Source organism: Bos grunniens, chromosome 15, assembly GCF_055505025.1.
Source record: "Bos grunniens cultivar Pamir isolate PY7600 chromosome 15, Bosgru_T2T1.0, whole genome shotgun sequence".
Lineage (NCBI taxonomy): Eukaryota > Metazoa > Chordata > Mammalia > Artiodactyla > Bovidae > Bos > Bos grunniens.
This window is the reverse complement of record NC_141179.1, coordinates 84845792-84917635: the sequence shown is the minus strand read 5'-3', so window position 1 is coordinate 84917635 and position 71844 is coordinate 84845792. Positions and strand designations below refer to the sequence as shown.

At 43.7% G+C, this 71844-nt stretch overlaps 1 protein-coding gene, 2 long non-coding RNA genes and 1 pseudogene across 5 annotated transcripts in view; 1 reads left to right on the top strand and 3 right to left on the bottom strand.

Moving 5' to 3' along the window:
* LOC147358919 (uncharacterized) overlaps positions 1-17270 on the bottom strand; it is a 23898-nt gene extending 6628 nt beyond the window's left edge. Inside the window, exon 1 of one of the 2 annotated variants that reach the window (XR_015141732.1) lies at positions 13232-17270. This is a non-coding gene — a long non-coding RNA (uncharacterized LOC147358919). Of the gene's footprint in view, positions 1929-13231 lie in introns of those variants that run through there. The other variant, XR_015141731.1, reaches the window with a different exon arrangement.
* LOC147358920 (26S proteasome non-ATPase regulatory subunit 5 pseudogene) lies at positions 7809-11058 on the bottom strand (annotated as a pseudogene). The gene has a single exon (XR_015141730.1). The product of XR_015141730.1 is annotated as a 26S proteasome non-ATPase regulatory subunit 5 pseudogene (transcript).
* A 16511-nt stretch (positions 17271-33781) lies between the features above and the next one.
* LOC147358918 (membrane-spanning 4-domains subfamily A member 12-like) lies at positions 33782-46859 on the top strand. The gene is made up of 5 exons (XM_086338237.1): positions 33782-33844; positions 34267-34410; positions 37509-37565; positions 44835-44954; positions 46731-46859. Exons 1-5 carry the CDS (start codon positions 33782-33784, stop codon positions 46857-46859), a joined length of 513 nt encoding a protein of 170 aa, XP_086194363.1.
* A 12465-nt stretch (positions 46860-59324) lies between these two features.
* On the bottom strand, positions 59325-63027 carry LOC147358917 (uncharacterized). The gene is made up of 2 exons (XR_015141729.1): positions 62657-63027; positions 59325-62527 (listed from the first exon to the last, which is right to left on the bottom strand). It is a non-coding gene; the product is annotated as an uncharacterized LOC147358917 (long non-coding RNA).
* Between the last annotated feature and the right edge of the window lie 8817 nt (positions 63028-71844).

The following is a 71844-nucleotide window of genomic DNA, read 5'->3' as shown; positions in this document are numbered from 1 at the left end:
AAGCCCAAACTGAAATGGAGCAGAATAGCTCCATGACTCTCCTCAAAACATGGCTAGGGAACAATGAGAGCCTGTATGGAATGCAGCCATAAAAAGGAACCCATTTGAGTCACTTCTAATGAAGGGGATGAACCTAGAGCGTATTAAACCAGAAAGTCAGTCACAAGGAGAAAAACATGGAATCGAGAAGGATGGGTCTGACGAGTCTGTTCACATAGCTGCAATGGAGATGCAGACATAGAGAACAGACTTACAGACAACGGTGGGGAACAAGAGGGAGAGGGTGAGATGAATGGAGAGAGCAGCATGGATGCATGTACACCAACACTTGTAAATAGACAACCAGTGGGAATTTGCTGTATGACTCAGGGAACTCAAACTGGGGCTCTGTAATAACCTAGAGAGGTGGGAATGGGTGGGACGTGGGAGGAAGATTCAAGAGCAAGGGGACAAAGGTACACCTATGGTTAATTCATATTGATGTATGACAAATCAAACCAATATTGTAAAGCAATGATCAACCAACTAAACATAAATAACTGTTAAAAATAAAACATATGAAATGAACATAAACACAAACTGCAACAAGGCAATTCCATTTAAAAAACTATAAAAATTTTAGAAAACAACAAAAGATCTACATGACCTTTGGTCTGGTGATCAGTTCTAACACACGACAAAAAAGCCAACTTACCGAATTATAAATATAAGTTATTTAAAACATTGACTTTTATAATGTTATACATTTACTCTGTGGAGGACCTTACTCGAGAGAACCAAAAACAAACTGTTAAATGAACCACTGACCACCCACCCTTGCCAGGCAACAGAGAAAAGAAAACACTTGCTGGAGTCATCTTACAACAGGAGGTCCTGGTAAGGAACAAGGAACTAACAAGCTACCACCAACCAGAATTCTGGAGAGGTCAAAAGGAGATGGGAGACTCCAGTTCAGAGGTCCTACCAACCTCCCAGGATCCTCCTCACTGGAATCCACCTCAGCTGAATGATGCATGTGCCCCCAGGAAGGATCCCAATTCAGAATGACTAGCAAGAGACAAACCAGAAACTAACCCAATGACTATAAAATCTGAGACTGTGAGCCACGTGGCAGAGCAGTTCTCTCCGTCTCCCTCACCCTCCTGCCCTCCACCCCAGCATCCCTTCCCAATAAAGGCTCTCACTTGGATGGTACTCCTCTCCTCAGACAACTCATTTCCAAGTGTCAGACAAGAACCCACTCTCAAGTCCTGGAAGGTATCCCCCTTCCTTCATCAAAAGAAATATCCAGGAGAAAATATCTTCAAAATGCTATCTTGTAGAGAAGGAAATCGGAGAAGGCAATGGCAGCCCACTCCAGTACTATTGCCTGGAGAATCCCATGGACAGAGAAGCCTGAAAGGCTGCAACCCTGGGGTCGCTAAGAGTTGGACACGACTTCACTGAGTGACTTCACTTTCACTTTTCACTTTCATGCATTGGAGAAGGACATGGCAACCCACTCCAGTGTTCTTGCCTGGAGAATCCCAGGGACAGAGGAGCCTGGTAGGCCGCCATCTATGGGGTTGCACAGAGTCAGACACGACTGAAGCGACTTAGCAGCAGCAGCAGAGAAGGAAATGGCACCACCTCCAGTATTCTGGCCTCAGAAATCCCAGGGACAGAGGAGCTTGGTGGGCTACAGTCCAACAGCAGGGCATTTCTCAGGGGAGGAAACAGTCCCAGGAAAGTTGAGGCGCTCACCAAAAGCCCCAGAGCCTTTCATAGCACAGCCAGAACTGTGGCTGAGGATTCCCAGCTGCCAGGCCTCTTGATCCTGGCCTCTTTCACTAGATACATGTGTGGAAAACTAAAATCTAAAATATGCCCTGGTGGCTTCGTAGTAAAGAATCCATCTGCCAGTGCTGGAGATGCAGGTGTGATCCCTGCTATGGGAAGATCCCACATGCTACGGAGCCCGTGTGCCACAACTGCCCAGCCTGTGCTCTAGATCCTGGAAGCCACAATGCCGAGCTCACATACTGCAACTTCTGAAGCCCGTGAGCCTGTGCCCCACAAGAGGAGCCACTGCAGTGAGAAGCCCGCACACCACTAGTTATAGCTCACGCTCACCAAAACTAGAGAAAAGCCCACACATGAAGACGCAACTCAGCCAACAATAAATAAAATCGTTTTCCTTAAAAATGCATATCTGACAAAGAATCTGTACTCGAATTGTCCAAGAACGCTAGAGCAAACAATCCCATTCATAATTGGTAATGATTGAAATAGACACCCGGCCACTGAGGGTATACTGATAGTAAACTATCATACAAAACACTCAAGATACTGCTGGCATGCACGCAGAGCCCCCTTTAGAAGACAGTCTGACAGTTTTTTTCAGTAACCACATGGGACAAGCATTGAATTCTATACATGACAAGTGGTGGAAGCCAGGTATCTTACCATTGGAATGGGAAGTTACAGATAAACAAAAGGAAAGGTTACAATATCCATGTCATGGTGGATCCGGTGAGAGACATCATCACAAATTACCTTTAACTGAATATGTTCAAAGGTAAGCTGGACTATATATATATATATATATATATATATATATATATCTCCATGTATTGTCAGCTGAGCATATTTAGCTCCTACATGTATGTTTTAAATATCATTCTCTAATAAAAGGGAACAGGAAACGTCCCTGATGGCCCGGTGGTAAATGTCATGCGAGTTTATGTTCCTCGGTTCTTTGTCTCATCCCAACAAAGATTTGGAGCGACGGACATTAAAGCCCTTGTCACATCACAGCTCTCTGGTCTTGGACAAACCATGTTATAGCTCTTAGGCAAATCAGTGTTACAGCTCTATTTTATTTAGAAGATAGCAGAAGAATCCATCCTCAAAGTGTGAGGGCATGCCAACCCAAAGACTCAAAGAGAAGAGAGTGGAGGAGCGCACGGGCGGGGGTGGGGGGGGGAGAGAGAGAGAGAGAGAGAGAGAGAAAGAAAGAGCGCACGCACGCGGGAGAGAAAGAGAGTGAGAAAGCACTTTGGCTCCTCCTTTTATATGTTTTTTCCTCCACCTGGGCCTGCCCTATGCAAACTGGGCTTAGCCAGGAGTGCTGTTTGTTCTACCTGAAGTCTTCACTCTGTTCCTTGGATCTTCCTTTGACCTTTCTTTGTTCTATTTTCATGGGCTTTTCCCTTCCTTGTCTTTTAGCCACTGCCATTTTGGACTCCTTTTTCCTATTCTACCTACCTAACATTCCCCCCTCAAGAGATAGGAGGCCCAATTCTTTGGGAATAGGGGCATAGAGGTCTTTCTGGCTACTTCCTGCTGAACTGGGACGGCAAGGGGTTTTGGGCCTCCCCCTCTTGCTAGTCTCAAGCCTTGGAGTCCTTATAGCGGTGTCCATCTAAGGGTGTGTGATATTTTCCGTGGTCGGCTGTAGTTTTATGTCTTTGTTGAACTGGCACTGCACGTTGTAGCTTGTTGACCTTGTGGCAAAGGCTTAGCCTCTATGGTCTCAAAATTGGAGACTACTGCATCCCCGGCTCTTCTTTTTCCATCCAAGACAAAGCTGCTTCCATCCGTGTACCAGATTTCCTCAGAATTGGTCAGGGGATATTCTGACAATCCCTCTCGGGGTTTTGCCCAGTGCTCCAAGGTTTCTAGACAAGAGTGAAAGGGGAGAGAGCCCCTGGGGGTAGGCAGGAGGGTGGCTGGGTTAAGAACCTCACAAGGGGATATAGTGAGGCTTGGATTTTCCATCAGCATTACTTGATATCTGAGGAGTCTTTGATCGGACATCCATAAATGGCCTCTCCCGTTTAGGAGTTGTTTTACTTTGTGGCTGGTAAAAATAGTTTGCCCCCAAAGGAGAGTTTTAAAGCATCTTCTATCATGATTGCAATAGCTGCAAGATTTCAAAGGCAGCGTGGGGCAGTCTCGGGCAGTTGGATGGAGCCTCTTGGATAAGTAAGCTACAGGCTGGGGCTCAGATCCCAACTTTTGAGTTAACACTCCCAAGGCTATTCCCTCTCTTTCATGGACATAATGTTCAAACGCTTTTTCTGGGTCTGACAACCTCAAGGCAGGTGCCTAAGTTAACGTCTGTTTTAGTGCAGCCTCTGCCTTCTTTTGAGGAACTCCCCCCATCAGTGGGATTGAATCATCTCATCCCTTTAAGCTTTCATATAAGGGCTGGGCAATTAAACCATAGTTGGGTGTCCAGATTCTACAATATCCAGTTAGCCCCAGGAAAGCTCCCAATTGTTTTCGAGTCGTAGGGGAGGGCAACTGGAGGATTCCTTGTACCCGATCAGAGGACAGCCTCCTGGACCCGCGTGTAATCTGAACTCCCAGGTAAGTGACCTTTGTCTCAATCGTCTATGCCTTAGCACGGGAGACTTTATATCCCCTTTCTGCCAAGAAATTTAGAACCTGAATTGCATGTTGTTGGGCACTTTTCTCATCTGGAGAGCACATTAGTAGGTCATCTATGTATTGTAATATTTTCCCATTAGGTCCCAGGTCCAGATCTAGGAGATGCCAGCTAAAGGCCTGTCCAAACAGGTGGGGGCTATCTCTGAACCCCTGAGGTAATACTGTCCAAGTCATCTGTTGGTGTTTTTCTCCTGGGGCCTCCCACTCAAAGGCAAAAAGATATTGGGATTTTTTAGCCAGTGGTATGCAAAATATGCATCTTTATGCCAACACTATAAACCACTTGGCACTGGGTGGGATTTCTCCCAAGATTACATAGGGATTGGGTACTATGGGATAGAGGGGGACTACAGCTTGATTTATGATCCAGAGAGCTTGGACCATTCACCAGGTTCTGTCTTTTTTCTTTTTTTTTTTTTTTTTCAAAAATTTTATTTAAAAAAAAATCACATGCTCCCCATCCTGAACCCTCCTCCCTCCCAACCTCCCCATACCATCCCCCTGGGCCTTCCCAGCGCACCAGCCCCAAGCATCCAGCATCGTGCACTGAACCTGGACTGGCATCTCGTTTCATACATGACATTTCACATGTTTCAATGACATTCTCCCAAATCTTCCCACCCTCTCCCACAGAGTCCATAAGACTGTTCTATACATCAGTGTCTCTTTTGCTGTCTCGTACACAGGGTTATCGTTACCATCTTTCTAAATTCCATATACATGCGTTAGTATACTGTATTTATGTTTTTCCTTCTGGCTTACTTCACTCTGTATAATAGGCTCCAGTTTCATCCACCTCATTAGAACTGATTCAAATGTATTCTTTTTAATGGCTGAGTAATACTCCATTGTGTATATGTACCACAGCTTTCTTATCCATTCATCTGCTGATGGACATCTAGGTTGCTTCCATGTCCTGGCTATTATAAACAGTGCTTCGATGAACATTGGGGTACACGTGTCTCTTTCCCTTCTGGTTTCCTCAGTGTGTATGCCCAGCAGTGGGATTGCTGGATCATAAGGCAGTTCTATTTCCAGTTTTTTAAGGAATCTCCACACTGTTCTCCATAGTGGCTGTACTAATTTGCATTCCCACCAACAGTGTAAGAGGGTTCCCTTTTCTCCACACCCTCTCCAGCATTTATTATTTGTAGACTTTTGGATCGCAGCCATTCTGACTGGTGTGAAATGGTACCTCATAGTGGTTTTGATTTGCATTTCTCTGATAAAGAGTGATGTTGAACATCTTTTCAAGTGTTTGTTAGCCATCTGTATGTCTTCTTTGGAGAAATGTCTATTTAGATCTTTGGCCCATTTTTTGATTGGGTCATTTATTTTTCTGGAGTTGAGCTGTAGGAGCTGCTTGTATATTTTTGAGATTAGTTGTTTGTCGGTTGCTTCATTTGCTATTATTTTCTCCCATTCTGAAGGCTGTCTTTTCACCTTGCTAATAGTTTCCTTTGATGTGCAGAAGCTTTTAAGTTTAATTAGGTCCCATTTGTTTATTTTTGCTTTTATTTCCAATATTCTGGGAGGTGGGTCATAGAGGATCCTGCTGTGATGTATGTCAGAGAGTGTTTTGCCTATGTTCTCCTCTAGGAGTTTTATAGTTTCTGGTCTTATGTTGAGATCTTTAATCCATTTTGAGTTTATTTTTGTATATGGTGTTAGAAAGTGTTCTAGTTTCATTCTTTTACAAGTGGTTGACCAGATTTCCCAGCACCACTTGTTAAAGAGATTGTCTTTAATCCACTGTATATTCTTGCCTCCTTTGTCAAAGATAAGGTGTCCATATGTGCGTGGATTTATCTCTGGGCTTTCTATTTTGTTCCATTGATCTATATTTCTGTCTTTGTGCCAGTACCATACTGTCTTGATAACTGTGGCTTTGTAGTAGAGCCTGAAGTCAGGTAGGTTGATTCCTCCAGTTCCATTTTTCTTTCTCAAGATCGCTTTGGCTATTCGAGGTTTTTTGTATTTCCATACAAATTGTGAAATTATTTGTTCTAGCTCTGTGAAGAATACTGTTGGTAGCTTGATAGGGATTGCATTGAATCTATAAATTGCTTTGGGTAGTATACTCATTTTCACTATATTGATTCTTCCAATCCATGAACATGGTATATTTCTCCATCTATTAGTGTCCTCTTTGATTTCTTTCACCAGTGTTTTATAGTTTTCAATATATAGGTCTTTAGTTTCTTTAGGTAGATATATTCCTAAATATTTTATTCTCTTCGTTGCAATGGTGAATGGAATTGTTTCCTTAATTTCTCTTTCTGTTTTCTCATTATTAGTGTATAGGAATGCAAGGGATTTCTGTGTGTTGATTTTATATCCTGCAACTTTACTATAATCATTGATTAGTTCTAGTAATTTTCTGGTGGAGTCTTTAGGGTTTTCTATGTAGAGGATCATGTCATCTGCAAATAGTGAGAGTTTTACTTCTTCTTTTCCAATTTGGATTCCTTTTATTTCTTTTTCTGCTCTGATTGCTGTAGCCAAAACTTCCAAAACTATGTTGAATAGTAATGGTGAAAGTGGGCACCCTTGTTTTGTTCCTGACTTTAGAGGAAATGCTTTCAATTTTTCACCATTGAGGATAATGTTTGCTGTGGGTTTGTCATATATAGCTTTTATTATGTTGAGGTATGTTCCTTCTATTCCTGCTTTCTGGAGAGTTTTTATCATAAATGGGTGTTGAATTTTGTCAAAGGCTTTCTCTGCATCTATTGAGATAATCATATGGTTTTTGTTTTTCAATTTGTTAATGTGGTGTATTACATTGATTGATTTGCGGATATTGAAGAATCCTTGCATCCCTGGGATAAAGCCCACTTGGTCATGGTGTATGATCTTTTTAATGTGTTGTTGGATTCTGATTGCTAGAATTTTGTTTAGGATTTTTGCATCTATGTTCATCAGTGATATTGGCCTATAGTTTTCTTTTTTTGTGGCATCTTTGTCAGGTTTTGGTATTAGGGTGATGGTGGCCTCATAGAATGAGTTTGGAAGTTTACCTTCCTCTGCAATTTTCTGGAAGAGTTTGAGCAGGATAGGTGTTAGCTCTTCTCTAAATTTTTGGTAGAATTCAGCTGTGAAGCCGTCTGGACCTGGGCTTTTGTTTGCTGGAAGATTTTTGATTACAGTTTCAATTTCCATGCTTGTGATGGGTCTGTTAAGGTTTTCTATTTCTTCCTGGTCGAGTTTTGGAAAGTTGTACTTTTCTAAGAATTTGTCCATTTCTTCCTCGTTGTCCATTTTATTGGCATATAATTGTTGATAATAGTCTCTTATGATCCTTTGTATTTCTATATTGTCTGTTGTGATCTCTCCACTGTCATTTCTAATTTTATTGATTTGATTTTTCTCCCTTTGTTTCTTGATGAGTCTGGCTAATGGTTTGTCAATTTTATTTATCCTTTCAAAGAACCAGCTTTTGGCTTTGTTGATTTTTGCTATGGTCTCTTTTGTTTCTTTTGCATTTATTTCTGCTCTAATTTTTAAGATTTCTTTCCTTCTACTAACCCTGGGGTTCTTCATTTCTTCCTTTTCTAGTTGTTTGAGGTGTAGAGTTAGGTTATTTATTTGACTTTTTTCTTGTTTCTTGAGGTGTGCCTGTATTGCTATGAACTTTTCCCTTAGGACTGCTTTTACTGTGTCCCACAGGTTTTGGGTTGTTGTGTTTTCATTTTCATTCGTTTCTATGCAAATTTTGATTTCTTTTTTGATTTCTTCTGTGATTTGTTGGTTATTCAGCAGCGTGTTGTTCAGCCTCCATATGTTGGAATTTTTAATAGTTTTTCTCCTGTAATTGAGATCTAATCTTACTGCATTGTGGTCAGAAAAGATGCTTGGAATGATTTCTATTTTTTTGAATTTACCAAGGCTAGCTTTATGGCCCAGGATGTGATCTATCCTGGAGAAGGTTCCATGTGCGCTTGAGAAAAAGGTGAAATTCATTGTTTTGGGATGAAATGTCCTATAGATATCAATTAGGTCTAACTGGTCTATTGTATCGTTTAAAGTTTGTGTTTCCTTATTAATTTTCTGTTTAGTTGATCTATCCATAGGTGTGAGTGGGGTATTAAAGTCTCCCACTATTATTGTGTTATTGTTAATTTCTCCTTTCATACTTGTTAGCATTTGTCTTACATACTGCGATGCTCCCGTGTTGGGTGCATATATATTTATAATTGTTATATCTTCTTCTTGGATTGATCCTTTGATCATTATGTAGTGACCTTCTTTGTCTCTTTTCACAGCCTTTGTTTTAAAGTCTATTTTATCTGATATGAGTATTGCTACTCCTGCTTTCTTTTGGTCCCTATTTGCATGGAAAATCTTTTTCCAGCCCTTCACTTTCAGTCTGTATGTGTCCCCTGTTTTGAGGTGGGTCTCCTGTAGACAACATATGTAGGGGTCTTGTTTTTGTATCCATTCAGCCAGTCTTTGTCTTTTGGTTGGGGCATTCAACCCATTTACGTTTAAGGTAATTACTGATAAGTATGATCCCGTTGCCATTTACTTTATTGTTTGGGGTTCGAATTTATACACCATTTTTGTGTTTCCTGTCTAGAGAATATCCTTTAGTATTTGTTGTAGAGCTGGTTTGGTGGTGCAGAATTCTCTCAGCTTTTGCTTATCTGAGAAGCTTTTGATTTCTCCTTCATACTTGAATGAAATCCTTGCTGGGTACAATAATCTGGGCTGTAGGTTATTTTCTTTCATCATTTTAAGTATGTCTTGCCATTCCCTCCTGGCTTGAAGAGTTTCTATTGAAAGATCAGCTGTTATCCTTATGGGAATTCCCTTGTGTGTTATTTGTTGTTTTTCCCTTGCTGCTTTTAATATTTGTTCTTTGTGTTTGATCTTTGTTAATTTGAGTAATATGTGTCTTGGGGTGTTTCGCCTTGGGTTTATCCTGTTTGGGATTCTCTGGGTTTCTTGGACTTGGGTGATTATTTCCTTCCCCAGTTTAGGGAAGTTTTCAACTATTATCTCCTCAAGTATTTTCTCATGGTCTTTCTTTTTGTCTTCTTCTTCTGGAACCCCTATGATTCGAATGTTGTAGCGTTTAATATTGTCCTGGAGGTCTCTGAGATTGTCCTCATTTCTTTTAATTCGTTTTTCTTTTATTCTCTCTGATTCATTTATTTCTACCATTCTATCTTCTAATTCACTAATCCTATCTTCTGCCTCTGTTATTCTACTATTTGTTGCCTCCAGAGTGTTTTTAATTTCATTTATTGCATTATTCATTGTATATTGACTCTTTTTTATTTCTTCTAGGTCCTTGTTAAACCTTTCTTGCATCTTCTAAAGACCTTTTCCATAAAGATAGGATAACGCTCACAGATCTGTTGAGGACTATCCATTATGGCCAGGTTTCCAAAGAACTTCACAAACCCTGGCAAATAGAAGCTAGAGAAAGGGTCTGCATCTGCCCCAACAATTATGTTAGAAATCTGATCAATGACTCCTTCTTGAGCAAGGTACTGTCGTCCATGATGAGTACAGGCCAGCGATGTCACCATTTCTATACAGGTGGCTCTGACCAGCACATCCTCACCAGTCAGTTCTCGGAGGAGCTGGGTTACCAACCCACTGGTGGTACAGCAGTTCAGAGACTCTGGTGACACAGAAGAGATCTCCACAATCAGCTCATACACTCTATACCGAACAATGTCATTTGTTTTCATGACACTTTTCAAATCATCCAGCAGATTACTTTCAAATAAAGCCTCCAGTCCAGCTTGGGTCAGTGATATTCTTGACAGGGATTTAATGGCCGTTTTAGCTACTGACAGATTCTCTCCACCAATACAATAAACAATTTGTTTCAGTAATTCAGCATTATTTAGAATCTCAGTAACAGCATCAGAATTTTCAACAATCCTTCCAACCTGGGACAGAGTGAGGATTTTTACAGAATCATTAGGGTGAGTCAGTCCTCTCTGCAGGTCAACCCTGAGGTTCCGGGCCACATGAACGGGCTCCAAAGCTTGCAGCAATCTCTCCAGAATGGATACACACAAAGTAGTCTGTTCCCGATGGTTCTCGTTGAGGAGGGAGAAGAGCGGACCAAGGCGCAGTTCCGCCGCTTGTTCGCGGAGCTCGCTGAGCGGCACCGACTGCAGCAGCGACTGCAGAGCGCGCAGCTCCTCCAGCGGCGCCTCCAGCCGCGAAACCTCCCTCAGCAGCGCCAGCGCCTGGGCCGCCATGATGCCCCCTCCCGCCAGGGTTCGCCAGTCAGCCCGCCCCGCTCCTGGTTCGCGGGGCGCTTCTTCGAGCCTCGCGAGATCTGCCCTCTTTTTTCTTTACTGAGAGGATTGGGGTGTTACATGGCAAACTGGTGGGGACCAATAGCCCACAAGGAATTTATTTATTAAAGGCTGTAGTCCCTCCTGAGCCTCTTTTGAGAGGATATTGTTTCCGGTTAGGAAACTGAGTGGGATCTCGGAGGACAATGATGACTGGTTCAGCTTGGTAGGCTCGTCCAGGAATCTCCTGGTCCCACACCTGGGGGTTAAATTTGTCTTCTCATAGTTTTTGGCCCCTCTCTATTGAATGTATAATGGGTTCTTCAGTAGGAACCAGGAGCTGTAGAGCTCTAGGGGCTGAAAAACTTCCCATCACAAGGGTGGTTCCCAGTTTAGTGAGTATCTCTCTTCCCAATAAGGGAGTAGGACACTCAGGGACCACCAGAAACTGGTGGGAAAATATTTGTCCATCCCAGCAACAAAGAAGTGCTCGGGTGAATCTTTTAGTAGTTGTTTTTCCTGTAGCACCCAAAATGGTACAGATTTGGGAGGAGAAGGTTCCGGAGTAGGAGATCAAGACAGAGTAGGTAGCTCCTGTGTCAACCAAGAAATTCTGGGACCTACCTGCCACATCCAGTTGCACCCTTGGCTCCAGCCCCGTGATGGTTATCTGTGACAGGCGGGCTGCCTGGAGCGGGCCGCTTCAGTCCTCTTGAACCATCGTGAGGGTAGGATTGGCGCTTGACCTTGAGTCTCTTGGGTCCTGAGGGCAGAGTGCCACCCAATGTCCCAGTTGATGGCATTTGTGGCAAGCCGTTCTAGGAGACTTGTCACGGTTTGGACACTCTTTGGCCCTATGCCCCGCCTGTCTACAGATCAGGCATTTGTCTCGTGCCTTGTCCTTCAAGGACTTGGGGTTTGCCATAGGGCTTCTCTGGTGGGTGGCCAGCATCTGGGCATGCCTTGTCTCTTTATTTGCCTCCTTCTCCTGGGCCTTGGCCTCCTTCTCCTGTTCTCCATTATAAAAGGTATTGGTGGCTGTCTGAACCATCTCATCTAAAGAGGCAGCAGGGTCCTGCTGTTGTAGCTGTTGTAACTTAATTCTGATATCTGATGCACATTGGGACAGGAATTTGTCCTTTAAAATCACCCGTCCCTCATAAGAGTCTAAGTTCAGATTGGTAGACTTTTGGAGTGCCTCTTTTAGCCTTTCCAGAAAGGCAATGGGGTTCTCATTGGGCTCCTGAGTTATTGCTGAGACTGGGCACAGTCCCACAAGTAATAGGCTTTTTTGTTTTCATGAGTGGATTTCCTTAGGGGTGAGTCTTTCTGAAGCTTATCCTACCCAGAACTGTTGCAACCTGAGAGCCAGGCGTCCCCGGGTCAGGGTGCAGATCCCCAGGCAGGCTAAGGCATGACAGCCTCCTAGAGATGGAATCCACAGGCAGGTCGAGGCATGACGGCCTCCTGAGAATTGGATCCCTGGGCAGGTCGAGGCGTGATGACCTCCTGGGACCCCTGGGACTAGTGGATCCCCGAACAGGTTGAGGCGTGACAACCTTTCAAAGACCAATCCCTAGGCTGGTCAAGGCGTGATGACCTCCTGGGACCCCCGGACTGGAGTTGGGCATCCCCAAGATCTCCCGTGTGACCAGTACTGGGTAGGAATAGGGGGTCGGATATTATAGAGTATTTCCCTCCCAAGGCCAGCTATTTTCTGGTTGTCTCTCCAGAAGATTGTAGAGGCAAACTTGTGGGTCTAGATGGAGCTCAGGAAAAGAGCATGAAACAGGAGGGAAGGGGGCAGAGCACAACCTTTGAAAGAATGACAAAGCACAAGGGTATAATGTAAACCAATTAAAATCAATTGGGTCCAAGATGACAAGTCAAATTCAAGTAAACCTTAATCCCCAATCTATAAGCCAACAGACACACTAGAGGTGGCAGGACAGCTCCAAGGCACAAGGTCAATAGAGGGAGGAGTGGGTGGTTCCCCAAAGGCTGGGATGATCCTCCCGCTCATTAGCATATGAATTCCACCCCCTCACAAAACCTAGCCAGGCCTAATTCCAGGGCCCCAGCCCTTGCCCTCAGCAATGGTTCACACCCTGAAGAGTGGCTTCTCTCTTTGTCTCTCAATGAATTTTTGCAATGAGATATCAGAGCCTGAGTTTCATTAGTTTTGGCGGGGCTTGAGTCCCACGAGAGAGCTGAAGGACAGGAGGAAAAAGCAGTGGGGAAAACGTGCAAAGGAATCCCCTTCATAGCCCGCTGGAAAATTTACTAAATATCTGACCGGTGCTCACAGTTTCATTGGTCTGATCCTTGGCACAGAGAACAGAAAAGACAGAAGAACCCCCACTGGCTTGTGTAACAGCTACTGGGGCTCAGCAGATAGCGCCTTTGGGACATGCTGAGGAGTAGCCTCTCCAGAGTCCCTAATTGTGCCCCCTGCCGCCCGCCTGTTCACGGGAGGTTCGAGGAAACAAGAGATTGTAAACGTCCCTCCAGCTATAGGAATGAGGACTGCTTACCTTAACCGAAGGTCTTCTGGAATCTGAGACTGGGCCGCATGAGCTTTCTGCTGAGTTCGTTTTTCACTGTCCCGGTTTCCAGCATGATGGTTTCCTTTCCCTGCACTGGGTTTCTTCACCTTCCGCTTCTAGCACGGGAGCTTTGCTGAGTTGGGATCCTGCTGTGCTTGGCCTCTTCCACGCGGAGGTTGTTTCAGCCAGGTTAAACCCGAGTCATGGCACCATAGCTGTCACACGAGTGTATATTCCTCAGTTCTTTGTTTTGTCGCAACAAAGATTTAGAGCGATGGACATTAAAGCCCTCGGCGCATCACAGCTCTCGGGTCTTGGACAAACTGTGTTATAGCTCTTAGGCAAATCAGTGTTACAGCTCTATTTTATTTAGAAGATAGCAGGAAAATCCATCCTCGAAGCGTGAGGGCATGCCAACCCAAAGACTCGAATAGAAGAGAGTGGAGGAGCAGGCAGGGGAGGGAGAGAGTCAGAGAGGGAGGGAGAGAGTGAGGGAGAGAGAAAGAGCATGCACGTGGGAGAGAAAGAGCGAGAAAGCACTTTGGCTCCTCCTTTTATACGTTTGTTCCTCCACCTGGGCCTGCCCTATGCAAATTGGGCTTAGCCAGGGTTAGTTCCACCTGAGGTCTTCACTCTGTTCCTCGGACCATCCTTTGACCTTCCTTTGTTCTATTTTCGCGGGCTTTTCCCTTCCTTGTCTTTTAGCCACCACCATTTTGGACTCCTTTTCCCTATTCTACCTACCTAACAGTAAAGAATCTGCCTACCAATGCAGGGAACACGGGTTCAATCCCTGGTCCTAGAAGATTCCACACGCCCAGAGGCAACTAAGCCCCTGAATAACTATTGAAGTTTGCATGCTCCAGAGCCCAAGTTCTGCAACCAGAGAAAGCACTGCAATGAGAAGCCATGGCACGGCAACTAGAGGGCAGCCTCCGCTCACTACAACTAGACAAACTAGCAATACAGACCCAGCACAGTCAAAAGCAATTCACGGCCACTAGAGGGCAGCCTCCGCTCACTACAACTAGACAAACTAGCAATACAGACCCAGCATAGTCAAAAGTAATTCACGGCCACTAGAGGGCAACCTCCGCTCCCTACAACTAGACAGACTAGCAATAAAGACCCAGCACCGTCAAAAGTAATTCACGGCCACTAGAGGGCAGCCTCCGCTCACTACAACTAGACAAACTAGCAATAAAGACCCAGCATAGTCAAAAATAATTTAATGTTAAAAAAAAGGACAGTTCTTTGAAGAAATGACTGAGACAGGGGGTGAGACTGTAAATATATGAGTCAGGGTAATCTTAAATTATGAGAAAGTAAAGACAACTATCAAGCTGTCCAAACTGATAAAAATGAATCATTACACAGTTTTATCTGTATATACTAGCAAATAACAATCTGAAAGGAATTTTTTTTAAAAAACTCCCTTTCAGTAATGTCAACATGAATAAAATACTTTGCCATGGAGACTGGCACACTGGAAATTATACACGATGGCTGAAAATACCCTAAATACATGTACAGGTGTTCCATAGCGATGGAAAGACTTAAGTTGGCAATACCATGGAATGCATCTTCAATCTGAAATGAAGATTCAATATAAATTACAAAAGGCTGAAAGGTTGTTGCTAAACCACAAAAGATGCCAGGATTCTTGGCCTCCAGAGGAGAAGAGTTCAATCCAGGGCCAGTGACGAAGCTTGATTGCTCAGAGGTTTTGTGTTATAAAGTTTTATTAAACTATAAGAGATAGAGAAAGCTGCTGACATAGACATCAGAAGAGGGAAGAAAGAGTATCCCCTGCTAGTCTTTAGCCAGATGTTATACAGCCACTAGCAGTCCGCTAATTAAAGAAAGACAATGTCTCAGAGAATGGCACCAGGCCCCTCACCCGCAACATGCATTGAGATAACACTGGCAGCAGGTGAGTCATCCCAGGCCATAAAATGATTGACATGAATCTTGAAGAAAGGCAGATTTCCAAGCAAATATATAGTTTCATTAACATAGATTAGGAGAACCAGGTATGAGTAAGACATACTGGTTTGACGAGTCAGTTCTGAGCCTTTAGGGGGAACCAACCTGAAGACAGAGTCTTGGGTAAATACATAGCACATTAACATGGCTTAAGACAAACATTTCCATAAGAAAAGTGCATTGCTTAGCTCAAGGTTTGACAAAAGTTAAATTCAGGTGGAGCCAGGAGTCGTCATGGCAACACAGAATTTTCAGAGCAACTTCCTTTTAAATTTGTATTGAGATGGAGAAAAATTGCAACACTAGTTTCTTTCCTCCTGCCTCTTAGTGAAGTGAAGTCGCTCAGTCCGACTCTTAGCAACCTCATGGACTGCAGCCTACCAGGCTCCTCCATCCATGGGATTTTCCAGGCAAGAGTACTGGAGTGGGGTGCCATTGCCTTCTACGTGATATTAAGTATAAAATTCACCTAATCATTTCACTGCTGCTAAGTTGCTTCAGTCGTGTCTGACTCTGTGCAACCCCATAGAAGGCAGCCCACCAGGCTCCCCCGTCCCTGGGATTCTCCAGGCAAGAACACTGGAGTGGGTTGCCATTTCCTTCTGCAACGCATGAAAGTGAAAACTGAAAGTGACGACACTCAGTCATATCCAACTCTTAGTGATCCCATGGACTGCAGCCTACCAGGCTCCTCTGTCCATGGGATTTTCCAGGCAAGAGTACTGGAGTGGGTTGCCATTGCCTTCTCTTAAGAGAGAGATAAAAAAATGTCTGACACTTGCAGCCTATTTTCTCTGTCTGGAGACCCCTGGCCTTCCTGCCTTTTACCCTCTCCAGGCCTGTAGGAAGCAATACACAAGCTGACCCTAACATACACGTGGAATGACAAGGGACTCCAAGGAGCCAAAACAATCACATGAATCTGCAGTTCAAACGTCCTCTGGTATGCTGTGCTAAGTCACTTCAGTCACATCTGACTGTCAGAGCCCGCCAGGCTCCTCTGTCCATGGGAATTCCAGGCAAGAATACTGGAGTGGGTTGCCGTGCCCTCCTCCAGAGGATCTTCCCAATCCAGGGATCGAATTCCTGCATTGGTAGATAGGTTCTTTACCACTAGCACCACCTGGGGCAAAAGTGCCTAAATGGAGATCAGGGAAACCCAGTTAGGAGAAGAGACTCAGAGACAAGGAAGTGAGGGAAGGAGATTCTTAGCCACATTCAGAGAAGCCCTGCAGGTAGTTCTGCAGGTGGAAGAGGAGGAGGAAGCAGGCTGGAGCTGTGTAGAAGATGAAAGAGGGAACTAAAGCAGGGGCCCCCAACCTCTAGGATCTAATGCCTGATGATCTGAGGTGGAGCTGATCAAATAATAGAAATAAGTGTTCGGTCACTCAGCCATGTCCAACCCTTTGTGACCCTATGGACTGTAGCCCACAAGACTCCTCAGTCCATTGAATTCTCCAGGCAAGAATACTGGAGTGGGCTGTCATTTCCTTCTCCAGGAGATCTTCCCAACCCAGGGATTGAACCCGGGTCTCCTGCAATGCAGGTAGACTACCGACTGAGCCACCAGGGAACAGAAAGAGTGCACAATAAATGGACTGCACTTGAAACATCCCAAAACCTTCCCCCACCCTGTCTGTCAAAAAAAAAAATTGTCTTCCAAAAAAACTCCCAAGGTCAAGGAAGGAACTTCAAGTGTACTCAGCTGTCCCAGGTTGCTGGCTTAGGGAGATGCTGAAGCAGGGGTATCCCAAGAGGTAGACCCTCCCTTGTGTGGGGTCAACAGACCTCCGATGGCCTTGGTGATGATGGGAGAGATTTGTTTCATTTTTTGTTTTAATATCCTTGTGGGATAAACTTAAAACTTAGCAACTGTTACAGCCTTCCTAAGAAAAAGTTTTCTTTCTTTACTGATCCATGAAGTACCAACTATAATGATCACTGTTCTAATATACCTCATAGTGTTGCTGACACTATGGATATAATTGTGTGAAATTGAACTTGTTCAATAAAAATGATGAAGCATCTGCCCTGTGGCCAGATGCCTTCTATGGTTTCACACTGATGCCTTTGCAAAAATACTGCTCCTTCAAGATATATGGAAAAGACTTTTCTAAGCTTACCCATAAACATTTTTTTTGTTTGTTTGTTATTTGGTAAGCTGGTAAGACTGGAATTTAGTCTATTCTCTAGGTTAAGAGAACACAGTTTGCTTAGAATGAAGCTTTCGATCACAGATTATGAATTTCTTTTCCTTTCAGTGATTTATATTATATATATATATTATATATATATATTATATATATATATTTTTTTTTTTACTTCAGTAAAGTAAATAAGCATTATTTAAGATTATGGTACATGTAGGATGGAGCAAGCTTTCCCCACTCCTGCAAATTCCCTTAACCCCTCAGATTCTTCTGATGGGACCAAGGTCTCACTTCCCTCCAGAGGGACAATCCAAGCTTTTTATCAGCTGATCTGTCCCTGATATCAGAGTCAATTTGAGCATTATTTGGTCTATAATTTAGCCATGAAACTGACTACATAAAGGAAAGATGACTTTTCGATGCAGGATGGCCATGATATTCCTTGGATTTCAGAGAAAATTGGTTAAAATAAAACTTTTTTTTTTCTTGGAAACTGCAAAGCTAGTTCTTTTAGCATTTGCAATTGAAAACCTCTAGGTTGTAAGGTCAGTTTTCATTCCAGTCCCAAAAAAAGGCAATGACAAAGAATGTTCAAACTGCCTCGCAGTTGCACTCATCTCACACGCTAGTAAAGTAATGCTCAAAATTCTCCAAGCCAGGCTTCAACACTACGTGAACCATGAACTTCCAGATGTTCAAGCTGGATTTAGAAAAGGCAGAGGAACCACAGACCAGATTGCCAGCATCCACTGGATCAAGGAAATTGCAAGAGAGTTGCAGAGAAACATATATTTCTGCTTTAATGACTATGCCAAAGCCTTTGACTGTGTGGATCACAATAAAGTGGGGAAAATTCTGAAAGAGATGGGAATATCACACCACCTGACCTGCCTCTTGAGAAATCTGTATGCAGGTCAGGAAGCAACAGTAAGAACTGGACATGGAACAACAGACTGGTACCAAATAGGAAAAGGAGTATGTCAAGGCTGTATATTGTCACCCTGCTTATTTAACTTATACGCAGAGTACATCGTGAGAAACGCTGGGTTGGATGAAGCACAAGCTGGAATCAAGATTGCCAGAAGTATCAATAACCTCAGATATGCAGATGACACCACCCTTATGGCAGAAAGGGAAGAACTAAAGAGCCTCTTGATAAAAGTGAAAAAGGAGAGTGTAAGAGCTATCTTAAAGCTCAACATTCAGAAAACTAAGATCATGGCATCTGGCCTCATCACTTCATGGCAAATAGATGGGAAAACAGTGGAAACAGCGGCAGACTTTATTTTGGGGGGCTCGGAAATCACTGCAGATGGTGACTGCAGCCATGAAATTAAAAGAGGCTTGCTACTGCTGCTGCTAAGTCACGTCAGTCGTGTCTGACTCTGTGCGACCCCATAGAAGGCAGCCCATCAGGCTCCCCTGTCCCTTGGGTTCTCCAGACAAGAACACTGGAGTGGGTTGCCATGTCCTCCTCCAATGCATGAAAGTGAAAAGTGAAAGTGAAGTCACTCAGTCGTGTCTGACTCTTAGCGACCCCATGGACTTCAGCCTACCAGGCTCGTCCGTCCATGGGACTTTCCAGGCAAGAGTACTAGAGTGGGGTGCCACTGTCTTTTCCAAAAAGACGCTTACAACTTGGAAAGAAAGTGATGACCAAACTAGACAGCATGCTAAAAAGCAGAGATGTTACTTTGCCAACAAAGATCTGTCTAGTCAAGGCTATGGTTTATCCATGTGTCATGTATGGATGTGAAAGTTAGACTATAAAGAAAGTTGACCACCAAAGACTTGATGCTTTTGAACTGTGGAGACCCAACCACTCCATCCTAAAGGAAATCAGGCCTGAATATACATTGGAAGGACAAATATGAACCTGAAACTCCAATACTTTGGCCACTTGATGCAAAGAGCTTACTCATTTGGAGGTCACTTTGATTTGCCTGTGAGTGTTGGGAGCCCAACCTAGGTGCAGGGCCTCAGGGGCAATTGCTACTGAATAATGACATTAAAACAAGTGCATTCCAGCCCTGTGTGACTCTCAGCACACAAGAGACTGGGAAAGCTATCTATCTTGGAGGAAGGAAAGGCAGGCAAGAGAATGTGTTTTCAGGGCTCTCCTCGCAGCTGGGGTTTGGCTCCTCGGAGGTCAGACCACCAAGCCTGCTTCAAGGGCCTCAATTCCCAAGTCAGGGCCGTGTGTCACCCTACACTTTCTGAGCCTTGCAAACACATTTCTAGGTCAGCGCAGTACTGCCCATGGGGAAGGAGGCTTCCGGGCACCTGGCACCTCCCATGGGCGTGCCATGCTGGGGTCACCTAGCTGAGGGCACCTGGCACTTTCCATGGGCCCCTGGCGAAGAGTGGCAGGCGCAGCCCTGGCTTGCGAAAAACCGAAGCGGAGAGTACAGCTAGCTCTGGTAGAAGGAAGCAAACAGCCACGGGAGGCCTTTGCAAGCAGTTGCTGGGCCGCCCCACGTTAAGGCTCCCCGGGCAAAAAATCACTAAAAATTTGTAACACCAATAATGTTTCACCAATAATTTAGAAAGTATTCCTGATTATGTGTTGAGAATAATTACTGTAAAACCATTTGTTGCTGTTCACTCACTCGGTCGCGTCTGCCTCTTTGTGACCCCATGTGCTGCAGCATGCCAGCCTTCCTGTCCTTCACTGTCCCCCGGAGATCGCTCAAACTCAAGTCCATTGAGTAAATGATTATAAAGGACTCTACTTTTTAACAGATGTGTATTCTAACTACCAGTGTACTTTTTCACTTTTAGAAAGTAGAATTTGAAAATGAATAAATTACATATGAATCCAAAATTTGCCTAATTCACAAATAGAAATATTTAATTCCCTCCACTTTTCTATCCATGGAATATCCTGTTTAACTTTGTATTATATTTAGCGTACAGAGAAGGTGATGGCACCCCACTCCAGTACTCTTGCCTGGAAAGTCCCATGGATGGAGGAGCCTGGTAGGCTGCAGTCTATGGGGTCGCTAGGAGTCAGACACGACTGAGCAACTTCACTTTCACTTTTCACTTTCATGCATTGGAGAAGGAAATGGCAACCCACTCCAGTGTTCTTGCCTGGAGAATCCCAGGGACGGGGGAGCCTGGTGGGCTGCCATCTATGGGGTCGCACAGAGTCGGACACGACTGAAGCGACTTAGCAATAGCAAGCAATATTTAGCATAATGAACATTTGTTAAAATAAATGTCTATTAAAACAAATAAAATATTACATATTAAAGTTTTACTCCACTGAGAAGTAAATATGGGAGCAGGATATTTTAAAATGTGTTTATTCTCTCTATTACTTAATATGACTAAAAATCTAAACCTAAAATATTGCATATATTTATAAACATTATTTTTATTAAACATCAATTTTTGGCTTCAGAAAATTATAAATAGACAGGAGAGTTTGAGAGGCGGTATATTTATTTGTTCTGATATTCTGCATCAGAACTTCTGGGGAACTTCCCTGGTGTCTCAGATGGTAAAGCATCTGCCTGCAATGCAGGAGACCTGGGTTCAATCCCTGGGTCAGGAAGATCCCCTGGAGAAGGAAATGGGAACCCACTCCAGTACTCTTGCCTGGAAAATTCCATGGGATCACAAAGGGTCAGACACGACTGAGCGACTTCACTTATTCTGCTTCAAAGAGCAATAATTTCTCAAGTTAAAACATACACGTTTTGGCATCTGATGACAATTCCTTACTCCTGATAACTTAACTGTCTTTGTCTCTTTTCAACAGTTCAGAGACTAGAACACAAGACTGAAAAGAATATTACCAGGGTGATGAAACTCATTCTTTTGGGTTTTTCAGTCCAGATCAGATCAGATCAGTTGCTCAGTCGTGTCCGACTCTTTGCGACCCCATGAATCGCAGCACGCCAGGCCTCCCTGTCCATCACCAACTCCTGGAGTTCACTCAGACGCACGTCCATCGAGTCAGTGATGCCATCCAGCCATCTCATCCTCTGTCGTCCCCTTCTCCTCTTGCCCCCAATCCCTCCCAGCATCAGAGTCTTTTCCAATGAGAACTCTTCAAGTGAGGTGGCCAAAGCACTGGAGTTTCAGCTTTAGCATCATTCCTTCCAAAGAAATCCCAGGGCTGATCTCCTTCAGAATGGACTGGCTGGATCTCCTTGCAGTCCAAGGGACTCTCAAGAGTCTTCTCCAACACCACAGTTCAAGAGCATCAATTCTTTGGCGCTCAGCCTTCTTCACAGTTCAACTCTCACATCCATACATGACCACAGGAAAAACCATAGCCTTGACTAGACGAACCTTTGTTGGCAAAGTAATGTCTCTGCTTTTGAATATGCTATCTAGATTGGTCATAACTTTCCTTCCAAGGAGTAAGCATCTTTTAATTTCATGGCTGCAGTCACCATCTGCAGTGATTTTAGAGCCCAGAAAAATAAAGTCTGACACTGTTTCCACTGTTTTGCCATCTACTTCCCATGAAGTGATGGGACCGGGTGCCATGATCTTCGTTTTCTGAATGTTGAGCTTTTAAGCCAACTTTTTCACTCTCCACTTTCACTTTCATCAAGAGGCTTTTGAGTTCCTCTTCACTTACTGCCACAAGGGTGGTGTCATCTGCATATCTGAGGTTATTGATATTTCTCCTGGCAATCTTGATTCCAGCTTGTGTTTCTTCCAGTCCGGCATTTCTCATGATGTACTCTGCATATAAGTTAAATAAACAAGGTGACAATATACAGCCTTGACGTACTCCTTTTCCTATTTGGAACCAGTCTGTTGTTCCATGTCCAGTTCTAACTGTTGCTTCCTGACCTGCATACAGATTTCTCAAGAGGTAGATCAGTTGGTCTGGTATTCCCATCTCTTTCAGAATTTTCCACAGTTTATTGTGATCCACACAGTCAAAGGTTTTGGCATAGTCAATAAAGCAGAAATAGATGTTTTTCTGGAACTCTCTTGCTTTTTCCATGATCCAGCATATGTTGGCAATTTGATCTCTGGTTCCTCTGCCTTTTCTAAAACCAGCTTGAACATCAGGAAGTTCACAGTTCACGTATTGCTGAAGCCTGGCTCGGAGAATTTTGAGCATTACTTTACTAGCGTGTGAGATGAGTGCAATTGTGCGGTAGTTTGAGCATTCTTTGGCATTGCCTTTCTTTGGGATTGGAATGAAAACTGACCTTTTCCAATCCTGTGGCCACTGCTGAGTTTTCCAAATTTGCTGGCATATTGAGTGCAGCACTTTCACAGCATCATCTTTCAGGATTTGGAATAGCACAACTGGAATTCTATCACCTCCACTAGCTTTGTTCGTAGTGATGCTTTCTAAGGCCCACTTGACTTCACATTCCAGGATGTCTGGCTCTAGGTCAGTGATCAAACTGTCAGGGGAGGTCATAATTTCCTTGGTTCAGTCTCACCGCAGCAAAACTTTGACACCATGGATGGACCAGTGTTAAAGCTCCATGTTACAGCTGGTTTATTTAGAAAGTAAAGGAAAATACATCCTCCAGGTGTGAGGGCTGGCCGACCCTAAAGAAGCTGAGAGAAGAGAAGCCCCTGGCTCAGTTTTGGCTCCTCTATATGATTTTCTTCTCCCCCTGAGCCTGCCCTATGTAAACTACGCTAGCCAGGAGGGCTGTTTGTTTTACCTGAGGTCCTCACTCTGGTCCTCGGACCTTCCTTTGTTCTATCTTCGGGGCTTTTCCCTTCTTTGTCTTTTAGCCACCGCCATTCTGGACTCCTTTTTCCTATTCTAACTACCTAGCAAGACTATTTGGTTCCAGAAAAGGTTTTTTCAATGTGTATTTTAGACTAGTCACATAACTCGGAAAGAAGCACTAAGTGGATCGCATTCACACTGTGAATCAGGGTGCTCAATAAGCCAACAAGCTTCAGGATGATGCCCCTGTGGGTATGCCAACACCTGTACCCTTCCAATACTTTTGTACCAGACTTTACGTCGACCCTTGTTTATTCCTCGGTCCTTCTTTCACTGCAAAATGTACTGCAAATTCCCTAAAACCAAGACGAGCATCTGTACCATCATTACTTTCCACAGTAATATTCCCCCTCTTCTTTCCAGCAGATTTTTTTATCAGCTCTTTCTATCTTTCCACGATGATGCTTCTTCAAGGGGATTTCTCTGCGGAGTTACCAGCCAGGGCGGTGGCGTCAAGCACACCCACTTCCGCCTGTGTGTGCCCGGATCCACCAACAGAGTGTGATGTCCACAGGCAGGAAAGGGCGGCATCTCTCCATCATACCTCTATCTCCCCCTCCTCCTCCTGGGAGCCTGCAGGCGCAGAGGAACTGCGGGGTCCTACGGCGACCGACGCGGGTGTCCGCGCAGGCCTCGCCACGGGTGTTCGCTCCCGTGCGGCGCCCCGCCCCAGCACTCGCGCTCTCGCCCCGTGGGGCTCCCCGCGTGGCCCTCCGCACTCGCGTTCTCGGACCGGTGGGGCTCCCCGCACAGCGCCCCCGCCCCCGCACTCGCGCTCTTGCCACGTGGGGCTCCCCGCGTGGCCCTCCGCACTCGCGTTCTCGGACCGGTGGGGCTCCCCGCGCGGCCCCCCACACTCGCGTTCTCCCCCACGGGGCTCCCTGAATGGCGTACCCCCACCCCCGCCACCCGCGCTCGCGCTCTCCGCCGCAACCGCAGCGTTGGACCCGCGCGAGGGGCGATGAGGGGCTGGGCAGAGGAAGCAGCGCCCACCGGGCTCCCCGGGCTGGGAGGCCCTGCGCCGAGGGCTCCGCTCTGGGGATCGCGCCCCTCTGACCCGGCTCGCAGGGCCTGACGTGAGCCGAGGCGGTGCGAATCACACGGAGATCAGAGGCCACAGGACCCTGGCACCCTCGGCCTCCCTCGGCCTGGCTGTCCAGCTGCTAGGAATGGTAACAAGCCTTGAGTCGGGAAGATCCATGCTCGTCCTACGCATCTCAGCACCATTCAGACTGCTAGGTGGTTTACCAAACATTGCCTGGGAGAATCTTCCACCGTTTTAAGTAAGAATATCCGTGGGAGAGCTCACTCCGTGAGTTGCAGCCCTACTACAATTAAGGGCTACCGCTTGGGGTCACTTTGGTGTTTGTTTTTTTTTGGTAGGGGGGCTTTTGATAATTTATTTTTTAATTCACTAATTTTAAATTCACAAAACAAATTCACTACAGCTTCTAGCTGAGATTAGATTCCCATTAGATATTTAGATTGATATATTTAATATTCTTTATAAAAATTATTTTAATATAAATTTATTTAATTGGAGGCTAATTACTTTACAATATTGTCTTGGTTTTGCCATACATCAACATGAATCCACCACGGGTGTACACGTGTTCCCCATCCTGAACCCCCCTCCCACCTCCCTCCCCATACCAACCCTCTGGGTCATCCCAGTGCACCGGCCCGGAGCATCCTGTATTATGCATTGAACCTGGACTGGCGATTCGTTTCACATATATTATACATGTTTCAATGCCATTCTCCCAAATCAATACCAATACAGTATACTAATGCATATATATGGAATTTAGAAAGATGGTAATGATAGCCCTGTATGCAAGACAGCAAAAGAGACACAGATGTATAGAACAGTCTTTTGGACTCTGTGGGAGAGGGCAAGGGTGGGATGATTTAGGAGAATGGCATTGGGGTCACTTTGAAACCACTGTTTGCTTTCTCTTTTCAAACTAACACTTCAGATCTCCATAGGAGAGCCTCTTAAGTCTGGTTTTCAGCTATCTTATCACCTTAAGGTGTGTCTCCAGGGTCCCTAAAAGGAATTTTTGTATCTTCACAGCGTTTAGACTTAACTCACTCCATTCCCAGCATATCATTCACATCTGATGAAAAGTTATCTGGAATTTCAGCTTGCTCCTTAGGACAATGGTAGTTATAAGACAACTATGGCTATGTTTTCGGCCCACCTGTTACACAGCAAACACTCTGATAATGTTTTTTTCCTTCAGTGTTAATTTTGTGAATGGCATGAGCTCATACACTAAAACTTACCATCTCAAATATCATGAAATGAAAGCCAGTTATGTTTTCAGGCTACAGGAATACTCACTGAGCTCCAAAAATGTGCCATGCACAGGCTCAACATCGACAGTTACAAGATGAGTATGGCACAAACATACCAAAAAATGAGGACTACTGGTGGAATATTTCTAATCTAATGATTAGAATATTTCTAAGCAGAAATGCCGGGAGTGGTTTGAGAAATTAAGCTGCAAAGGGAACTAGAGGGCACCTCATGAAAGGCTGATGTATGTGTGGATGCTATTTTGAAGGCAGTGGGGAGCCTTTTGAATGATCTGATCTGATTCAAAAGATTGCTGCTGGATTGAGATGGACTTAAAGGGGCAAGAAAAGGATTAATGAGACATTGGAGGAAAGAAGACCAAACTGGAAACTTTAGCAATAATCCAAGTAAAAAAAGAATCCCACGTCAGCTCAGCTACCGATCTCTTAGCTTGGCCTCCCATTTCTACCTCTGCCCCTACTCCTCAGTAGAGCAATACAACAGATTTGACTTTTGGCTTCCCCATGTTTTACTTGGTTGGCTGACTTGACTTGGAGGGAAGAAAGGTAAAGGGCAGGAACATTCCCACTATGTTTTCTTCCAGGAGTTTTGTGATTTCAGGTCTTATATTTAAATCTTTGATTTATCTTTATTTGACTTTTGCATATGGTGTAAGATAAAGTTTCAATTTAATTCTTTTATAGGAATATCCAACTTCCCCAAACCATTTATTGAAGAGACTGTCCTTCCCCCATTGAACGTTCCTGGTGTTGAATCTTGTTGACCATAAGCATGTGAGTTTATTTCTAGGCTCTCTATTCTGTCCCATCAATCTATATATCTGTTTTTATGCCAATACCATAATATTTTTATTACTATAGCTTTGTGATATAGTTTGATACAAGGAAGTGTGATGCCTCCAGTTTTGCTCTTCTTGCTTAATATTGTTTTAACTGTTCAGAGACTTTCGTTGTCTCATATAAATTTTAGGAATTTTTTTATTTCTGTGAAAAATACAGGAATTTTGATAGGAATTGGACTGAATCTATAGATGACCTTGAGCAGTATGGAATTATAATAATATTAATTCTTCTATTTCATGAACACAGGATATCTTTTATTTGTGACTTCTTCAATTTCCTTCATCACTGTCTTGTAATTTTCAATATACAAATCTTTCACCTTCTTGATTAATGCTTAAGTATTTTTTGATGCTACTGTAAATGGGATGGTTTTGTTTCATTTTCAGATAGTTTCTGTTAGTGTACAGAAACACAGCTGATTTTTGTGTTAATTTTGAATCCTACAACTTTATTGAATTCATTTATCAGTTCAAACTTTCTTTAGGGTTTCTTTAGGGTTTACTATATGTAAGATCATATTATTTACCAACAGAAACTAGTTCACACCTTCCTTCCTATTTGGACATATTTTCTTTCTTTTTCTTGCCTAATTCCTCTGATTAGAACTTCTAATATTATGTTAAGTAGAATTGACAACAGATGGCACCCATATCTTATGCTTGATCTTAAGCAAAAGTGTTCAGCTTCTCACTAATATGATGTTTGCTCTGTATGTGTCATATATGGTCTCTATTACATTGAGATACATTCCTTCCTGGTGGCCAGATGGTAAAGAATGTGCCTGTAATGCAGGAGACCAGGGTTCAATCCCTGGGTTGAGAAGATTCCCTGGAGAAGGAAATGTCAACCCACTCCAGTATCCTTGTCTGGAAAATCCCAAGGACAGAGGAGCCTGGCAGGCTACAGTTCATGGAATTGCAAAGAGTCAGACACGACTGAGCAACTAACAGTTTCATCATTGCTAAACAACCTTGAACATTTGTCAGATGTTTTTTTTCCTACATCGCTTCAGGTGTTTTTTGTCTTTCATTTTATTAATGAGATGTATATGTTATCCTGCCTTTGCATCCTAGGGATAAATCCCGCTTTATCATGGTGTGTGGTTCTTTTAGTGTGCTGTTGAATTTTGTTTGCTAATATTTGTTGTAATTTTCTTTCTTGCAATGTCCTTGTCTGGCTCTGGCAACAGAGTAATACTGGCCTCATAGAATGAATTTGGAAGTGTTCTCTCTTAAATCTTTTTTTAAGAGTTTACAAAGAACTGGTATTCTTTGAATGTTTGGTAGACTCACCAGTGAGGTTGTGTGGTCTTGGGTTTTTATTTTCTTGTTAGATTTTTCATTTCTTATTCAATATCCTTGCTTATCACTAATCTGTTAAGCTTTTCTATTTCTTCATGATTCAGTCTTGGTAGGTTGTATAGTTCTAGGATTTTTAACCATTTCAGAGTATCTATCTTATTGAGTAGTCTGTATGAAATAATATTTGTACAGAATTTAGAACAGTACTTAAAGGAGTAAGCACTCAGTAAATTCTAGCTTCCCTTTCTCTTTATATTTCCAAGGGTAACAGCAATTTGAATAGACAGTATTTTTAAACATACTAGTGTGGGACTTACCTGGTGGTATACTGGTTTAGACTTTGTGCAGCCACTGCACGGGACACAAGACAAGCCCAGATGCACTTCACTCTATTCTGCTTCCCAGTACTGCATTTTTAAACATACAGGTTGAAGGCTTCTGGCAACCTTGCGTAGAGCAAGTCTACCGTTGTCATTTTTCCAGCAGTGGTTGCTCACTTGATGCCTCTGTGTTACATGTTGGTTAATTCTCACACTATTTCAAACTATTTTATTGTGCCGTATTTATTATAGTGATCAAAATAATCCTTGATGTCACTACTGCAAAATGATTATGACTTATTGAAGTCATAGATGATGGTTAGCATTCTTGGCTATTAAGTGCTTTTTCATTTTAACACTTTTATTTTTTTAATTTTTTAAATTTTATTTTGTATTGGAGTAGACTTGATTAGCAATGTTGCCCTAAATTCAGATCTATGCAAAGTGGTTCAGTTATACATATCAATTCAGTTCAGTCACTCAGTCATATCCAAATCTTTGAGACCCTGTAGACTGCAGCACACCAGGCTTCCTGTCCATCACTAACTCCCAGAGTTTACTCAAACTCATATCCATCAAATTGATGATGCCATCCAACCATCTCACCCTCTGTCATCCCCTTCTCCTCCTGCCTTCAATCTTGCCCAGCATCAGGGTCTTTTTAAATGAGTCAATTCTTCACATCAGGTGGCCAAAGTATTGGAGCTTCAGATGCAGCATCAGTCCTTCAGACCATCACCACAGTTCAAAAGCATCAATTCTTTGGTGCTCAGCTTTCTTTATGGTCCAACTCTTACATCCTTACATGACTATTGGAAAAACTGAACTTTTGACTAGACGGGCCTTTGTCAAAAAAGTAATGTCTTTATTTTTTAACATGCTATCTAGATTGGTCGTGACTTTCTTACAAGGAGCAAGCGTCTTTTAATTTCACGGCTGCAGTCACCATCTTCAGTGATTTGGAGCCCAAGAAAATAAAGTCTGTCACTGTTTCCATTGTTTCCCCATCTATTTGCCATGAATGTTGGGACTGGGTGCCATGATCTTAAGTTTTTTGAAGACTGGGCTTTAAGCCAGCTTTTAAACTCTCCTCTTTCACTTTCATCAAGAGGCTCTTTAGTTCCTCTTCTCTTTCTGCCATAAGTGAAAAAAGTGAAGTCGCTCAGTCACGTCCAACTCTTTGCGACCCCATGGACTTTAGCCTACCACGCTCCTCTGTCCATGGGATTTTTCCAGGCAACAGTACTGGAGTAGGTTGCCATTTCCTTCTCCAGAGGATCTTCCCAACCCAGGGATCAAACCAAGGATGGTGTCATCTGCACATCTGACGTTATTGATATTTCTCCTGGCAATCTTGATTCCCCTTGTGAGTCATCCAGCCCAGCATGTCACATGATGTACTCTGCATATAAGTTAAATAAGCAGGGTGACAATATACATGCTTGATGTACTCCTTTCCCAATTTGGAAACACTCCATTGTTTCATGTCTGGTTCTAACTGTTGCTTCTTGACCCGCATACAGATTTCTCAGGAGGCAGGTACAGTGGTCTGGTATTCCCATCTCTTGAAGAATTTTCCACAGTTCATTGTGATCCACACAGTCAAAAGCTTTGGCATAGTCAATAAAGCAGAAGTAAATGTTTTTCTGGAACTCTCTTGCTTTTTCCATGATCCAGCGGATGTTGGCAATTTGATCTGGTCCCTCTGCCTTTTCTACATCCAACTTGAACATCTGGAAGCTCACAGCTCACGTACTGTTGAAGCCTGGCTTGGAGAATTTTGAGCATTACTTTGATAGCCTGTAGTTTAGTTCAGTCACTCAGTCATGTCTGACTCTTTGCGACCCCATGGACTGCAGCACTCCAGGCCTCCCTGTCCATCACCAACTCCCGGAGCTTACTCAAACTCATGTCCATTGAATTGTGATGCCATCCAACCATCTCATCCTCTGTCATCCCCTTCTCCTCCTGCCTTCAATCTTTCCCGGCATCAGGGTCTTTTTAAATGAGTCAATTCTTCACATCAGGTGGCCAAAGTATTGGAGCTTCAGATACAGCATCAGTCCTTCCAATGAATATTCAGGGCTGATTCCCTTTAGGATGGACTGGTTGGATCTCCTTGCAGTCCAAGGGACTCTCAAGAGTCTTCTCCAACACCACAGTTCAATAGCATCAATTTTTCGGTGCTCAGCTTTCTAAGATGAGTGCAAATGTGCAGTAGTTTGAACATGCTTTGGCATTGCCTTTCTTTGGGATTGGAATGAAAGCTGACCTCTTCCAGTTCTGTGGCCACTGCTGAGCTTTCCAAATTAGCTGGCATATTGAATGCAGCACTTTCACAGCATCATCTTTTAGGATTTGAAATAGTTCAGCTGGAATCCCATCACATCCACTAGCTTTGTTTGTCCTGATGCTTCCTAAGGCCCGCCTGACTTTGCATTCCAGGATGTCTTGCTCTAGGTGAGTGATCACACCATCATGTGATCTAGGTCATGAAGATCTTTTTTTGTATAGTGTTTTTATGTATTCTTGCCACCTCTTCTTAATATCTTCTGGTTCTGTTAGGTCTGTATCATTTCTATCCTTTATTGTACCCAGCTTTTCATGAAATGTTCCCTTGGTATCTCTAATTTTCTTGAGGAGATCTCTAGTCTTTTCCATTCTATTGTTTCCCTCTATTTCTTTGTATTTATCATTAAGGAAGGCTTTCTTATCTCTCCTTGCTATTCTTTGGAATTCTGCATTCAGATGGGTATATCTTTCCTTTTCTCCTTTGCCTTTAGATTTAGTTATACATGTACATGTATCTATTATTTTCAAATTTTTTTCCTGTTTAAGTTATTACAGAGTATTTAGCAGAGTTCCCTGTGCGGTACAGTAGGTCTTTGTTGATTGTCTTAGTTTATTAGATATAACAACAAAATATAACCATATCTTTGTTGAATAGATATAACAGTGTGTACCTAACAATCCCAAACTCCCAACCTATCTCTCCTCTGACTCTTACCTCCTGGTAGCCATGAGTTTGTTCTGTAACTCTGTGAGTCTGTTTTATAAATAAGTTCATTTGTATCATTTTTTTTAGATTCCACATATAAGCAATATCCTATGATATTTGTCTTTGTCTGATTTACTGTCCTTACTCTGATAATCCCTAGGTCTTCTACATTGCTGCAAATGGCATCATTTCAGTTTTTTTAATGGCTGAGTAATATTCTATTGTATATATGTACCACTTCCTTATCCATTCCTCTTTTGATGGATATTTAGGCTACTTCCATGTCTTGGCTATCGTAGATCTGCAGTGAACACTGGGGTGCATGTATCCCTTCAAACCATGTTTTTCTCTAGACCTGTGCCCAGGAGTGGAATTCCAGAATCATATGTTAGCTCTGTTTTTAGTTTCTTAAGGAACCTCCATACTGTTCTTCATAGTGGCTGTACACATTCTCACCAACAGTGTAGGAAGGTTCCCTTTTCTACACACCCTCTCCAGCATTTGTTTGTAGACTTTTTGATGGCTATTCTGACTGGTGTGAGGTGGTATCTCATTGTAGTTTTGACTTGCATCTCTCTAATAATTAGTGATGTTGAGCATCTTTTCACATGCTTCTTGGCCATCTGTATGTCATCTACTTTTTCATTAAAGTGTGTACATTTTTTAGACAATGCTATTGCACACAATAGACTACAATATAGCATAAACATAACTTTACATTGGAAGTCAAAAAATTCATATTATTTGCTTTATTGCAGTGGCCTATAAATAACCTGCAGTATCTCTAAGGCATGCCTGTATAGTTCTCTGGAAAGGAAATTTTGACTGACTCAGTTAAATTCACATGATCACACCTTGTCCAATCATCTATAGCTTTATTGAGAGATATTTGTGTTAAGACCAAAGATAGCAACCAGGAGCTCAAACCTGGATAACCCTGGGCATTTAGGGTAGTAAGCACGTCTCAGAAAAGGTAAGAATAGGAGCGGAGGTACCTACCTCAAAAGGCATTTACTCAGTCTCATTTAGAGACCATGATGAAAGCATAAAATCTGAGCAGTAGCTCTTGGGTTTTGACAGGAAGTTATTAGCCACATGGCAAAGAGTAACATATGTAGGTTGATCAAAGAAGCTTCCCTCAAGGAAAGTAGTAGAAAACCACAGGCTGCAATATTAAGTGCCTTATCTCAAAAATAATTAGTATTTTTTTTCTCTGTATTTCTCTACAGAAAAGGAGTCAATTTATTCTCTATAATTTCTAGACCATATCTTAATTAAAATGACAAGAAGATTTCCTTTAAGAACGGAGGCCAGAGCATTAGGGGTAAGGACTAAGTGCTACTTGGGTTAATAAATGATGTGTTGTGTCTGCCTAATAGAAAAGGTGAGCGACGTTGACCGTATCTACAATGAGCTTCCCTAAGGAAGGAAAGTTGACGACAGTGTTGTGGAGTGGTGCCAATCAGGCTAGAGCTACCTGGGCACAAATTATGAATCCACAATCCATTTTTGAATAGTTCAATGTCATCACAACCTATCCAGGGTTCTAGAAAATATACTCTGAGATTGCTTATAAATCTCATCAGCCCTGAGACGGTCCATTTCCTGCCTTTGTCTGTAAACAATTTGAAACAAGCTTATAGATCATAGATGAGGTGGTCCAGCAATGGGCTCCAAACCAGAAGGGCTGGTAGACAACGGGGCTCTGGGGCCTGTGGTTGCTTGATGACACTGTGCTCTCACTATGCTCCCCATACAGTCCAGTCAGGTAGGTCATATTCTGCACTGTGTCCTCCCTCTCACCTGTCCTCAACCTTAGAATGCTTTAGGTTTTTTTCTTTAATGTTAACAAAAGGTTATAACCTTTTCTATTATCCACCAATATTTGTGGGGGCTTGAAGCACATTTTGATCGAAGGCAGCAAGAGTGAAGTTTGTGCCAGGAAAATTCCCACCATATCAAGTCAGTGACCACCTTCAGCTGGTTGGTAGCTACTTGACCCGCCTCCAGAATGGAAATGTACCTTACTGCAGCAAAGTCTCACATGGGGCGCGGTAAGGGGGGAGATGTGTTTTCTCTACCCCCATCCTGCATTACCATGGTGTTTTAGGTCTGGATTGCTTGTTCCTTATCTCCTTATCTGGACAGGAAGGCAGGAATCACAATGTGGAGAAGCTATAAGCCTGTTGTGCCCACCCCCTGACCCACCAGTACCATCTGTCACGTCAAGAGAGGATGAGGGTTAGGATCTTCTATTTAGATTCTTCTACTAAACTCTCATGGGTCCTTCACTGAAATCAAAGGAAGTCAGTGGATTTATAACCCAGAAAGAAGCTAAAATTGAAGAGTGAGTCATCAGTGGGCAATTCCATCTGATCCCAACCCGAATTGGCATCCTTCATGTGGGAGATAGAGGCACAAGTCACCAATAAATGCGTGATTATGTGTTATCTCAAGGTCAAGGTTCTGTGACAGTTAATTGAATGCGTCAGCTTACCTGGGCCACAGGGTGCCCAGATATTTGCCCTCATTGTTTTGGGTATGTCTGTGAGGATGTCTTTTGGATGAGATTAACAATTAAATCAGTGAACACTAAGGCGGATTGCCCTCCATGTGTGGGTGGGCCACATCCAGTCAGTTGAAGGCCTGGCTAAAACAGAAGACTGACCTTCCCCATGTGCCTCCCTCGCTGCCTGACAAGGATGCTCTGGGCTCATGTGTGAGTGAGGCTCCACACAAGCTGGCGGACAAGTCCCAGCACATGAGCACATTTCACATGAGAGTATAGAAAACCAGGGGTCATTAGAGAGCATCCCTCCTCATGGTTTTTCTTGAACAAAGCCTAGGGCTCTGGTCCAGCCTGTAGTTACAAAAGTCAGCACAGGGTATGGGAATGGTGAAGAGCAAAGGGAAACCCAAGTCCAAGTCCCAGGCAAGAGAGGACGACAGAAAGGAGGCAAGTCCAAAAGGACCAAGTATACACTGGAGGTGGCCTCAGAGAAGCAACCGCAGAAAGGAGACCAGTGTCAAGGCAGAGCCTGAGACGTCCCCAGAGCCAGACATCTCCTTTCTGTTGTGTGTCTGCCTGAACCAAACAAATAGGTCTCTGCTTTTCACTAAGCTAGAACCAACTAGATTTAAATTAATTACCTCCAAAGATTATTATAAAACAAAGACAAATACTCCCAGTTTCATTAAATAACCCCAAATGTGGCCCCTTTATCCACCTTGGTTCCTCCCTAACATGTTAAGTCTTTCATCACTGCTTCAGAAATACCAGGGTAAGGTGAACATTTCCACGACCTTTCAGTCACTCAGATTGTATGCATCTGTGATAGACTTGACTAGAGTAATGATGATGACTCTCTCTCCTCACAGGCTGTGCAAATAGTTCTTGCCCTGTTTCACTATACACTGGGTTTTCTCTGTGCTGTCTTGTTTCTCGGTGAAGAGGATGTAAAAACCACTGGCAGTGTCCCTGTATTACTCACACTAGGGTACATCATATGGTCATCACCATTTGTGAGTAAACCATTTTATGGTATTTTTTCTTTCATCTTTTTTCTAATGTATCAAGTGAATTACTTATGAGATCAAGAAATGGACTAAAGACCCAGTATCTGACTCTAAACAGCAAATTTTACTGTGGAAACAGCCTTAACAAAGTGGAGGGTAGGATTTGGGCTGGGGTGGGGAGTGTATACTTAGGGAAAGCATTTTTATGTTTGTTGTATGTTTGATAAATCCTTTAAGAGAATGGCATGTGCATGCATAAATGATATTGAAGGGTATGTTTGAAGAGTAATAAAGAGAGTGGCTGTTTGGAAAACTATGATGCCCTTCTTTGGCCTTTTGGAGATTTTTAGAGAGACTACACAAGGAAAGAGAAAAGAAGAAACATGGGGTGGAGAATAAATTAAAACAGATTTCTAAAGTGGATATTTTGAGTAAGGAAGGATATTGTAGTAATTCCATAAGCATAGTTGCCAAGGTACCTGCCAGAGACATGCACGATTAACTACAAGACACTGTATTCAGGGAAACCCAAAGCTGTGGTCTCCCACAGGTTAATTTAGGCTCATAGCTACAACCAATCCAGAAACAACTCATCGATCAGGGGTTTTATTCATAAGTGATGTGGCATAGTAACACAACTAATATTCCTAGTGTATCAAAGCTGAAAGAAAGTGAAAGAAAGTGAAGTCGCTCAGTTATGTCCGACTCTTTGAGACCCCATTGACTGTAGCCTACCAGGCTCCTCCCTCCATGGGATTCTCCAGGCAAGAATAATGGAGTGGGTTGCCATTTCCTTCTCCATCAAAGCTGACCCAAGGCCAAATTTCTCCTTAGAGGGCAAAAGGTTTTATTAGCCTCTGACCAATTCCCTTTGTACTCCTCAACCAAAAACAAGGCTGTGGGAGAGGAGATTTGAATGTAACACAGTCCCTGTGCTTTGTGAAAAGGACTCTGAAACATGCTGCATGCATGCTAAGTCTCTTCAGTCATGTCCAACTCTTTGCAACCCTTGTAGCCCACCAGTTTCCTCTGTCCATGGGATTCTCCAGACAAGAATACTGGAGTGGGTTGCATTCCCCTTCTCAAGGGGATCTTCCCAACCCAGGGATCAAACATGCATCTTTTATGCCTCCTACCATATGCAGGAGATATGTCATCAGATACGCAGATGACACCACCCTTATGGCAGGAAGAGAAGAGGAGCCAAAGAGCCTCTTGATGAAAGTGAAAGAGAAGAATGAAAAAGCTGGCTTAAAACTCAACATTCAAAAAACAAACATCATAGCATCTGGTCCCATCACTTCATGGCAAATAGATGGGGAAACAATGGAAACAGTGTCAGACTTTATGTTCTTGGGCTCCAAAATCACTACAGATGGTGACTATGGCCATGAAATTAAAAGACACTTGCTCCTTGGAAGAAAAGCTATGACCAATCTAGACAGCATATAAAAAAGCAGAGACATTACTTTTCCAACAAAGGTCCATCTAGTCAAAACTATGATTTTTCCAGTAGTCATGTATGGATGTGAGAGTTGGACTATAAAGAAAGCTTAGCACCGAAGAATTGATGCTTTTGAACTGTGGTGTTGGAGAAGACTCTTGAGAGTTCCTTGGACTGCAAGGAAATCCAACCAGTCCATCCTAAAGGAAATCAGTCCTGAATATTCATTGGAAGGACTGATGCTGAAGCTGAAACTCCAATACTTTGGCCACCCGATGCAAAGAATTGACTCATTGGAAAACACCCTGATGCTGGGCAAGACTGAAAGCAGGAGGAGAAGGGGACGACAGAGGATGAGATGGTTGGATGGCATCACTGACTCGATGGACACGAGTTTGAGTAAGCTCCAGGAGTTGGTGCTGGACAGGGAAGCCTCGCGTGCTGCAGTCCATGGGGTTGCAAAGAGTCAGACACAACTGAGTGACTGAACTGAACTGATACCTCCTGCATTGGCAGGCAGATTCTTTACCATTAGGGCTTCCAAGAAAGCCCCTTGAAACATGGTACTACAGCAGTTTTAAACCTGGGGGGTCTAGTCACCAGTGCCCCAGATGAGAGATATTCCCTCAGAGACTTTCCTTTAGGGTTGGTCCTCAAGTGAAGGGCATTTACCAGCACCAGAACTTTCTGGAAAGGGCCATATGTCATAAGGAGAAATGCTTTACACTGACAGAATACAGTGAAAGTGAATTGCCCAATACAAGGCATCCAGAAGGATTCCCAAGTCCATGATGTAGAAGAGAAGCTTACAGAAGAAATTAGTCACAGGTAGTAATTATTCAATTTTATATCTGCTGCATATCAGGCATGTTCCAAAAAGTACTTCAGGTCTGTTTTATATGATGGAAAAACCAACCCCATGAGAGAATGTTACTAATTCCCATTTAATGAATAAGGAAACCAAGATTTAGAAAGTGTAAGTAAATTTTACAGAGTGACCCAGGAAAAGTATCAGAGGGTTTTTTGTTTTTTTTTTTACCAAGCTAAGAATACTTCTGCTTTCATGACAGGGTCTCATTTTCCCGGACTGCAAGGTCCCCAGCCCCCTTCAAATAAGTCATCTTTTGTAACTGCTGTGAACAGATGCAGATCAGGTATAAGACAAACCATTTCAAAAAAAAAAAAAAAAAAGTCCTAATTGCCAGGAGCAACAAACAGACAGACTACGTGGAAGTCACCCTCTAATTCTTCAGATCAAATGCTTTCTGAAACTATTTTCAGTTGATGAAATCTTTTTTTCTACAGCGTGATGGGTGTGGGGCAATGTTCTCTCAAATAAATGGCAATCAAAACAAGTGAAGTACATCCTCCTTGTCCCTCATAGTCTTAGTGAGATCCCTAAGCACCAATACCAGTACAAAGGTTTCGTTAATGACCAAAGACTTTAAAATGCCGTTTCTTCTCTGTAACGGAGAAAGGGTGAATCCATTTCTTAGAGTCTACCAGTGGTCACTGCAGAACTGAAATACGTAGTTAAAACCACCTTCTTCAGAGAATTCAGTGATACGTTAGAGCTCAGGAATGCCACTGGCATTAGGGAAAGTGTTTGGGGGCCCATCACCAGGAATGGGTGTTTACAGACCCGTGTTTCTGCCCCCAGTTCCTCATCTCAGGGTGCGTGGCCATCATTGCACAGAAGAAGCCCACGCGATATCAGGTACGTGGGACATTTGGGGCAATGCCAAGAATAAAAGGTTTGTGCCTGGAACAAACGGAGAAGAAATTATTGCTTTTCAGTCAATTTCTCTAGGAGGAAAAAATACTTTTCCAAATGTTTGTATAGGAAAAAACAACCACTTGTTATCAGGATGCCCTCCAGTGCATCTCTATGTGTGCGGGGTGTCTGGGTGTTGAGGAGGGTGCAGTGCACGGAGTTAGTTTTATAAGATGTCAGATTAGAGGGTTCTGATGGGAAAATCAATTCAAGCTATCTAGTGGAGTATGTTGTCGTTGTTTACTTGCTAAGTTGTGTCTGATGTTTTTGCAACCCCATGGACTGTAACCTCCAGGTTCCCCTGTCCATGGGATTTCCCAGCCAAGAATACTGGAATGAGTTGCCTTTTTCTTCTCCAGGGAATCTTCCCGATCCAGGGATCAAACCTACGTCTCCTGCACTGACAGGCAGATTCTTTACCACTGAGCCAGCAGGGATGCCCAGAAGGGAATATATAACCAAATAGAACTCTCACCTAAGAGTCAAAGTAGTGGGAAGGGGATAAGACAAAATGATGTTTGAAAAGAGAATTGCCTTCAGCAAACTCAGACCTAGAGAATAACATTGGACTATGAATCAGATACCATTAAAGTACATCCAACAAAGGACAGTCATTTTCCCCTGTAGAACCTCCCCCACTGTGATTGGGATCACAGCTCTGGAGGTGGATTGTCCAACTGGCTGCATGAACTTGGGCAAATTACTGTGCTTCACTGTCCTCATCTGAAAAAAAAAAAAAAAGACCCATAAAGTTACCTACCTCAAAAGATGGTTGTGAGGGTTACAAGAGTAAATAAGCATGAAGGCTGAGGCTTCCCAAGTGGGAGTAGTGGTAAAGAACCTGCCTGCCAACGCAGGAAACACAGGCGATGTGGATTCAACCCTTGGTCTGAAAGATCCCCTGGAGGAGGGCATGGCAACCTACTCCAGTCTTCTGGCCTGGAGAATCCCATGGAGAGAGAAGGCTGGAGGGCTACAGTCCACGGGGTTGCAAAGAGTCAGACACAGCTGAGCGACTTGGCACAGCATGCACGCAGCATAAAGGACAGTTACACACAGCATGTACATGTGACCCAGATGTGATCTGGTGTTACTTTTGCCCCAAAGATACAAGTAGAGTTGGCCTTGAAGTCTATGAATGCCCTCGTGATTTTTAAAATCCCTGAAACTGTGTTGGCTGGGGGAAGAAAAAAAAAAAAGTGCAACACTAGAGTTGAAAGCTTTGTGCTCAGTCGCTCAGTCATGTCTGATTCTGTGGCCCCATAGACCACAGCCCACCGGGCTCCTCCATCCATGGGGCTCTCTGGGTGGGAAGACTGGAGTGGGTTGCCATGCTTCCCCCAGGGGATCATCCCAACCCAGAGACTGAACCCGCATCTCTTATGTTTCCTACATTGGCAAGAGGGTTCTTTACCACTAGCGCCACCTGGAAAGCCCCAACTGAGGCTTTATTTGGGGACAAAGTGAAGAGTATAGCCCAGGAGACAGCATTTCAGACAGCTCTGAGAAACTGCTCCAAACAGGCAGGAGGAACAGTCAGTGTATATGTGATTTTGGTGAAGGGGGAGTACATGCAAGCAAGCATTTTTTTGCAGAAGCTTGCTGCTAGTTTCATGAAGGTTACTGCTAGCTTCACAAAGGTTGCTGCTAGTTTCATGAAAGATACTATTACTCACAAGGAGCAGATGTCACCATGAAGGATTTTAGTATTTTTCTAGATATGAGGAGATGCAAGAATTGGACTCATAAAATCTTCTGAAAATATCTAAGTATCTGAAGACCTGTTTGGCTAGTTTTTCCCAGAGCACAGAGTGTCTCATTCCTGATCTCCACCCTGAACTCCTTTCAGGTGGATGTTGAAGGTTAAGGGTCGAACCAGCTTGTGATTTAATCCTTGTCAGAGGCAACCAGCAATTGCCCATTTTTAATTGGCAACTGACATTATCCTAGTTCAGTTTCATATTTGCACAGACTGTTTCCATTTTTCTTCACCACATCCAAGGAAACAGGTGTGAATAAATTTGCAATGCAGGAGGCCTGGGTTTGACCCCTGGGTTTGGAAGATCCCCCTGGAGAAGGGAATGGTTACCCACTCCAGTATTCTGGCCTGGAGAATCTGGCATGGACTTTAGTCCAGGGGGTCACAAACAGTCGGACATGACTAAACGACTTTCACTTCACTTGACTGGTTGTCACAAAAACTCACCAAAACAACTAATGGTTACCAAGGAGAAGAAGGACGCAGGGAGGAGGAACAAATTAGGGCTATGGGATTAAGAGGGATGAACTACTATATATAAAACAGATAAATGACAAGGATATATATTATATAGCACAGGGAGTTATAGCAAAAAAAAAAAAAAAAAAAAACTCACCAAAAGTGTTTTTGTTTTTGCTTTTTACCAGAAGGATGGTGGGAGAGGATGATGGTTATAACATCCAAGTTCTAGCCACAGTCTGGCTCCCCTTGTCATTCTTCCCCCAACCTCAAGAAGCAAAAGTAAACATCTCTTCTCGTCTCATCCAGTGTAGTTCCAGTTCCTTCTCTAGAAACATATGATGTCATTCTTCACAGAAACACAAAGACTCCTCTGCCCCAAGGATGCTAGTCCAGGAATTTTCCAAATTAGTGTGGCTCAATTCCACAGAATGAAATCAATTATAATTTCATTCTGTAGAATTATACATTTATTCTGTAGAATTCATACTTATCAAGTCAGGGAAATGCCTTGGAAAATTTACTCAAGTGGCAGCACCATGTGCTACTATTCTTGGGTGCTATACTGCACTTCGTCGGCCTTTACCGTTTCTAAACTCCAGTCAGTTCAGTTCAGTTGCTCAGTTGTGTCCGACTTGGGTGCTATACTGCACCTCGTCGGCCTTTACCGTTTCTAAATTCCAGTCAGTTCAGTTCAGTTGCTCAGTTGTGTCCGACTCTTTGTGACCCCATGGACTGCAGCACACCAGGCCTCTCTGTCCATCACCAATTCCCGGAGTTTACTCAGACTCATGTCCATTGAGTCAGTGATGCCATCCAGCCATCTCATCCTCTGTCATCCCCTTCTCCTGCCTGCAATCTTGCCCAGCATGAGGGTCTTTTCAAATGAGTCAGTTATTCGCATCACGTGGCCAAAGTATTGGAGTTTCAGCTTCAACATCAGTCCTTCCAGTGAATACTCAGGACTGATTTCCTTTAGAATGGACTGGTTGGATCCCCTTGCAGTCCAAGGGACTCTCAAGAGTCTTCTCCAACACCACAGTTCGAAAGCATGAATTCTTCAGTGCTCAACTTTCTTTATAAATTCCAATAATTCGGTTCAAAAAAACAGCTTGAGCATCAGGCATGTTCTGGTATGTAGGATGCCTTGGTGAACAAACAGACAAAGATTTATTGTCCCTGTGGCACTTATATTGTAATAGGAGGATAAAGAAATTAAACATGACAGATAAGGAAATAGTAACATGTGAGAAGGTGAGAACCACCGTGGGAGTGGGGTAAACACTTACAGGGCTGCCCTTGGGAGTCTGAGTGTTTAAGTGCTGTTGTTGTTCAGCCGCTCAGTTGTGTATGACTCTTCACAATTCCACGGACTGCAGTACCCCAGGCCTCACTGAAGCCCCTCACCATCTCCCAAAGTTTGCCCAAGTCCATATCCATTGCATTGGTGATGCCATCCAGCCATCTTACCCTCTGACGCCCTCTTCTCCTTCCCTCAGTCTTTCCCGGCATCAGGGAGAGCTTGTGTGCTTAAATAAGATGATCCAAATTCATCTCATTGAGAAGATGGCATCTGAGAAAAGCCTGAGGGAGAGATTTGTTCTGAACCCAGGAAGGCTCTTCCTAACTGTTTGTTTCCCCATTTCTCTAGTAAATTAACTTCCCTACAGTTAAAGCCTAGATCTCCTATGCATCTTATCAATTCCTTCAAATTGTCTTTCACCACAGCTTCTGTTGTAGGAAGGGGGACCCCTTCCAGGGCCTGAGAGTGGACTCTTGTCTAACATTCAGAAATGAATTGTCCAAGAATACACACATGCTAACAAATGTTAGCAAGAGACTTTACTGGGAAGGGGCACCCAGGTGGAGAGCAGGAGGGTAAGGGAACCCAGGAGGACTGCTCTGCCATATGGCTCACAGTCTTGGCTTTCATGGTAATGGGGTTAGTTTCCAGATGGTCTCTGGCCAATCATTCTGACTCAGGGTCCTTTCTGATGGTGCACACATCACTCACCCAAGATGTTCCAACAAGGAGGATTCTGGGAGGTTGATAGGACTTATGGACTGGGGTCTCCTCTCTCCTTTTGACTTTTCCCAAATTCTTCTGGTTGGTGGTGGCTTGTTCCACATGCCTTACCAGGACCTCCTGTTGTTAAGATAACTCATTCAAGTGGCTACTACCTTGTCTAGCTAGGGTGGGTGGTTTCAGTCAGCGTTTCCCTTAACACTTCAACTGTTTTTGAGAATACTCTTAGGCCCAGATTTCTCCATACTCTTGCAAATGAAGTAATCTCCCTTGGGGAGACTGAAGCCCTCCTTCTATAGTTTCCTTCTCTGGACAAATTCTCTAAGCCAGGGCTCTGGTGCTAGAATGTGCTGGGTGTCAAGGACAATGAGGTGCTTCTGAGTGACACCTCCACTTTAAGAGTTGAGGGCTTGATGAAGGCTGGCAGCAGCCCAGGTCTCCTATGTTTGCCTCTTATGATGTGGAACCCTGACCCCATAAGCCAGGGCAGGGGTGATCAGGGCCCAGGACTCACTGATACCACATCCAAGGTATTCCCCTATCCCATAAGTGGGGGGCTGGGCAAATAAAGAGAGCCCCCTTCTCTAGGTTGCATGCATGGGACGTAGCCTGAGCAACAGGTGGCTGGGCACAGGATTAGACATGCTAATTAAATGACCCGTGCCTCCAGGGAAGGTAGCACTAGATGAAACTCTGACTAGGGGATGAGGGGAAAGATTTGGAGTGGTCTTACCCTGCTGAGAAGAGACAAGAGGCTGCAGACCTCAGTTCATATACCACAGACTCACAGTTTGTACTGAGTTTTAGTAGATTTTCTTGAATAAATGTTTCTTCATTTGCTGTATGCCCTGAGGACTCTTTCCACAGATTTTTAAGTGATTGGGTTTATTTTTAGTAACATTCACAAGTTTCAGTGGGGAGTTGGTCCTTGTTCCTCAGACTCTCACACTAGAAACAGGATCCCTCAAAAGTAATGATGTTGTGTATTTAATTCAAATGTTCAACTAGGCTTTTTTGGAACATACATATCTTTCTTTAGGTGATCCTGGTTCATAAGGATGAATCACTGTTCTCTTTCCCCCCAACCTAGACAAGGGGGCTCTCTTCATCTGTCCAGCCCCCACTCATGGGATGAGGGACCTCATAAATGGATACAGGGTAAGTGTGCAGAGGCAGGAGTAGCGGGCACTTTCTGGAGCGTGCCACAGCCTGGGTCTTTACTAAGGAAGAGGCCCTCTGGCTGATACTCCAGCAGCTCTACATGTACATAAAGATAAAATTTAAAAATCCTCAGCACAGAAACTAGATTCTTCATAATCCATCCCTCACCCACTTCTCTGATCACATGTAACCCAACTCCCCTTTAGCATTTCACTTTTCAGCCACATCAAATGCCAGGAGTTTTCTGGAACTCCTGCTTCCCCATATTTCTGAAACTGCATATACACTGCTCTCTTTCCCATAATACACTTTCTCAACTTTGTCTGCCACTGTGAACTGAGTCTGGCTATCCAAGGAAAAATAAGAAATATTGAGAAGATGCCAGGCTTGTAGCATCTACAGGAAATGAAGGACTAGTCTTAGAAAATAAACAGGATCTGAGGGAGTCCCAGAGACCCAGAAACAGAAAGCACAGTAGTACAATGGCACCCCACTCCAGTACTCTTGCCTGGAAAATCCCGTGGACAGAGGAGCCTGGTAGGCTGCAGTCCATGGGGTCGCTAAGAGTCGGACACGACTGAGCGGCTTCACTTTCACTTTTCACTTTCATGCATTGGAGGAGGAAATGGCAACCCACTCCAGTGTTCTTGCCTGGAGAATCCCAGGGACGGTGGGGCCTGGTGGGCTGCCGTGTATGGGGTCGCACAGAGTTGGACACGACTGAAGCGACTTAGCAGCAGCAACAGCAGCAGTCCAGTTTCCCACTACCCCCGGCCACCTCCCGCATAACATCACAGCTCTCTCTTCTAGGAATGAATCCTAGTCTTTTGTTCATCTGTAAGTTACTTGCTCAAGGTTTACAGTCCTTAAGAGGAGCATTTTATTAGCTGTGGTCTGACTCTGGCTCTAGAGATTGACGACAAGAAGGACCTCCCTCTGACTTTCATAGAAGTTTGATAAGCATCTCTCATAAAGACTAGAACGATAAGAAGAGCCCTTAAAGTAGGAAGGGGGTTGCTGACTGGACAAGCAAAATTAATGTTGCCACTATCATCCTTTCCTTTTGTTAACCAGCATCAAAGCACATCCTTCTTTCCATTATTAGTTTTTTAAAAATTCTCTTTAAAATGTAACTATCCTCACATATACAAAAATACATGCAGCATCTTTGAAAAGGGATACAGCCTCTCTTCACAGCTCATGTAGGGCCCTCCATGCTGTCTGGAAGGATGCTGGGACTATGGAAAGGTTTTAAGTACTGAAGTGGCATTACTGAAGGAGGATGACATTGGCAGATGCTAGACTTAAGCTCCAGAGAAGGCAGTGGCACCCCACTCCAGTCCTCTTGCCTGGAAAATCCCATGGAGGGAGGATCCTGGTGGGCTGCCATCTATGGGGTCGCACAGAGTCGGACACGACTAAAGCGACTTAGCAGCAGCAGCAGCAGCAGCAGACTTAAGCTCATTGTTTATTGAATTTTTACTACATGAAGTATCATTTTGCCTCCCCCATTTGATTATAAGATTCTTCAGTTGAAGTCTGAGTTTATCCTTAACACAATATTTAGCACGTTGTAGGCACTGTATAATTATTTGTTGAATAAATAAATATATCTTCTGAAAAAAAAATTTATCCTAATTGGGTACTAGACAAATTTAATTCAGAGTCTTGCTAGTAGTGCAGTAAAATTCCAGAAAATCAGATTAAAATTTTAGCTGGAATGTTCTCTAGCTGATGGCTAGACTGGTTGCTTCATCAGAATCTGCTTCTGCTGCTCCTGATCAGCTTTCTCGTGTGTTTGTTACAGCTTACATCTGCCATCGTCATGAACATCTTTAGCGCCTGCTTTTCTGCATTTGGTACAATTATATTATGTATTGCATGTCTGTCTTATGTTGCAGAAATGGAAGACTATGTTTGGTCACAGGTAGGTACCAAATTTAATACTTACTGTATCAAAACTTTAGATATAACTGAAAAAAAACTACGATGAATGGTGTATGTTTGCAATGAGCAAGGTATGGAAAAGACAACCAAAGTTATCAAACATCTTTGGCAGAGAAATATTTAAAAAAAAAAAAAAAGCCTGTATTTCCTCCAAATTTTTGTCATGGAAATATTTTAAAATCAGTTTTCCTTTAGTATTTGTAAACAGTAGAAACCTCAGAAAAAGAGGAACATCTGGGGCTACCAGGGCTGGAAGAGGCAAGGAAGAATCCTCCCCCCGAGGGGGCTTTGGAAGGAACAGTGTCAGACCAATACATTCCTTTTGGACTTTTACCTTCCAGTCCTGTGAGAAAATATATTTCAGTTGTGTTAAGCCACTGAATTGTGATACTTCATTACAGCAGCCCTAAGAAGCCAGCATGGGAACCCAGTAAGCAGCCATCCACTCTTCTGCTCTCATGTTCCGAACCAAAGGAGCAAAGACAGAATCAAGCAGATACAGTAGAAACTATCAGCTTTATTGTTGATTACCATAGTTGAGTGCCGAAGAATTGATACTTTCCAACTGTGGTATGGAGAAGACTCTTGAGAGTCCCTTGGACTGCAAGATCAAACCAGTCCATCCTAAAGGAAATCAGTCCTGAATATTCACTGGAAGGACTGATGCTGAAGCTGAAACTCCAATACTTTGGCCACCTGATGTGAAGAACTGACTCCTTAGAAAAGATGATGCTGGGCAAGATTGAAGGCATGAGAAGGAGATGACAGAGGATGAGATGGTTAGGTGGCATCACTGACTCCAGGGACATGAATTTGAGCACACTCTGGGACATCGTGGAGGAAATGGGAGCCTGATGTACTGTGGTCCAGGGGGTTGCAAAGAGTCGGACACGACTTAGTGACTGAACAATACCAATACCACCATCACCACCATAGTTGGAGAAAAAGTTTTAAATCTTTGGCCAAAATTAACCAGCTAATGTACTGATACCTCCCCTTATGAATTAAACTCATCCTGCTAGTTATGAATAGACCACCAGTCTCCCTACAGTGGCCGTAGACAACTTCCAGATGTTGAGAAGAACTCGTAGCTGTAAGCGCAGATTGTTCTGGAAGGAGCTGGCTTCCTCCTCTCAAAAATCAACAATTAGATAAATCCCTGCTTCTCACATGGGGAATTGTAAGTGAAGAGCATGAAAAAGCACCAGAAGCCATTCTTTACCTATTTCTAAGAAAGAAAACTCCTACTTGGGGGCATGGTAGAAATGTGGAAGTAGAGGGAGAACGATTCCACCTGACACATGCCACAATGCTCATGATACATGAGTTAGAAAAAAACAGAACATGCAAACTACACGTGTGCCGGGGGAAATCATAAAACAGAGGTCACTAGTCACTCTCATTAAGCGAGGGACTACAAAGAGAAGAGGATGGCCACCAGTATGGCATATGGTCCCTCAGGCCACTCTCCACTACTCAGTCCACTTTTCACATGTAAAATAGAAATAAAAGCATCCTACTTGTAGGATTGTTCTTAAATGAGAGTGCTTAGCATAATGTGTGCCATATATATAAGTACTCAGTAAAATTTGAAACATTACATTGTTATGAGAACTACCCACCACCCACCCAAATCATCATAGGTGTGTGAGACTGTTGGGATGAATGATTTTTACCCTATTTTCTGAATGTTGTTCCTGTATAGTTTTTAAATGGTTAATTAACAGGAGGAATATTTCTCTTCTTTTTAATTCAGTTAGCTGGTGGTATGCTTCTACAATACTTACTCTTCAGCAGTGTCACAGAACTGATCATTGTAAGCATCCTCTTGTGTTGGATTGTGCGAGCACTGAAACAGTCAGAACCCAAAAAAGAAAGTAAGTAGCTTTGTTTCTGGCTGACAGATCAAAATAAAACAACTTCTGCTAAAACCTCTCTCTGAGGGACCAAAGTTTAGCTAGACTCAAGGAACAGAAGTGTTGCTTCTAAACTGAGGTCAGTGGCAGCAGAAAATATGCTAAAATGTCATTTGCTTGGTACTGTGAAAAACTGAACCTGAACTGCTTGTCTTGGGAAAAGTTTTAGGAGAATTATGTTTTTTAGAACTGGCGTCTCCCAGGAGATTCATAAAGCAAACATACACTGCAGAGGTTTCACAGGTCATACCAAATATAGGAACACTGAATGCTATAGACTCAGAGGTTCAAATTTAGTTATGAAATGCTGGCTTCTAAAATTTGGGATCTTCAAATGCCTTCTCAGATGGTTCAGCAGGTAAAGAATCTGTCTGCAATGCAGGAGATGCAGTTTCATTCAATCCCTGGGCTGGAGAAGATCCCCTGGAGAAGGAAATGGCAACCCACTTCAGTATTTTTGCCTGGAAAATTCCATGGACAGAGGAGCCTGGTGGGCTACAGTCCATGGGGTCGCAAAGAGTCAGACATGACTGAGCACACAGAAGCACAAATGCCTTCAGAAAATGAAGATTTTAGAGGCCACTTCAGAGAATACTTCTGGAATAAAAGAATAAGGATCTCTAAAACCCATTCTTCCATAAAATACATGAGAACATTGGCAAAAAGTTGTCAAAATCAACTTTTTCAGAAATCTGGAAATTAGTTAAAAACTTGCAATAATCCAAGAAGCACTTATTCAAGAAAAATGGCTGCGTCTTGGCAAGAACAGTGAGGCCCGTGGTGCTTTAACTTGTCACATTCCCATCCTCCTTGCCCCATCTCCATAGTAGCCTTTGGGGGTAAGTCTTTAAAGCTCTGGGACACAGTTGGCAACTCTGCCTTAGCCATCGCTCCTTGCTTGCAGACAGCCTTAGGTAACCAGAGGTGGAAGACTAGGGCATTCTCTGGTTTTCCTTTGGCATGTATACAACCCTGCTGGCAACCACAGAACTTGTGAAAAACACCAGCCTAACAACTACAACGGAGAAGGCAATGGCAGCCCACTCCAGTACTCTTGCCTGGAAAATCCCATGGACGGAGGAGCCTGGTAGGCTGCAGTCCATGAGGTCGCTAAGAGTCGGACAGGACTGAGGGATTCACTTTTCACTTTCATGCATTGGAGAATGAAATGGCAACACACTCCAGTGTTCTTGCCTGGAGAATCCCAGGGACAGAGGAGCCTGGTGGGCTGCCGTCTATGGGGTCGCACAGGGTCAGACACAACTGAAGCGACAGCAGCAGCAGCAGCAAGAACTACAAAAACGGGGGTAGTATTGGAGTTCTCCCAAAAAAGCCCTATTCCTAGAGAATTTTTATTAACTTATCTGGCAGCTCCCTAGAAATCTCCACTGGCAAGCCTCGTCTTAATTTAACCTCACTCAAAGCTTAGTCACTGTGAACAGCTATCTCCCTGGGGTGTTTGAACAGACAGTGGCACTTAGCATCATGTCTGACTAAATCAAGGATGACGGGGAATACAAAAGGCTGATCAAAGTGAAAGTGAAAGTGAAGTCGCTTAGTCGTGTCTGACTCTTTGTGACCCCATGGACTGTAGCCTACCAGGATCATCCGTCCATGGGGTATTTGAACAGACAGTGGTACTTAGCATCATGTCTGCCTAAATCAAGGATGACAGTTGGGGAATACAAAAGGCTGATCAAATAACTTAAAAAACAAAAAAACTGTAGAGTACAATGTCCATGGTTTCCCTTGTGGCTCAGATGGTAACGAATCTACCTGCAGTACAGAAGACCCAAACACAAATATTGTATCATTCCACTTATATGAGATACTTAGAATAATTGAAATTATAAGGCAGAAAGTGAAAGGATAGTTGCTAGAGACTGGAGAACAGGTCACGTGACGTTACTGTTTAATGGGTATAGAGTTTCAGTTTTACAAAATGAAAAAACTATGGAGATAAATAGTGGTGATGGTTGCACAATATAATGTACATATTTAAAACCACTTTCAAAACAATTTAAATCAATTTTTAAAGTGATTAAGATGTTAAATATTACATATATTTTAGCACAATTTTTAAATAGAAAAAAAGCAATATATTAATAGTAAGCTGTATTGATAGAATAAAAGAAACGATCACTAAAGATAGATAGAAGGAAACATTAATAGGCTGTAATGGCTGATGATATTATCTCCTTACCTCTAAGTTCTTTCAAAATAAAAATCAATCATTAATCCCTCCAAAAAAACTGCACACTAATAAGGCATTCTAAAACTCTGCCTGGATCCAGAAGAATAGATACTTGTGGGATTCCTATAGGATAATGTGGGCTTCCAGGGTGGCTCAATGGTAAAGAATCCACCTGTAATGCAAGAGACACAAGAGATGCAGGTTCGATCCCTGGGTTGGGAAGATGCCCTGGAGGAGGGAATGGAAACCCACTTCAGTATCCTTGCCTGGAGAATCCCATGGACAGAGGAGCCTGGCGAGTTACAGTCCATGAGGTCATAAAGGGTCAGACACGACTGAGCACACACACATGCACAGGATAAGTGTGCAGAGGAGATAATTGGAAAATGAAGGCAGAGAAGCAAATTGAGACCAATTGCTAATACAGCTAAACCAGCTTATAAAAGAGTTTGGAATTTAGTCTGTAAGTAACAGCATGCTATTAAAGGGTTTTACACAGCAGTGTTTCTTTATCAAGCTTTATGGTTATATCACTATTTCCATGAGAGTATTTTCTGCAGCAAATTACAGATCTCCCAACTCAAAATGCTTAATTAATCAGAAAACATATCTTATAACAGCAAGTTCCCAAGTAGGGACTTCTGGATCAACTGATTCCACAGCTCAGTGGTGGTATCAGTGACCCAGATTCTTTCTGTCTCCCTCTGCAATCTTCATCTTAATTTTAAAGTTGTAAGATGCATACTTCCTGGCTCACATCCAGCAGAAGAAAATGGTTTCTCTTTCTCAGAAGCCAAAGGGAAGCCTTTCTTTACCTTACACTGGCCTAGTTGGCTTAGTCCAGCCCCTTTGTGAACTGAATAATGGCAAAGGGGATGGAATTGCCATGACGAATTTAGATAAAGGTGTAGGAGCGTGATTTTGAAGAAGTCACTCACCTGAAGAATAGAGATAGAATTGAAGAACAAGCCTAGAGACAAGGACACTTAGATGATTGCTTCAACAGAGCCCACGTTAGAGCCAAATGATGAATTCCTAAATTTGAACTATAGAGAATTAAAGAGGATAAACTCGAAAGGTATTTAGGAATTTTATCAATGTTTCATGTATTAGGTTCGCACTCAATGTTTTTCAATAGCTAAAATTAGTAGATACAAAAGTAGTAGATTAGTTACATAAACTGCTTATGGTTTAGTCCTAATTCCAATACTCAACCGTTGAGCTTAGCTTTAAATGCTGATCTGTATTTCACTTGAATATAAAACTGTTCAAAATGTTCATTATTTTCAGTTTTTTGTGTCTGTGTTAATGTAACAGTATTCTGCTACAAACTTAAAATGCAAAAAGACCAACCAAAGTTTTACTGGGGACGGGAATGACACTGTTAGCATCAGAATGCCTTCTGCAGCTGCAGTGACTCCCCCAAATCCTGTAATCTGAGCCAGATAGCTGTCCACTCCAGAAGGATATTTCTCTCTCTGACCCAGAACATGAAGTAGAGGATCCAGAAGGAATCTTGAGACCCATAAATGTCCAGCTGAAGGTGAAAGTTGTTTTGCAAAGAGTCATAATTCAGTTTAACATGGTGGTTTGTAATCCACTGAAGCCACCAGTTTCTGATGGGCCATGGGTCCAGTGTGTCTTTGGCCCCAGGACAGAGCAGATGCTGTTCTCTTTGTATGCTTTCCACTGGTCACACAGGTTTACATGTTTGTTATTGCTATTGTTTTATCTTGTTTTGACTCAGTGGCCAAGGATAATGTATTATATTACAGTATAATAATGAGGAATCTGCTATCGCTCTACTCACCCCAGGTTACACACTGTCTGAATCCTCTGTGTCTTCGTAATTTCCAAAGAACCAGTGTGACTCCAGTCAAGAAAAGATTAATTGTGAATTAGTGAAGAACTCCATAATTTTTTTTTTCAAGAGACCTCATGGAAAATGCATTCTAATGAAGTCTTTTCTGGTACTCCTTTTTCCTGCCTCTTCAATAAAGGATGCAATTTGATGACAAGTTGACTGTTCCTTTTATAAAAGCCAATCTGAGTTGACATGGAAAAATGAAGTCAGTCTGGGGAATATAGGAAAGTGATGTTGAATGCCCACTTTATCTCACATTGGAGGAGATTGGCCTGAGGGAAGGGACTCCATCTAAAAGACGGAGGCTCTAACTTTGGAAGCAGGCAGGATGTCGATGTAGCAATAGCAAGACACTATGTCTTTATTCCTCACCCATGGTGGCTCAGGTGGTAAAGAATCTGCCTGCAATGCAGGAAACATGGGTTCAATCCCTGGGTCAGGAAGATCCCCTGGAGAAGGGAAAGGCAACCCACTCCAGTAGTCTTGTCTGGAGAATTCCACAGATGCCTGGCAGGCTACAGCCCATGGGGTCACAGAGAGTTGGACATGACTGAGCAACTAACGCACTTACCAAATAGAAGTAACAGTCCCTGGACCACAGAGCAGATGCAAGGATTAATGACAATACATCATTAAAAAAGGACTTACAACAGCGCCTAGTTTATGGTAATCCCTCAGTAAATTATTAGTCATCATTTATTAGCTCTTATTATAACTGCAGCATGATGATGTTAGAGCTATGTAGCGTTCTTCCCATTTTCCAAGAATTGGTGATGAGAGTCCATTCTGAAAGCAGAAGATATAGTCAATATCCTAAGCCCAAAAGATCAGTTGAGAGCTTGCTAAGAGGTGCTACTATGGGCTGAATTGCATCTCTCATAAAAGCGATGAAGAAGAAAGGGAAAGTGATAGTCGCTCAGTCATATCTGACTCTTTGTGACTCCATGGACTGTAGCCCACCAAACTCCTCTGTCTGTGGAATTCTCCAGGCAAGAATACTATAGTGGGTAGCCATTCCCTTCTCCAGCAGATCTTCCTGGCCTAGGAATTGAACCCGGGTCCCCTGCATTTCTGGAGAAGGCAATGGCCACCCACTCCAGTACTCTTGCCTGGAAAATCCCATGGACAGAGGAGGCTGGTAGGCTGCAGTCCATGGGGTTGCAAAGAGTTGGACAGGACTGAGCGACTTCACTTTCCCTTTTCACTTTTATGCATTGGAGAAGGAAATGGCAACCCACTCCAGTGTTCTTGCCTGGAGAATCCCAGGGATGGTGGAGCCTGGTGGGCTGCCGTCTCTGGGGTCACACAGAGTCGGACACGACTGAAGTGACTTAGCAGCAGCAGCTCCTGCATTTCAGGCAGATTCTTTACCATCTGATTCACCAGGGAAGTGAAGTGTATGTTAGTCACTCAGTTGTGTCCAACTCTCATGGACTGGGGCTCGCCAGGCTCTTCTGTCCATGGGATTCTCCAGGCAAGAATACTGGAGGGTGCTGCCATTCTCTTCTCCAAGAGATCCACTAGGGAAGCCTCCAGAAAAGCTATGGTAGAGTCCTAATGCCCAGCACCTCATCATGGGACCTTATTTGAAAATAGGATCTTTATGGAAGTAATCAAGTTCAAATGAGGTCATTAGGATGGGCCCTTGATAAAATATGACTGGTGTCCTTATAAAGAGGGGAAATTTGGACACTGAGATAGACATGCACACAAAGGTTATGGGAAGACACACAGGGAACACATCATATGAAGACAGAAGGTTGGAGCAATGTATCTATGAGCTATGAAACAGTAATAGCAAGATTACTGGAGAATCAGCAGAAGTAAGAAAGAGGTCAAGAAGGGTCCTTCTTGCATAGGTTTCAGAGGGACATGAACTTGATTCACAGACCTAACGTTCCAAGTTCCTATGAAATATTGCTCTTTACAGCATCGGACTTTACTTCCATCACCAGTCACATCCACAACTGGGTGTTGTTTTTGCTTTGGCTCTGTCTCTTCATTCTTTCTGGAGTTATTTCTCCAGTGATCTCCAGTAGCATATTGGGCACCTACCGACCTGGGGAGTTCCTCTTTCAGTGTCCTATCTTTTAGCCTTTCATACTGTTCATGGGGTTCTCACGACAAGAATACTGAAGTGGTTTGCCATTCCATTCTCCGGAGACCACATCCTGTCAGAACTCTCCACCATGACTCGTCCATCTTGGGTGGCCTTACATGGCATGGCTCATAGTTTCATTGACTTAGACAAGGCTGTGGTCCATGTGATCAGATTGGTCAGTTTTCTGTGATTGTGGTTTTCAGTCTGTCTGACCTCTGATGGAGAAGATTAAGAGGCTTATGGAAGCTTCCTTACGGGAGAGACTGACTGAGGAGGAAACTGTTCTGATGGGCGGGGCCATGCTCAGTAAATCTTTAATTCAAATTTCTGTTGATGGGTGGGGCTGTGTTCCCTCCCTGTTGTTTGACCTGAGGCCAAACTATGGTGGAGGTGATGAAGATAATCGTGACCTCCTTCAAAAGATCCCATGATGCACTGCTGCACTCAGTGCCCCCAAGCCTGCAGCAGGCCACTGCCAACCCACGCCTCTGCTGGAGACTCCTTGACACTCACGGGAAAGTCTGGGTCAGTCTCTTGTGGGGTCACTGCTCCTTTCTCCTGGTTTCTAGTCACACAAGGTTCTGTTTGTGCCCTCCAAGAGTCTGTTTCCCTGTCCTGTGTAAGTTCTGTAATCAAATCCCACTGGCCTCCAAAGTCAAATTCCCTGGGGGTTCTCAGTCCCTTTGCCAGATTCCAGGTTGGGAAGTCTCTTGTGGGCCCTAGAACTTTTTTAACAGTGTGAGAATTTCTTTGGTGTAATTGTTCTGCAGTCTGTGGGCCATCTGCTTGGCAGCTTTGTGATGGGTGGGACTAATGGCCACCTCCTCCAAGAGGGCTTATGCCACAGGCTGTGTGACCCATGTGACTAAGAAGACCCAGGTGTGTGATCTAGCATGAGATTAAAGAAAAAGAAGGAAAGTGTTGCCTAGTTTATTCCCTCAAATGTCCCTGACACGGGATGCTAGCCGACCCCTGGGACCAGAGCAGCGCTGACTCCTGAGGCTGGACTGGTTTGGGGCTGACACACCTGGTAGGGCCCCCTGCACTGAGACTCCTCTTAAACCTGAACTGTGTCGTCTGCCCTGTGCACCCTGACGGTGACACGACTGTCTGGCCTCAAGGACCAGGGTCAAGTCACCAAGTATCCAGATCCACAGGGGAGGTGGTGCCCAACTGAAGCCTCCATACTGAGAGTGCAGCCTCCTGGGTTGCTCAGCAGGGAGGGGTGTCCCAGGTACACATAACTCTGGAGGGGAGGGGTGAGGCTGCAGGGGGAAGAAGTAGTGAGACCCAAGCCCTTGGGTGTTTGCTCAGCACATTCCACATTAACTCACAGCCCAGGAAGCTGACTTTCCCTAAGACTCCAGTTACAGGTAGAGCCAAAGATGGGCATGAAGAAGTTCTGCCCCCCTGTGGACATTTCCCATAACTGCAGCTTTAGCACCTGTGCTTACTGGCACCTCCAAGTCACAAGGCCTGTGGGGCTGTTCATGACAGCTGCCCTCAGGAAAGGACCTGGGGTGAGTGCTGCAGAAATCAACTGCAAACACAACCAACTTTGAAGAGGCCAACTGCAAGGTTAATTTTCCCCACACCATTTAAAGTAAAAACAAAAATAATAAAATCCCCAAATGGCCAGAGAACAAGATGGTCTATATCCCTAAATAGGACAGGGTGACCAGTCAAAGCGACAACAAGAGATCCAATCTCACCTGTCAGAACGGCCATACTCACGATTCTACAAACAATAAACACAGGCGAGAGCTAGGGGAAGAGTGAGCTCCTACATGCTCGTTAGAATGGACAGTAGCAACAGCTGCTGGAAAGCCTGTGTGTCCACACTCCAGAAAGCAAGATGTCAAGAGAGCACAGCCCATGATTTGCCATACTCACACCTGGGCCTATATCCCAAGAAAACCACCATTCAAAAACACACATGCACCCCACATACACTGCAGCACTGCTTACAATAGCCAAGACAGAGAACCAGCAAGATATACCTGGACAGATTAAAAGTTAAAGAAGATGTGGTACATATATACAATGGAATATTGCTCAGCCATGAAAAATGGCCATTGAAATTGTGAAATTATGCCAGTAATAATCACAAGGATGGACCTTGGAGGAATATAGTCTAGGCGAACTCAGCCAGACCAAGAAAGAAAACAGCATATGATATCATCTCTTCTAGGCAAAATAAGAATAATAAAGGAACAAATTTACACCACAAAAGAGACTCTCAGAATTCAAACAGAAACAGAAGTTTCCAAAAAAAAAAATGTGAAAGAATAAGGATGAATTAGGAGGTCAGGGATAACATATACACGGAAATCTGTATCAGTAATAGACAATCCAGAAGGATTCTCTCTTTCCTTTCTTCCTTCCAAACAGACACAGAAATTTGTATTTCTAACGTATACAGAGAAATCTCTATCTGTAATGGATAATCCAAAATCATTATTTCCTTCCTTCTCATCACATGTACACAGAAATCAGTATCTCTAATAGATTTTCAGGAAGAACCTGATATTCAACACAGGATACTTTGCTCAACCTTCTGCAATAACCTCTATGGGAAAAGAATCCAAAACAGAACAGATAAGCTGCATGTATATGTCATTAGTGACTCACGTGGCTGCCCTGATAAGCCATCTGTATATGTCATTAGTGCCTCACGCGACTGTGCCCTGATAAGCTGCGTGTATATGTCATTAGTGACTCACGTATCTGTGCCCTGATAAGTTGCATGTACACGTCATGTTTGACTCACGTGGCTGTGCCCTGAGAAGCTGCGTGTACATGCCATTAGTGCCTCATGTGTCTGTGCCCTGGTAAGTGCCGGGAGCCAGCGTGAGGAACTCCGCCCATGGCAAAGGTCATGAGGAAGGAGGCTCGGCATACGCAAAGGCGGGCTCGGCATACGCAAAGGCGAGATCGAGCCTCAGGAGTCCCCCTGGAAATTCTCGAGCATCTACCCCCAAAACCAGAGTCTGCCTACTTTACTGCTTTGTGCTCTCACCTACTCCTCTGACAGTCACGGGGCGGGGGGAGCGGGGGTGGCTATCCCCGACCACCTTTTCTCTGAAGGAAATCAACTTAGAGCTCTAGCTAATTAGCCTCCTGGGCATAATAGGAGTGTTTAAATCCAAACCCCTCAGATGGCTCTCTAACTGGCCTGACAGGTTTACCCAGACTACTATAGCTACGCATACGGTTGTTTGCAGTCTTCCAACCACAAGAGGCATGGGGAGCTTAAGATATTCAAATAGTATAGAGCCTCTCAGAGAGTTAGAAATTGTCAGAATATAAATAGTAGAAGATTTCATTGTTGAGCCAATGCTTGCTGCCAAGTTTCCACATCCCCTGTATTGTATCCTTGGAAGTGTATTAATTAATGTAGTTGGTATGGAGAAAAAATAAGTAGTGGCCTTGGTGTTAACAACTTCAGACCCTTCAGGTAATAAATTCTTTCCTTTGTTGTAAGCCCACTGCACCTCTGCCCTATAGGAATGCAACTTTATCTAACACCTTTGGAGGATGGCGCCAAACTTTAAAATAATTACTCTTAGAGAAAATAAGTCTTATGGTTGACAAACCTTTGTCAGAGTCATAAAATGTTAACAGGCCTTCTGGCCAGAAGATGATGTAAATCACCTAAACCATTTGTATACGATAAGTTTGCAGAAAAGAAACCCTGGTTTCGATAAGGATCAAAGACTGCTGACTTTGCATGATTTCACACCCCCTATTATCCTCTATGTGCAACTTACGGTATAAAAGCCCCTGTTGAAAATAAAGCTACAGACCTTGCTCACCAAAGCTTGGTCTCCCCATGTCATTCTTTCTCTCACCTTCTGGCTGAGTTCCCATCTGGAGCGTAGAGGCTCGCCAAGCCTACTAATTTTGCCTGGGCTTCTAAGATCTGACTGGGGAGGCCTTAGTGTCTCCTCTCCTTCAGGAGAACTGGAGGACGCCTGTGGCCTACGTGGGTGGTGCAAACTCCTTGTCTTGGAGTTCTATTGGTTTTCCACGTAAACCAAGTTATGCAGCCTCTTTTCTCCACTGAATTTTCTCACTGAGCTATCCCTATTTAACCACTCTTTATATCTCTAATTAACACTTAAGTAAGCTATTGTCTCCTGATCGCCGACTCCGTCTCCCCTTCGAATTCCCTGGATCCACTGGGGCTGGACCCCGGCAGGTAAGCTCCATGTACATGCCATTAGTGACTCACGTGTCTGCACCCTGATAAGCTGCATGTATATGTCATTACTGACTCATGTGTCTGCACCCTGATAAGCTGCGTGTATATGTCATAAGTGACTCATGTGTCTGCACCCTGATAAGCTGCATGTATATGTCATTACTGACTCACGTGACTGCCCTGATAAGCTGCGTGTATATGTCATTATTGACTCACGTGTCTGCATCCTGATAAGCTGTGTGTATATGTCATTAGTGACTCACGTGTCTGCACCCTGATAAGCTGCATGTATATGTCATTACTGACTCACGTGACTGCCCTGATAAACTGCATGTACATGTCATTAGTGACTCATGTGGCTGTGCCCTGAAGACAAGCACAAAACTACACATCAACTATACTCCAACACAGCACAGGCAGGAGACTAGAGCAAAGGAATAGAAAAGCAATGCCTAGCTTGTTCCCTCCAAGCTCCCTGACTTGGGCAGCTCTCCCCTTCAGGAGCCTCAGCAGGCTTGTGTCTCATGTCTGGACTCATCTGGGGTTGAGGCAGATGGGTTGACACAACCAAAATTTTAAGAGATGGGCAACCTTGAAATTTTGGCTCCACTATGTACAACGCCACCGCCGCCAAGTCGCTTCAGTCGTGTCTGACTCTGTGCGACCCCATGGACTGCAGCCTACCAGGCTTCTCCGTCCATGGGATTCTCCAGGCAAGAACACTGGAGTGGGTTGCCATTTCCTTCTCCATGTACAACAGCCAAGACCAAAAAAAAAAAAAAGTTAATTGTAGAAGCACAGGTGAAGGGATACACAATGGGGTACACGTACATAATGGAATACATCTCAGCCATAAAGAAGTAGGAATAAATGCCAAGTCCAGTGTCAGGAAAGAAAGCAGAGATGATCATTCCAACTGAAGTAAGAGAGACAGGGATAGACTAGTATCATATGACATCACTTCCAAGTGTAAAAGAAAGATGGATACAAATGAACTTACTGCCCAGAGACATAGGCTCACAGACTTAGAAAAGAAACTTCTGGTCATCAAAATATAAAGATGTGGGGCAGGAAGAAAAGAGCTGCTTTAGAGCAACATATGCACACTACTACTGACAAAACAAGCGGCCAGGACCACCACGTAACAGAAGGAAACACACTCACACCTTCATTACCTATAAGGGAAAAACCCTGACAAATCATATATACATCTGTGTAGAAGCGAAACAATTTGTCATAGAAGGAAAAGGAAAAAACAAAACACAAGACTGTAATTCACCTGTATGCTCCAGTTCAAATGAAGGGATGAAAGCAGATGAAGCAGAAAGGATACCCCAACGCTATTCCCCTCAGGGCACGGTGACTTGCAGTGCCACATCCCTGGAGCCCAGCTGGTTTGGGTGCCAAGGCTGGAGTGTCCTGGGGCAGAGCAAGCTGGGAGCATGTGGCAGGCAGTGAAGTTCCTGATTCCCTCTGGAGAGACCCCCCACCTCCAGATACAGGCAGAATAAATGAAAAGATTGGAAGTAACATATGCACATTTGTATCTATCATATAGAGGATAAAAGTATCTACTGAACAGCATAGGGAAGTTTACTGAACACACTGCCATGACCTATATGCAAAAAAAGAGCTCTAAGGAGAATAAGCATCTATGTATAACTGAATCAAGTTCCTGTACACCTGAAACAAACACATCATCAGAAATCCACTCTATTCCAATAGAAAATTGCAAGGAATTTACAGATTAAAAAAAAAAAAAAAGCATGCGGCATGAACAAGGGCTGCCACCTTGTGGCCATTTTCTGTAATAACACCATGAAGAGCTGTGCAGTTGATGTGCTCAGTCTTGTCTGACTCTCTGTGACCCTATGGACTGTGGCCCGCCAGGCTCCTCTGTTCACGGGATTCTCCAGACAAGAACACTGGAGTGGGTTGCCATTTCCTTCTGCTGTTGGGCATTTAATATTCACAAGTACCCAGGGACTGTAAGTAAAAACAGCTGCCCTCGGAAAATGTCCTAGGGGTTGTCATCGAAAAGGAATCCAAGAGAAGGCAGGCATTAAAGAAGCCAATTTCAAGATGTAAGTTTAATTCACAGTTTTTTTTTAAAAATCACATGAAAAAATGTCAACATCATTTAACACTAGAGAAATACAAATCCAAGCTACAGCGAAATATTACATCACACTGGTCAGAATGGCCATTGCCACTCTACAATCAATGATAGAGAGGGTGTGGAGAGAAGGGAACCCTCCTGCAGCATTCTTTGCAATCACATAAGTACATCCAATTGGGACCACAGTACGGATGTTCATTTGAAAAATAACACAGAAGTACCTTAGGACCCAGCAATCCAACACCTGGAAATAAATCCAGAGAAAACCTAAAATTTAAAAGCATGGGTAATCTTCAATCTCGGTTCCACTAGGCAAGACAAGAAAGCAGCTAATCAGAGAAGGACAGATGAATGGATACAGAAGATGAGATACACACGCAGAGCAGCATCACTCAGCCGTAGAAAGGATAATATCATGCCATGTCCAGCAACAAGGAAGGAAGTAGAGATGATCACAGAAAGTGAAGTCAGACAAAGGACAACTACCATAGGGCATCACTTTAGAGGCAGATTCTAAAAACAGACACAGATAAACTTCTTCACCAAATAGAAAGGGCTCCACAACACAGCAAAGCACCTGCTGCTGCAAAGGCGCTTCAGTCGTGTCCGACTCTGTGCAACCCCATAGACAGCAGCCCGCCAGGCTCCTCCGTCCCTGGGATTCTCCAGACAAAAACACTGGAGTGGGTTGCCATTGCCTTCTCCAATGCATGAAAGTAAAAAGTGAAAGTGAAGTCGCTCAGTCATGTCTGACTCTTCATGACCCCATGAACTGCAGCCCACCAGGCTCCTCCGCCCATGGGATTTTTCCAGGCAAGAGGACTGGAGTGGGGTGCCATCACCTTCAAAGCACCTAATGGTTACCAAAAAGGAAAGGTGGTGGGCAATGAGAAATGAGGTGTAATAATCAGTAAGGACCCTTCATCAACCCTGCATAATAAACTATATGGGAAATGAACCCAAAAAAGGACATGTCCACATCTCTGCAAAGGGAATCATGTTGATGTACACCTAAAACAAAGATAAACACAACACACACACACACACATCCTACAACATTGTAAGTCACTTATACACCAATATGAAATACAAATTACAAAAAGAGCATGCCGACTCTATTCCCCTCAGGCCTTGGTGACCTGGGCTGCTGGCACATCCCTGAAGCCTGGGTTCCCAGATGGACTGTTGTGGGGCTGACAGAGCTGGGAGAGATGTGCTGGCCAATGAGCCCTGCCCCACAGGCCTGCGTGCCTGCTCCCCTCTGCACCAGCCCACAACCTCCAGATCCAGGGGGTCCTCCTGCACCCAAAGGATGTGGAGCCTCTGGGCTGGAAGAACTATGAAAAGGCCCCTGGGCTCCATGTCTCCCAGTGTTGGGGTTCCCACCTCCAGCCTCCTTCCTTGGGGTTGCCCCACCTGTGGTGAAAGCACCCTCCAGAGAGTGGTGTTGCAGGAACTGGGATGTGTCCAGGGGATGGGGGTGAGGAAGGCAGGAGGAATGGGAGACAAGCCTTGGGTGTTTCTTCCAGCACTTTCCATTCTGACAGTTCAGGAACAGGACTTTCCCTAAGGCTCTGGTTCCCCCAGACAGGGTTGAGCATAAAGATATGCTGCCACCTTGTGGCCATTTCCCATAACAACAACTTTGAAACCATAGCGGATGGGCACTTTAATGTACATTAACAGGGCCTGCAGGGCTGCAAGTAAAAAACACCTGCCCTCAAGAAATGTCTTAGGGGAGGTCACTGGAAAAATATTCAGAATAGGGCAGGATTTCAAACTCACACAGTTTCAAAAATCATGTCAATATCGCTAAATATGAGAGAAATGCAAATGAAAACTTCAAGTTATCACCTCACACCAGTCAGAATGCCTACAGTCAGATGATACTCTACAAACAATAAATACTGGAGAGGGTGTGGAGGAAAGAGAGCCCTCCCACACTGATACTGGGAATGGCCAATGGGAGCAGCTACTGTGGAGGACACCGGGCAGAATCCTTAGCAAAGAAAATCAGACTGAAATTACAATACTCCTAATGCCACATACAAAAATTAACTGCAAATAGATTAAGGGTCTAAATAAATGGACAGATACAATGAAACTCTTAAGGAAAAAAGCAGAACACACTTTGACATAAAATGCAGCAAGTTCTTTTTTGATCCACCTCTTAGAATCAGGACTATTTAAATAAAACAGAAATAAACAAATGAGACCTAATAAACGTTTAAAGCATCTGCACAACAAAGGACACCTGCAGTGAGAGAAAAAGACAACCCTCAGGATGAAAAAAAATTCTGGCAAAGGAAGATACCCACAGGAATTTGTCTCCAACACACACAAACAATGCCTGGCAGGAGGAAAGACCAAGAGCTTACCGCAGCACTGACCCCTGGGAGGGCCATGCGACCCACTCAGAGAAGAGCACGTTACCAAGAGAAGCCCACCTCAGCCCCAGCCCCCGGACCTCTGAGCACTGACATCCAGACACAGGCACAGAATTTTCTAGGCCAGAGGCCAGGCCAGGTCTCTACCCAGGTCTCCATTCCCAGCGCACACAGGACAAGGCCAGGCCTAAATGCTCTCACTGTAGAAGCACACAGTCTCATCTAAACATCATCAGTGTGGACAGCACCTGGGCAGGTCTGAACCTACCTCGTAGACAGACCTTCGTCAGGGTTCAGTTCAGTTCAGTCACTCAGTCGTGTCCGACCCTGAGACCCCATGCATCGTAGCACACCAGGCCTCCCTGTCCATCACCAACTCCTGCAGTTCACCCAAACACCTCCATCAAGTTGGTGATGCCATCCAGCCATCTCATCCTCTGTCATCCCCTTCTCCTCCTGCCCCCAATCCCTCCCAGCATCAGGGTCTTTTCCAATGAGTCAACTCTTCGCACGAGGTGGCCAAAGTACTGGAGTTTCAGCTTTAGCATCATTCCTTCCAAAGAAATCCCAGGGCTGATCTCCTTCAGAATGGACTGGTTGGATCTCCTTGCAGTCCATGGGACTCTCAAGAGTCTTCTCCAACACCACAGTTCAAAAGCATCAATTCTTCGGCGCTCAGCTTTCTACACTAGCTTAAAGCTGCTCTCCCAGGAGGCACAGGTCACACACATGCAGGGTCTCTCACTGTTGAAGGGCGCTCACCCTTGCCTGTGAATTAGGATGCACATTTCTTGACCAAGAAATAATCAGCAAGCTCCACCCTTCACACACATCAGGGGAGGGTGAAACTGGAAGAATCTGTGTCATTGAACATTCCAACAGGCAAAACAAAGTTACCAATTGCTTTGGCCACGTGAAGGTCAGTGTCTCGCTGTTTCTCACCGTTCGTTGCACCGAAGGCAGGCAAGGCACGAGCAGGGAAGCTGGAAGAAACCTTGGGGAGCGTAGGAGCCACAGACTTGTTCATTCTCTCCTGACTGGCACAGCGGCTGTAACAGCAGACGCGCTGTATCCTCTGGTCTCCTGGAGATTCAGAGGGCGCAGCCGTATCGTAGCCGCAAGGGCGTTTCTCCTGGAACTTACTGATGTTTACAGAGCAAAAGTGGTCTGCGGTACCCTGTGAAGTGCGTGCGCTGTGCTGTGAGCGTGCTCAGCTGATACAGAGCCGTGTATTTACAAAACGTGGGGCCGGAGCGAGAGGCAGTGGGCGAGAGAGCCTGATTACCACCAGCTTGGCTCGTTTGCTTTTTCCTTCGTTCAGGATCCAGGGGCCGGGAATTTTTTAGAGTGCAGCCCAGTGTCGTGTAAAGACACACAGGATGTGGCCTGATTCCAGCATCCCAGGCTTCCAGCAGGAGGTGGCCCCTCTGGAAACCTTTTGGAAAAGTATATTCTTTATCAGAATAAAAATGTGTTGTTGAAATTTCAACCATACTAGTTATTATTTGCAACTTAACACATTCTTAAAAGTGTGGCACCCTGATTTTTGCAGTTCCCATTGGTTCCATTGGTTCAAATTTTCCAGGTAGAAACAAGCCATCATTTCAAACTAGTTTCTTCTAATTCTGTTATTTGTTACTATTTCACACTTGAAAAAAAATAAAAGCAAATTCCTGCAAACAATGAGTGACTCAAAGAGCACAGGAGCCACAGGTACTTTTTCTTCTAACAGTTTCATTTCTCTTCATGAAGAAAACAGAAAAAAATGCCACCCTCCCCAATTTTTTGCTTCTCTGTTCAAAATGAGCTAAAATGAAATTGATATTCATATCAACAAATAACCGTTTTTGAGGTTTGAAATGTCATACCAGGGAGACAGGGTCTGGAGAAAAGGGAATGCTCCTACACTGCTGGAGGGAAACCACATCCAAAAAATAAGGCTAAAATTCAAACTGGATTTAATTATAACAGTGTGTGGTTACATGGAGTATGAATCAAGGGTCTACATATAGCAGGCAATATGTGAAGGCAAATTTGATATCTCCTATGTGAGAGTAATTGAGTATTCCAAATCCTGAAAGATGATGCTGTGAAAGTGCTGCACTCAATATGCCAGCAAATTTGGAAAACTCAGCAGTGGCCACAGGACTGGAAAAGGTCAGTTTTCATTCCAATCCCAAAGAAAGGCAATGCCAAAGAATGCTCAAACTACCGCACAATTGCACTCATCTCACACGCTAGTAAAGTAATGCTCAAAATTCTCCAAGCCAGGCTTCAGCAATATGTGAACCGTGACCTTCATGATGTTCAAGCTGGTTTTAGAAAAGGCAGAGGAACCAGAGATCAAATTGCCAACATCTGCTGGATCATGGAAAAAGCAAGAGAGTTCCAGAAAAACATCTATTTCTGCTTTATTGACTATGCCAAAGCCTTTGACTGTGTGGATCACAATAAACTGTGGAAAATTCTGGAAGAGATGGGAATACCAGACCACCTGACCTGCCTCTTGAGAAACCTATATGCAGGTCAGGAAGCCACAGTTAGAACTGGACATGGAACAACAGACTGGTTCCAAATAGGAAAAGGAGTTCGTCAAGGCTGTATATTGTCACCCTGCTTATTTAACTTCTATGCAGAGTACATCATGAGAAACGCTGGGCTGGAAGAAAAGCACAAGCTGGAATCAAGATTGCCGGGAGAAATATCATTAACCTCAGATATGCAGATGACACCACCCTTATGGCAGAAAGGGAAGAGGAACTAAAAAGCCTCTTGATGAAAGTGAAAGTGGAGAGTGAAAAAGTTGGCTTAAAGCTCAACATTCAGAAAACGAAGATCATGGCATCCAGTCCCACCATTTCAGGGGAAATAGATGGGGAAACAGTGGAAACACTGTCAGACTTTATTTTTCTGGGCTCCAAAATCACTGCAGATGGTGACTGCAACCATGAAATTAAAAGATGCTTACTCCTTGGAAGGAAAGTTATGAGCAACCTAGATAGCATATTCAAAAGCAGAGACATTACTTTGCCAACCAAGTCCATCTAGTCAAGGCTATGGTTTTTCCTGTGGTCATGTATGGATATGAGAGTTGGACTGTGAAGAAAGCTGAGCGCTGAAGAATTGATGCTTTTGAACTGTGGTGTTGGAGAAGACTCTTGAGAGTCCTTTGGCCTGCAAGGAGATCCAACCAGTCCATTCTGAAGGAGATCAGCCCTGGGATTTCTTTGGAAGGAATGATGCTAAAGCTGAAACTCCAGAACTTTGGCCCCTCATTCGAAGAGTGGACTCATTGGAAAAGACTCTGATGCTAGGAGGGATTGGGGGCAAGAGAAGAAGGGGACGACAGAGGATGAGATGGCTGGATGGCATCACTGACTCAATGGACGTGAGTCTGGGTGAACTGCAGGAGTTGGTGATGGACAGGGAGGCCTGGCGTGCTGCGATTCATGGGGTTGCAAAGAGTCAGACACAACTGAGCGACTGATCTGATCTGATCTGATGTGAGAGTAAAGGTTTTCTGTCAGATCTGCAGCTGATATGCACAGATTCTTTAGAATACTGCAGGCATTTTTTAGAATTATAGCTTTGTCTTGATACATTGCTGCTGCTGCTGCTGCTAAGTCGCTTCAGTCGTGTCCAACTCTGTGTGACCCCAGAGACAGCAGCCCACCAGGCTCCCCCGTCCCTGGGATTCTCCAGGCAAGAACAATGGACTGGGTTGCCATTTCCTTCTCCAATGCATGAAAGTGAAAAGTGAAAGTGAAGTCTCTCAGTCATGTCCAACTCCTAGCAACCCCATGGACTGCAGCCTACCAGGCTCCTCCATCCATGGGATTTGCCAGGCAAGAGTACTGGAGTGGGTTGCCATTGATACATGGCTAGGAGTGGGATTACTGAATCATATGGTTTAACTCTAGTTTTTTGAGGAATCACCATGCTGTTTGTTCTCTACAGGGACTGCACCAGTTAACATTCCCTCCAACAATGTGGGAGGGTTCCCTTTTCTCCACACCATCTGCAACACATGTTATTTGTAGATTTCTTAGTGCTGGCCATTCTACCAAGTGTGAAGTAGTACCTCATTGTGGTTTTTATTTGCATTTCTCAAATAATTACCAATGAGGAGCATTATAGGATGATTCTTTAAATGTCAGATGTGGGAAGTCCATTAAGTGTAACATGTCAACGTGACAATTTTTCACAGATAAGGATTTATTAAATAGTTATTTCATTTCTTCTTAGTTAACTATAGGGACATAAGTTATCATGTTAATCAAGATGATGCATCAGTTATGCATCTCTGAGCAGTTTTAAAGATGTGCATTGCTCCCTTCAAAGGGAAGGCTTGTGCTGGGACTAAGGTCCACCTCCCAATGAAAGCTGTTCCTTGAGCAAGTTCAGTCAGTGCAGGGGGTAAATGGTGAGACCACCATATCACCTGACACTTCCTGCATCTCAGGCCTCAGTCTGACCATCCCATCTGAGGTTGAACAGTTTGTCCTGGTGATATAGTTTGAACTCTTTCTGTATGTCTAGGTCAATTGTTAATAATTTAGGATTAAACTCAGGATTCTATAGGATTCAGTTCAGTTCAGTTTAGTCGCTCAGTCGTGTCCGACTCTGAGATCCCATAAACTGCAGCATGCCAGGCCTCCCTGTCCATTACCAACTCCCGGAGCTTACTCAAACTCATGTCCATCAAGTCGGTGATGCCATCCAGCCATCTCATCCTCTGTCATCCCCTTCTCCTCTCCTGCCCCCAATCCCTCCCAGCATCAGAGTCTTTTCCAATGAGTCAACTATTTGCATGAGGTGGCCAAAGTACTGGAGTTTCAGCTTTAGCATCATTCCTTCCAAAGAAATCCCAGGGCTGATCTCCTTCAGAATGGACCGGTTGGATCAACTTGCAGTCCAAGGGACTCTCAAGAGTCTTCTCTAACACCACAGTTCAAAAGCATCCATTCTTCAGCACTCAGCTTTCTTCACAGTCCAACTCTCACATCTATACATGACCACTGGAAAAACCATAGCCTTGACTAGATGGACCTTTGTTGGCAAAGTAATGTCTCTGCTTTTGAATATGCTATCTAGGTTGGTCATAACTTTCCTTCCAAGGAGTAAGCGTCTTTTAATTTCATGGCTTCAGTCACCATCTGCAGTGATTTTAGAGCCCAGAAAAATAAAGTCTGACAGTGTTTCCACTGTTTTCCCATCTATTTCCCATGAACTGATGGGACCGGATGCCATGATCTTCGTTTTCTGAATGTTGAGCTTTAAGCCAACTTTTTCACTCTCCACTTTCACTTTCATCAAGAGGCTTTTTAGTTCCTCTTCCCTTTCTGCCATAAGGGTGGTGTCATCTGCATATCTGAGGTTATTGATATTTCTCCCGGCAATCTTGATTCCAGCTTGTGCTTTTCTTCCAGCCCAGCATTTCTCATGATGTACTCTGCATATAAGTTAAATAAGCAGGGTGACAATATACAGCCTTGACGAACTCCTTTTCCTATTTGGAACCAGTCTGTTGTTCCATGTCCAGTTCTAACTGTGGCTTCCTGACCTGCATATAGGTTTCTCAAGAGGCAGGTCAGGTGGTCTGGTATTCCCATCTCTGTCAGAATTTTCCACAGTTTATTGTGATCCACACAGTCAAAGGCTTTGGCATAGTCAATAAAGCAGAAATAGATGTTTTTCTGGAACTCTCTTGCTTTTTCCATGATCCAGCGGATGTTGGCAATTTGATCTCTGGTTTCTCTGCCTTTTCTAAAATCAGCTTGAACATCATGAAGGTCACACTTCACGTATTGCTGAAGCCTGGCTCGGAGAATTTTGAGCATTACTTTACTAGCGTGTGAGATGAGTGCAATTGTGCAATAGTTTGAGCATTCTTTGGCATTGCCTTTCTTTGGGATTGGAATGAAAATTGACCTTTTCCAGTCCTGTGGCCACTGCTGAGTTTTCCGAATTTGCTGGCATATTGAGTGCAGCACTTTCACAGCATCATCTTTCAGGATTTGAAATAGCTCAACTGGAATTCCATCATCTCCACTAGCTTTGTTCGTAGTGATGCTTTCTAAGGCCCACTCGACTTCACATTCCAGGATGTCTGGCTCTAGGTGAGTGATCACACCATCGTGATTACCCGCACTCTAACAGCAAAATATGTTTTAAAGTTACACCAGGACACAGGGGTTACACCATGAGCCTAAGGGAGTTTCTGCAGATTTTTCTGTTCTGACATCAAGGCCCCTTCCCAAGTTTTACAACAGCACAATTGCCAGAGACTGGATGAGCTACATCGTTGGCGGGGATCAGGACAGAATGAAAATGCAGGAATCCTTCTGTTAGGATTACTAAGACTGTCATGCTGACAGCACAGCCTTCAACCAAGCACAGAGCCCCTCTAAGTGCAGGCGCCCCGGACACTGAGCGTGTGTGTCCATGAAGACAAAGGCTTCTACTTGCATAGAGCCAGTTTTGTGTAATGGTGTGTTAAATTGAATTATAACTCCAAATATTTGTACTAGGGACATGTGGACTCTTTTTTCTATTGAAAACTGGGGTATTTCTAATTGAAGAGTAGTGTTTTATGTTGTGTTAGTTACAGGTGTATAGCAAAGGGATTCAGTTATATATATATATATATATATGTATGTATATATATAGTATATAATATACATTATATATATATCGGTCCGTTTAGTTCAGTCGCTCGGTTGTGTCCGACTCTGCGACCCCATGAATCACAGCACACCAGGCCTCCCTGTCCATCACCATCTCCCAGAGTTCATGTCCATTGAGTCGGTGATGCCATCCAGCCATCTCATCCTCTGTCGTCCCCTTCTCCTGCCCCGAATCCTTCCCAGCATCAGAGTCTTTTCCAATGAGTCAACTATTCACATGAAGTGGCCAAAGTACTGGAGTTTCAGCTTTAGCATCATTCCTTCCAAAGAAATCCCAGGGCTGATCTCCTTTAGAATGGACAGGTTGGATCTCCTTGCAGTCCAAGGGACTCTCAAGAGTCTTCTCCAACACCACAGTTCAAAAGCATCAATTCTTCAGCGCTCAGCCTTCTTCACAGTCCAACTCTCACATCCATACATAACCACTGGAAAAACCATAGCCTTGACTAGATGGACTTTGCTGGCAAAGTACTGTCTCTGCTTTTGAATATGCTGTCTAGGTTGGTCATAACTTTCCTTCCTAGGAGTAAGCAAATATAACACAGGTATATGTAAATACATACATGCTCTCAGATTATTAGGTTTCAGTTGTTGCTGTTGTTCAGTCGTCCAGCTCTTTGTGACCCCATGGACTGGAGCATACCAGGCTTCTCTGTCCCTCACCATCTCCCAAAGTTTGCCCAAGTTCATGTCCCTTGCATGAGTGATGCCGTCCAGCCATCTCATCCTTGGACATCCTCTTCTCCTTCTGCTCTCAATCTTTCCCAGCATCAGGGATTTTTCCAGTGAGTCAGCTCTTCTAATCAGATGACGTAAATACTAAAAACTTCAGCTTTAGCATGAGTCCTTCCAGTGAATATTCAGGGTCGATCTCCCTTAAGATTGACTGGTTTGATCTCCCTGCTATCCAAGGGACTTTCAGGAGTCTTCTCCAGTACCAGAGTTCAAAGGCATCGATTCTTTGGCATTCTGCCTTCTTTCCAGTTCAGCTCTCACGACCATATGTGACCACTGGGAAGACCATAGCCTTGACTATACGGACCTTTGTTAGCAGTGTAATGTCTCTGCTTTTCAACACACTGTCTAGGTTTGTCATAGCTTTCCTGCCAAGAAGCAATCACCTTCTAATTTCATGGCTGCAGTCACCATCCACAATGATTTTAGAGCCCAAGAAGAGGAAATTTGCCACTACTTCCACCTTTTCCCTTCTATTTGCCATGAGTAATAGGACCAGATGCCACGATCTTAGATTTTTTAATATTTAGATTTAAGCCAGCTCTTTCACTCTCCTCCTTCACCCTCATCAAGAGGCTCTTTAGTTCCTCTTGGCTTTCTGCCATTAGAGTGATATTATCCGTGTAACTAAGGTTGTTGATGTTTCTCCTGCCTATCTTGATCCCAGCTTGTAACTCATCCAGCCCAGCATTTCTCATGATGTGCTCAGTGTATAGGTTAAACAAACAGGGTGACAGCAGACAGCCCTGTTGTACTCCTTTCTTAATCTTAAACCATGCATGGCTCTAACTGTTGCTTCTTGACCCACACACAGGTTTCTCAGTAGACAGGTAAGATGGTCTGGTATTGCCTTCTCTTTAAGAGCTTTCCACAGTTTGTCATGATCCACACAAACTCTGGGAGTTGGTGACGGACAGGGAGGCCTGGCGTGCTGTGATTCATGGGGTCGCAAAGAGTCGGACACGACTGGGCAATTGAACTGAACTGAACTGAACACAGTCAAAGGCTTTGGTGTGGTTGAAGAAACAGACATAGATGTTTTTCTGGAATTCCCAATTTTTCTCTATATCCAGCGAATGTTGGCAATTTGATCTCTGTTTCCTTTTCCTTTTCTAAACCCAGCTTGGACATTGGAAGTTCTTGATTCAAAAAATGCTGAAGGCTAACGTGCAATATTTTAAGCATGACCTTACTAGCATGGGAGATGAGTGCAATTGTCCAGTGGTTAGCACATTCTTTGGTACTACCTTTTTCGGGAACTGGAATGAGGATTGACCTCTTCCAGTCCTGTGGCCACTGCTGGGTCTTCCAGATTTGCTGACACATTGAATGCAACACCTTGATGGCATCATCCTTTAGGGTTTTGAATAGCTCTACTGGAATTCCATCACATCCACTAGCTTTATTAACAGCAGTGCTTCCTAAGGCCCACTTGACTTCTCTCTCCAAAATGTCTGGCTTTAGGTGGCTGACCACACCATTGTAGTAATCTGGTTCATTAAGCTCTCCTTTGTACAGTTCTTCCTTGTATTCTTTCCATCTCTTCTTGATCTCTTCAGCATCTACTATGTGTCTACCATTTCTGTCCTTTATTGTGCTCATCTTTGGACAAAATGTTCCCTTGGTATCTCAAATTTTCCTGAAGAGATCCCTAATCTTTCCCCTTCAGATGGTTTCTAGTTTCATACACTGTTCATTGAGGAAGGTCTTCTTGTCTCTCCATACTGTTCTTTGGAAATCTGAGCTCAGGTGGATATACCTCTCCCTTGCTTTTCTCTCCTCTTCTTTCTTTAGCTGTTTGGAAGGCCTCCTCTGAGAACCACTTTGCCTCCTTGCTTTTCTTCTTCTCTGGGATGGTGTTGTTCACTGCTTCCTGTATGTATTATGGATCTCTGTCCATAGTTCTTCAGGCATATCGTTTACTAGATCTAATCCCTTGAGTCTATTCATCACCTCCACTGCATATTCACAGGGGATTTGATTTGAGTCGTACCTGGCTGGCCTAGTGGTTTTCCCCACTTTCTTTACTTTAAGCCTGAATTTTGCTATGAGAAGCTGAGGATCTGAGCCACAGTCAGCTCCAGGTCTTGTTTTTGCTGACTGTGTACAGCTTCTCCATCTTCGGCTACAAAGAATGAAATCAATTTCATTTCAGTATTGATCACTTGGTGAAGTCCATGTGTAAAGTCATCTCTTGTGTTGTTGAAAAAGTGTATTTGCTATGACCAGTGCATTCTCTTGGCAGAATTCAGCTAGCCTTTGCCCTGCCTCGTTTTGTTCTCCAAGGCCAAACTTGCCTGTTACTCCATGTATCTCTTGACTTCCTACTTTTACATTCCAACCCCCAGTGATGACTGGAACATCTGTTTTTTGGTGTTTGTTCTAGGTCTTCTAGGTCTTCATAGAACTGAACAACTTCAGTTTCTTTGGCAATAGTGGTTGGGGCATAGACTTGGATTACTGTGATATTGAATGCTTTGCCTTGGAAACAAACCACGATCATTCTGTCATTTTTGAAATTTCTCCTAAGTACTGCATTTTGGACTCTTTTGTTGATTATGAGGGCTACTCCATTTCTCCAATGGGATTCTTGCCCACAGTAGTAGATATAATGGTCATCTGAGTTAAATTCACGCATTCTCATCCATTTTAGTTCACTCTTAC

Coding starts and splice junctions, on each gene's coding strand:
- LOC147358918 (XM_086338237.1), top strand. CDS start 33,782: ATGGTGAAGAGCAAAGGGAAACCCAAGTCCAAGTCCCAGGCAAGAGAG. Junction 33,845..34,266: donor GAGAGGACGACAGAAAGGAG/GCAAGTCCAAAA, acceptor CTCTCCTCACAG/GCTGTGCAAATAGTTCTTGC. Junction 44,955..46,730: donor AAGACTATGTTTGGTCACAG/GTAGGTACCAAA, acceptor TTTTTAATTCAG/TTAGCTGGTGGTATGCTTCT.